This window comes from Oryctolagus cuniculus, chromosome 11 (genome assembly GCF_051225735.1).
Source record: "Oryctolagus cuniculus isolate XC-2025 breed Fujian yellow rabbit chromosome 11, ASM5122573v1, whole genome shotgun sequence".
NCBI classification, from domain to species: domain Eukaryota; kingdom Metazoa; phylum Chordata; class Mammalia; order Lagomorpha; family Leporidae; genus Oryctolagus; species Oryctolagus cuniculus.
In genome coordinates this window covers 94,355,451-94,427,539 of record NC_142877.1, presented here as the reverse complement: position 1 = coordinate 94,427,539, position 72,089 = coordinate 94,355,451, and the positions used below count along the sequence as shown (strand labels likewise).

At 37.3% G+C, this 72,089-nt stretch overlaps 2 pseudogenes; both read left to right on the top strand.

The window, feature by feature from the left end:
• Positions 1-6,776: 6,776 nt before the first annotated feature.
• Positions 6,777-7,195, top strand: LOC100344310 (large ribosomal subunit protein eL33 pseudogene; annotated as a pseudogene).
• Positions 7,196-11,565: 4,370 nt separating this feature from the next.
• Positions 11,566-59,977, top strand: LOC100344056 (elongation factor 1-gamma pseudogene; annotated as a pseudogene).
• Positions 59,978-72,089: the final 12,112 nt, after the last annotated feature.

Below are 72,089 nucleotides of genomic sequence, written 5' to 3'. Positions count from 1 at the left end.
CCCAACCATATGGTTTTTGTTTTTCAGTTTATTAATGTGATGCATCACATTCATTGATTTGCAAATGTTGAACCATCCCTTTATACCAGGGATAAATCCCACTTGGTCCAGGTAAATGATCTTTCTGATGTGTTGTTGGATTCGGTTGGCTAGTATTTCATTGAGGATCTTTGCATCTATGTTCCTCAGAGATACTAATCTGTAGTTCTCTTTCTCTGTTGTGTCTTTTTCTTACTTAGGAATTAACATGATACAGACTTCACAGAAGGAGTCTGGGAAGATTCTCTCCTTTCAATTGTTTAGAATAGCTTGAGAAGAATTGGAATTATTTCTTTTTTAAGTGGTAGAATTCAGCATCAGACATCTGCTCCTGGGATTTTCTTTTTTGGGAGTGTCATTATTACTGATTCAGTTTCTGTCTTGCTTATTGGTCTGTTTAGGTTTTTTATGTCTTCATGACTCAATTTTTGGTAGAATGTATGTGTCAGGAATCTATCCATTTCTTCTAGGTTTCTGAATTTATTGACAATCAGCTCTTTGTAGTAATTCCTGACAATTCTTTTTATTTCACTGGTATCTGTTATTACGTTTCATTTTTCATCTCTGATTTTATTGATTTTGGTCTTCTCTCTTTTTTAAGTTGGGTCAGTGGTGTATCAATTTTGTTTACTTTCTTCAAAAAAACAGCTCTTCATTTCACTGATCTTTTGTGTTTTTTGTTTCAGTTTTATTTATTTCTTCTCTAATTTTAATTATTTTTCCTCCTACTAATTTTGTGTTTGGTTTTTTGTTGTTGTTCTAGGTCCTTGAGATGCATTGATAGTTTATTTATTTGGTAGCTTTCAAATTTCTTCATCTATAAACTTCACTATTAACACTGCTTCTGCTGTATCCCACATGTTTTAATATGATGTATTGTCTTATTTCCAGAATTTTTTTATTTTTCTTTTGATTTCTTCTGTGACCCGCTATTTATCAGAAACATGTTGTTCAGTCTCCATGAGTTTGCATATGAACTAGAAATCCTTGAGATTCCCAGCTTCATTCCATTGTGCTCATAAAAGATGCATGGTACAATTTCCATTTATTTTAATTTGTTGAGACTTGCTTAATGACCTTGCATATGGTCTATCCTGGAGAAAGTTCCAGACACCTATGAGAAGAATGTATATTCTGCAACTATGGGGTGAAAAGTTCTGTGGATATTCATTGGGTCATAGTGTTGAGTAGCTCTGTTGTTTTTTGGTTGATTTTCTGTCTAGATGATCTGTCCATTGATGAAAATGAGTTGTTTAAGTCCCCGTTACTATTGTATTGGAGAATATGTCTCCTTTTAGATCTGTTAACATTTCTTTTAAATAGCCAGGTGTCCTGTAATTGCATGCATATACATTTATTATAGTCACATCTTCCTGTTGAATTGATCCCTTAATCATTATGACCTTCTTCATCTCTTTTAACAGTTTTTATGTTAAAGTTTATCTTGTCTGATATTAGGATGGCAACACCTTTTTTGCTTTCCATTAGCATGGAATATCTTTTTCATCCTTTCACTTTCAGTCTGCATGCCTCTTTGTTGGTTAGATGTGTTTCTCGTAGGCAGCAAATAGATGTGTTTTGTTTTTAAATCAATTCAGCCAGACTGTATTTTTTTAACTGTAGAGTTGAGGCCATTTACATTAAAGGTGATTATTGATAAATAACATCTTGTCTCTGCAATCTTTCCAAAAATATTCATCTTGTTTACTTTGTATTTCTTTTTAATTCTACAAGAGGTTTTTCTGCCTTCACATTTTGCCATAATGATGCCTTTCTTCCTTCATTTCTCTGTGTAGCACATCCTAAAGCATGTTTTGCTAGGCTGGATGAGTGGCGACAGATTCTTTCAATTTATGTTTGTTAGAAAATTCTTTATTTCACCTTTATTCATGAATGAGAGCTTTGTGGAGTACAGTATTCTGAGTTGACAGTTTTTTTTTTCTTTTAATACTTGGACTATATCACACCATTCTCTTCTAGCCTGCAGGGCTTCTGATAAGAAACCAGCTGTGAGTCTAATTAGAAATCATCTGAAAGCAACTGGCATTTCTCTCATTCACATTTTAGAATCTTTTCTTTATATTTTACTATGGGAAGTTTGATTACAATGTGTTGTGGTAAAGATCTTTTCTGGTTATGGCTGTTAGGAGTTCTATGTGCTTCCTCTACTTGGACATCTCTTTCTTCAAATTGGGGAAGTTTTCTGTAATTATTTCACTAAATCGACATTCTAATCCAGTCTCTCCTTCCACACCTTCAGGAACTCCTAAGTCTCATATGTTGGGTCATTTGATAGTATCCCATAAATATCCAGCACTGTTTTTTTTTTTTTTTTGGTTGTTTATTTGTTTGTTTTAGTTTAGTTTTGTTTTGGTCTGACTATAAGATTTCCAAAGATTTGTCTTTCAGTTTGGATATTCTTTCTCCTGCCTTACCATGTCTGCTGTTTAGGCTTTCCACCACATTTTTTATTGATCTGTTGAATGTCTCATTTCTAATATTTCACTTTGATTTCTCTTTAAAATCAATCATGGGAAAAATTTTCATTCATGTCATATATGCTTTACTTTCGTTCATGGATTTGCTTCTGATTGCCTTTGAGTAATCCTATGATTAGCTTTTTGAATCCTATTTCTGGCATTTCCTCAATCTTCTCATCTTTACATTCCAATATTGAAATGTTGTTGTGATCTTGTGGGGAGGAGGCTCATGGTGTCTTCCTTATTCTTGTTTCTTGAATTTCTTCATTTACCTTTATGCATTTGGTGAGCTGATTTTTTTTTCCTCCAATGCCTTTTTATCTTCAAGCTTTTCCTCTGTGGCTTAGTGGAATGTCTGTACTTTCAGTGAATACCAAGAGGTATGTGGTGGCTCTGGTCAGGGGCTCTGGTCAGTGCTCCAGGGTGGGGTGAGCATCCTGGGTAACACTCAAGTTTGGCTGGTAGATCTCAATGCCCAGGTGTTAACCCCCAGTGTCTTCTGGGCCACCATATGAACCGCACAAATGACCTGCACAGTCCTCACTGTGAGCACAGTTTCTGCTGCAATGACCTGTTCTAGGCAACCAAGGAGCTCCAAGCATGTAGACCCACAGGCAGTGATTGCCCAGAGACCTAGTTACATCCTGCACCTTCTCATGTAGCCACTTCCATGGTCTCAGCACAGGAAGCTCCCACAGTTGCTTGGTGCAGAAGTTTCTCTCTGTCCTGTCAGCCTGTCCATTCAACAGAGAGGCAGATGTTCCCTGAGACAGCTGTGCTTAGGCGTCTTGACCCTGGGAGGTTGTGGGTGTCTCACCATCCTACATGATTGCCCAGTCACTTCCCAGCCAGGCTCAAAGTCACTAGAGATTGAGGATTGTCCCCTCTGCTAGAATCTCTGGATCACATATAAGAGCCACTGGCCAAATGTTACTCTGCTGCCAGCACTGCCCAGAAGACGGTGTCCTGTCTCCAGCCAACTGTTGTGCGTGTCCACAAAGAATTCCGCAGCTCCCACCCAAACCCAAAATGGCATCTGCCCTTTCTAAGCCAGGCAGCAGATGCTGTTGTGGGGAAGTTGAGGTGAGATAAATGCACCTACTCTACTTCCACTGGGTCTGCAGGCAACTGCTAGTGACCATAGCCCTCAGGGCTCCAGTCTGGGCTTATGTCACCCTCTCCCTCAGGCTGTATTACCATGGGTTGCTGCACTCCAGTTTCACCCCCATTTCCAATCTGCCGTCTGCTCTTGCTCTTGGCTGCTGCAGCTGTGCACTGTGTTCGTGTCCTTGCTGTGTGTCTGCACCCTCCACACAGGTCCATGGTGTCCTACTTCCTCTTGTCAGATTTCCAACGTGGTTTTCTCTCCAATTTTCCCTAAAAGTGCAGTTGCTGCACTCCATTTTTTTTGTCTTTTTTTTTTTTTTTTTTACTATTTATCCCTGGACTAGAACACTATGTTGTTTTCTAATTCACCATTTTGGAATCTCAAGAGATACTGCTTTATTTATTTATTTATTTATTTTGACAGGCAGAGTGGACAGTGAGAGAGAGAGACAGAGAGAAAGGTCTTCCTTTGCCGTTGGTTCACCCTCCAATGGCTGCTGCAACCGGCGCACTGTGGTCGGCGCACTGCGCTGATCCGAAGGCAGGAGCCAGGTACTTCTCCTGGTCTCCCATGCAGTGCAGGGCCCAAGCACTTGGGCCATCCTCCACTGCCTTCCCGGGCCACAGCAGAGAGCAGGCCTGGAAGAGGGGCAACCGGGACAGAATCCAGTGCCCCGACCGGGACTAGAACCTGGTGTTATGGTGCCACAAGGCGGAGGATTAGCCTAGTGAGCCGCGGCACCAGTGAGATACTGCTTATTAATTTGATTTATCTAGGCAAGGGCTTACTTATAAACCTCAAAAGTGGAAGGGAAGGAAGGAAGGAAGGAAGGAAGGAAGGAAGGAAGGAAGGAAGGAAGGAAGGAAGGAAGGAAGGAAGGAAAGAAGGAAGGAAGGAAGTCAATTTCCTATCCCAGTGTGACCACTGGGGAACTGGAGATTTAAATTATCTCTTCACACCCTTTCTCTGGTGGAGAAACCATACACACAAGGGAGTCTTCAAATAGAAGCAGCTGATGATTTCCTTTAGTCAGACCCTGTGGGAACTTTCTTATTCCAGAGGACTCTTTTATTTCACAGTTCAACTTTTTGTTTTCACTTCTATTTGAGAATTTGAAATATTAAGATTGTTTTTCACAAACCCTTTTATACTCATCTCAACCCACTCTGGGATCTGTGTTGGTTAGACAACATTTGCACACTTTCCATCTACTGAATTACTGTGTAATTCCTTCCTCAGTTTATTTCAAGCCTGCTTTGTGTTGGCTGTTGACCACACAGAGTTGTATGTTATTAATTCCACAGCTTATTTTGAAAATTTCTCCAGAGACCATCTCTTCCATCCGCCTTCAGCCTGAGACACAAAGCATACAGTCTCTAATATTTCTCCATCAAAAGGGTTTGTGTTATCATTATTTTTCCATGTTCTTTCTGGAATAACACCATCTATTTTGAGTTTTTATTTGATTTGCCTGGTCCAAGGATCCTAGGCAAGAGTAATAAAATGAAGCAAACATTTATTGATAGTATTATGTTACTGAATGAAGGGAGCAATTTAGAGGTAAAGATTTTTTTTTTCCCCACAAGTAGTATATTACCATCTGTTCCCATTTCCCACAAATCAGTACTGAGTGATCAACATGAAAGAGAAAACTGGGTCAACATTTACATTTCAAGTCAAGTTAGATTTTGCTTTGTCAGTTTCTTTGGACTGGAAATCTAAAGGTTAAAGGATTATTTCAAGCATGAGGTAAGCAAGCCATGAAATGGATCCCTCTGGGTAGCCCCAAGAAACTGTGAGACCCAGATAGAGGCAAGAAACATTACAAGGAAGGAATAATGTTTTGTGTGATCTCAGTCTGCCCTTAAATTTATGAAACCAAGAGGATGAGAAAATTTACTTTAATCTGTTATTGTTAAATCTCTGGGTTTTCACATCCTTTATCCTCTAAATGTATGTGGTCTAACCATCTGACTCTTGGATACACAGTGATTTATGGGATTGCCTGATTGATGCTCTGGAAATATCTGCTACTCTAAAATACAAATCTCAAAACACTTACAATGCATGTAATATATTCTGGCATGTTCCTTTCATATACAAAAGGCTAAAAATTTTGCAAAATCATAGAGCGATTAAATTGTAGAATTTGTGGTCAGAGAAGACCAATAGATTTAGGAAATTACATTCATCCCATAAAAGAATCTTGGAAGATTTTGAGCTGGAATAAGTTCTTCCTGCTGACTCAATTGTCTGGGTGTGTGTTGTGTGCATGGCACTAAGGTAAAACTCGTTTCTTTGTTGTTCATTCATTGTTAGGTCTAATGCATACCTGTGCATTATCCAAAAATCTGTTTCCTTCCTTCTGTAAATTTTACATCTCAAAATAATTTGGTGTTGTTAACAGTTTTGTTTTTTGATTTTATTTTGTTTTGTTTTTAGAAACTTCATGACCCAAATCCGTTTAAATGTTTTTCTTAGCATTCACTTGATGGTATTTGAAGTAGATTTTTATAAACAGAAACATGTAATTCATTATCAGGTTTATGCCATTAACTTCCCTGCTAAAATTCTTCAATGTCTTCTCATTGCTCATTGGATTAAATATAAATTTTTTATCTTGATACGAAAGGTCTATGTGATCTTAAGGTTTTTCCATTTTAGTTTTTTATTTTCTTTGAATACTTGTAAGCATGTGTTATTGAATGTTGTATTCTAAGTGTCAAAAGAATCACTTGTTTAATAGGGTCATGTTTTTACTGTTATTTTGACCCACTGTCTTAAGTTAATTTTGTGCTGCTAGAGCAGAATACCAGAGACTGGGTAATTTAAAAGGAATAGAAATTTATCAGCTCATGATTCTCATCACTCAGAAGCCATGATGGTGGCCTCTAGAGAACACTGCCTCTGCATCATCTCATGGAAGACAGAGATCAAGAAACAGTCAGCAAGAGAGAAGGAAGGGTAATGAATTTATCATTTCCTTATGGACTTAGTCTCTGAATAATCCACCCACTCTTACAACTCTTGATCCATTCACAGGGATGAGGACCTCATGTCCTAATCTTCTATAGGTCTCACATCTTCACATTACTCTTTTCGGAATTCAGTTTCCAATATTTGAGCTTTGGGAGAACACATTTAAGCCAATGCAGACACTTTTTCTAAAAATTACTGATAAGGTTTTCCACCATCTTGGAAACTGTAGAGGCCTCCTGGGGATAAGACGTCTAGAATCAACTACCTCTGGAAGGCTGTGGTGCAAGGCCATTTTTGATGGTTATAAGCAAGGTCTCCAGAACAAAAAGGAGCACACAGTGCTTCTTAAAATTGAAGGTGTTTATACGAGAGATGAAACTGAATTCTACTTGGGCAAGAGATGCACTTATGTGTACAAAGCAGAGAGCAACACAGTTGGTGGCAAATCTAACAAAACCAGCATAATATGGGGAAAGATCACTCTTGTCATGTAGACAGTGACATGGCTCATGCCAAATTTCAAAGCAACCTTCCTGTAAAGGCCACTGGATACAGAATCCATGTGATGCTGTACCCATCAAGGATTTAAAGCATTTCAGAGTAATAAATAAAAATGCATTTGTTCTCTTGTAAAATAAATAAATAAATAAAATCTCCACTATTCTAGTATGTATTTTCTATATGCATACTGAAGAATTTTTGGGGGTACACATTTAGGCTTTCTATGGCTTCTTAATAAATTTACCCTTTTAACATTGTGAAATATCCCTTTTTGTCTCTGGTAATATTCCCTGTCATAAAGTCTACTTCGTCTGATATTAATTTATCTATATCAGCTTTCTTGTTCTTACTGTTGAGTAATTTTGATTTGAACCTATTTATATCCAGAGTGTTTCTGGCAAGCAGCATATGGTTGAGTTTTTTTAATCCAATTTTGATTAAACATAGAATATTTGATATATTTATATTTTGTTTAATTTAATTTTACTATTCAGTTTTTAAATATTTTACATTTACATAAATTACAGAAGTATAGTGAGTTTACTACTCTATGCTCTGATTCTCCTGATGTTAATTAACTTATATAACCATAATACAACTACCAAAACCAGAAAATTAACAATGGTGGAATACTAAATGAATTGACTAAACTATTGGTCTTGCTAGAACTTCACTAGTTTTTACCTAGTGCTCTCTAGCTCCTCAGGATCCAATTGAATACTGCTTTTCACTGTTATGCTTCCTGTGCCTCTTCCAATCTGTGAGAATTTCTAAATCTTCCCTTTTGTTTCATGACTTTGACAATTTTGATGATCATCGATAAGTTACAGTTTATCATACATATTAGGATTTTCTGAGGTGTCCTCATCATTCGATTGAGATTATCCATTTTTCTTCTTGGCAAGAACATCAATAAAGTGTGTGTTCTCAGTGCATTGTGTTTAGAAGTACAAGATTTCTGTATATTTTACAAAAATTTGTTCACCCTGATCCTTGGTAAAGGTGGAATCTGATGACTGTTTCCACCCTAATTTTACAATGATTATCTTTAAATGAATAAATATTTTGGGAGAGATATTTTGTGATTATGGTAATATACCATTTTTTTTCTTAAACTATTGTCCATTCACTTATACTTCAATTAGTGCAGGCCATCTTTCAAACTTGTAACTATTGTTCTACATTTACTGTGCAATAAATACTACCACACATTTTGAGTGAGTCCAGAGAGAAATGCCACTGTAACAAATCACATGAAGCTCATAATTTGGTATGCCATAGTACCAAAGGAACTTGTGGTAGAGAAAGATTCCAATCAAAGTCTCTGGAAAACTCCAATGGGAAAATCATAGCACAGACCTCCAAGGTTCTGGAACTAGGTCATGCATCAGCAGCAGAAAATTTATACAAACGTACTTCAAAAGGTTCCTGGAAAATGGAGTTAAGAGATAAATTTATTTCAGTATAAAATATTTTGAAATCCATGCATAGATTTTCATAATATGTGTTTTCATGAAAGTTTTGAAGACCCATTCATATGCATGGATTTCATTTTTTTGTACCAAAATATCTTATTTTCACTGTCATTTTTTTATACCGTATTTCAAAAGCAGCTTGGGATGTGCTAAAGGGCCATGGCAGAAAGAAAGTATTTGTGGAAAATGAAGTCATCCTCACTGGTGCTGATTATCATAAGACCCACCCAGAATTAAGGTGACACTGGCTGATCAGTAAATTATCATGAGATGGATATTACATGTATGGAGTTGGAATTGAGTAGCTCAGAAAGTATAATAATCTGAAAAAAAGAGATGAGTCAGATATTCATGTCATCAATTGTATTAAACTACTTCTTTGGCTCACATATACAGCTTCATGAACTATGACCAGCCAACAGTTGAAAAAAAGAGTCAAACTGAGTTTGTGAATGAGCCTATTTGATAAACAGGTAAAAGATGGAAATGGATTGTCCTTTCAATAAAGTTATTATCAGAAGTATTCCTGGTAGATACTGGTAAAGAAAAATCTTTCCCATTAAGATGGTATTAGGGCCAGCACCGTGGCTCAATAAGCTAATCCTCCGCCTTGCGGCGCCGGCACACCAGGTTCTAGTCCCGGTCGGGGCGCCAGATTCTGTCCCGGTTGCCCCTCTTCCAGGCCAGCTCTCTGCGGTGGCCCAGGAGTGCAGTGGAGGATGGCCCAAGTCCTTGGGCCCTGCACCCGCATGGGAGACCAGGAGAAGCACCTGGCTCCTGGCTTCGGATCAGCGTGGTGTGCCGGCCGCAGCGGCCATTGGAGGGTGAACCAACGGCAAAGGAAGACCTTTCTCTCTGTCTCTCTCACTGTCCACTCTGCCTGTCCAAAAAAAAAAAAAGATGGTATTAGGAAGTACATCTGGCCATCTGGCTATCCAATTATGCAGAGAAAAATTGGCTTAAAGTAAGGGTCTACATAGATTCCTGGGCAATAATGGACGCCTTAGCTGGCTTGCTAAAGGCTTGCAATGAGTGACATTAAATATCCAACAAGATTTGAGGAAGAGACATGTATGGACTTATAGGAGTGGACACAAAGTAGGGCCATCATAATATTGGTTGTTGAAGCCACTGTAGAAGAGGCATTAAATCAAATGGAGAGGATCATTTGACTAGTTAATGACAGTCTGTTTCTGTCCTCAGCATTCCAAGTACTAGAAAAATGCATTCATGAATGTCACAACCTTGGACAGTGAGATGGAGCATGAACGGACTCGTAGCTCATGCTCCCTCTCACTAAGGTAGACCTAATGATTGCTGCTGCAGATACTCTGATCTGCCAGCAACAGAGACCCACTAAGTCCCAAATGGATTAACATGCTTTGAGAAGTCAGTCCTATGTTGGTAAGTAGGTTACATCAGAACCCTCTGATCCTAAAAGTCTAAAATTCCTCTATCTATTGTAGTAGATGGTCACAAATGTAGGGCCCAGAAAATAGCACATATTTATGTCTGGAGGTCATAAATTAGAAACGGATATCACTGGATTAAAATCACAATCAAGGAAGTATTGTTTCTTCAGGAAACTCCCCAGGAAAGTCTTTTTTTGTTTTCTTTTCCAGTTTCTAGAGACAATCTCTGATTATACCCCATGATAACTTCACCTCCAAAGTAAACAATCACTTTTACATTTGAGTCCAGAGTCACATCTTCTCAGACTCCCAATCTTCTGTTCCCCTCTTTTGTATTTTAAGAGTTTTTATCTTATAGTGTACCCATCTGGCTGACCCAGGATAATCTCCCTATTCCAAAATTCTCATTTTACTCTTATCTGCAGAGCTCCTTTTGCCATGCAAAGAAACATATTCCTGTGTTCTGAGGATTAAGACACAGATGTCTTTGAGGGGTATCATTCTTTCTGTCACAACAGAGTTGACATATGTGTATATATTTGCCCTTTGTCTCTCTTGCCTACAGTATTTAAGATAGCAACACTGTCCAAAATTTCAGAGTAATTGATTCATTGACATGGAATTCTGGCAAGCATAGTTTCAGATCAAGGTGTACATTTTACTACAAAAGAAGTGTGACAATAGGCATATGGCCTCAGGATTCATTCATCCTACCACGTGTTGCACTATCCAAAGCTTTCTGACCTGACTGATATCCTGAGGGAGCAGCTGATGTTTCAACTTGGAGATTATATAATGCAATGATTATGCTCTATCATTTGTAGAACAGTATAATGTTTAGCCAATGGATTATTATATGGTGCTATTTCATCAACAATAGACAGACAGTTGGGTCTGAGAGTTAAGGGAGTAGAAGCACCCACCATTACTTCCTTTCTCTGCTAATTTAAGCTCTGTAGTTCTAGAATTTCTGTTTCCCAAAGAAAAGAGAATCTACCAGTAGACACCGCAAGTCACACTAAGTAAAAAGCTTTGATTGCTACCTGATTGTCTTGGGATCTTTGTGCCAATCAGAGAGAAAAGAGTTACCATAGTGACATGGGTATCTAATCCTGATCATCACAGGGAAACAGTGATGCTACTTTCAAAAGATGGCATAGATGAGAAATCAATCCATTTACGTGGTCCACTGCTGGGATAGTGGTACACACAGTTCCAGTTATAATTTCAAATGTATATGGGGCCCGCACTGCAGCTCACTAAGCTAATCCTCTGCCTTGCGGCACCGGCACACCGGGTTCTAGTCCCGGTCAGGACACCGGATTCTGTCCCAGTTGCCCCTCTTCCAGTCCAGCTCTCTGCTATGGCCAGGGAGTGCAGTGGAGGATGGCCCAAGTCCTTGGGCCCTGCACCCCATGGGAGACCAGGATAAGCACCTGGCTCCTGCCTTCAGATCGGCACGGTGCACCGGCTGCGGCGGCCATTGGAGGGTGAACCAACGGCAAAGGAAGACCTTTCTCTCTATCTCTCTCTCTCACTGTCCACTCTGCCTGTCAAAAAAAAAAAAGTATATGTACACCAACCATGCCATTTTGCAGCATTGTAAACATGAGCTCAAGTCCCTCAGAGATGTCAGTATAAATAAATCCATCAGGTAAGCTACCCAGAATAATAAAAGTGCTAGCTATGAAAGAAGGAAATCTAGGATGAGTGATGGAGGAGGGACATTATGAGTTGTTATCAATTATGGCCTAAGGACCAAATGAGTGAAGGTTTTAGTTCATCCTAATAACTCCTCTGGAAAGTTTTCCTGGAAAATTGTGATCAGCAAATATCCCAAATATTTCAAATAAGTTGCTCCGTGATGCACTGAACTTAATATGAAAAGCTAGGAATCTGAGTGATGAAATAGGTAAATTATAATCTGTGATCTTGGTGCTTGTTATAGTTTGGATGTGGTTTATGGCCCAAAGGTTCATTTACTGGGCATTTGTCCCCAGTGTATCAGTGTTAAGGTGGTGCAACCTTTAAAAATTAGGGCCTAGGAGATGGTACTTAAGTGATGGAGGCTGTATTCTAGACTGTCTCTCAGGGGTGGGTCAGGTTTAGTAGAAGTAGACTAATTTCCAGGGGAGTGGGTTGCAATAAGAAAGACTGAGCCTGTCCGCTCCCCATCTGTCGCTTCTTGCTTACACACACACTCATTCTATGTGTACTACTGTTTCCCTTTCTGCTTCTCCACCATGTTGTGATGCAGCCAAAGGACTTTCATCAGTACACAAGTGCTATGCTATTTGGACATTAGAGCCACCAGAATCATGAACCACATAAACTTTTTATTTTAAAAGTTACCCCACCTTAAGTATATATTGTGTATAGCATCACAAAAAGACTAAGAAATGCCTCTCCTTGATTCACCCTTACAGAGATAGAGCCCTCATTCTTATTGTTGTATTGTGCTAGAGCTTTTCCCTCAGCCAAACAGGAGTTACTTTTCCCATTCATACACCCGTGAAGCCAGATCTTAGAGTCTGCAACTTAATAGCATGAGTTTCAAAAGACTGACCTCCTCCTCTCAAAGTGGGAACAATCCTGTGGTCCAATCTTTATCCTGAAACTCACCCATAGCAACAGGCATTGGACACAGAGTTGAAAACACCACTTGAGATGGCTTTGTCTCATTTATGTACCTTGAGAGACAGCAGATTATGGCTCAAGTAGTTGAGTCCCTGAACTCACTTGGAACACCCAGATTGAGTTCTTGGCTCCTAGCTTTGGCCTGGCCCTGTCCCAACTGTTGCAGGCATTTAGGGAGTGAACCAGCCCATGGGGAATACTTGTCTGTCTCTCTGCGTCTCTCCATGTCTCTCTGCTTTTCGGTTAATCAATTAGTCCTATAAATACACACCAAAAACACTTGCCTGTGTTACTATACTCAAACTTGTTTCTATCTAATAATACTTTCTTGTTTTTTTGCACCCTGCTCTATCTTACTTCCATCACTCCTGTCTGGAAAGAGGTCCCTGATAAATTAGTTGAATAAGAATGCCATGTTAACTTCTACTTCTAAGAATATTTAATTAAGACATTCACCATCATATCATCTATTTAGACATATACATTTATATATATTTAATATACATGTGTATTAAACAATATATGCTTATATCATACATCTTGCGTTCCCTGTTGCCCACTTAACCCTTGCAGATATGATAGGCTCTCCCTTATTGTTTGTAGAATTTATATAGCCCTTTTCCTAATACTATGAACGTAACAGGTCTTCAGCAAACACTTGTGGTTATAAAGACTGTTACCAGCTAATCATGAAATGATGTTTCACTCAGCAAAGCATACACATTATAAGTCCGAGCTATATTCTCCACAAATTTTAATGTATTTTATAGTGGAAAGTTGGCTAATAAAGACGAACTGAAAGATGAAGCACTGACTGCTCATAGTCTCAATTCCTCACTGAACAATATCATTTTTATTGTTGTTTCCAAAATGAGATCATCTTTCTCTTCTGCTTTCACATTAACTAGATTTGTTCAAAGATCGGCTGTTAATGTCATCAGTCTGGTCTATTGCATGAATTCTACTAACAGAGTTTTAAAATACAGCCATTAGTATGCCATGGAGGAAAATTTGATCTCATCATGCTATAAATCATTTGTTTTCCTGAGAAGATTGGGAATATGACAAGCAGCTGTGCTTTGCCAGTGTTTTCATTTATACATATATCTTTCCTATTTCAAGGTTTGAAGGAGACAAATAAGATAATGTGATTAGGTAGCCAAGCATATTCAATGTTCTGAAAAGTAGGTCGTTGTTGAGATTAACTGTTGAATTAAAATGGTTTAGAAAGGTGGTAAATTTTTGATTTGCTTATTTCTCTAAAGAGTCTTGACCCTTGTCAAACATTCCTCCGTTCTTTTACAAAGCAGGGAGCCAAAACACTGTATCTAGCAATTTACTACTTGCAAATTGCTCTTGCCTATTTTTTTTAACCTAGAGCAAATTATAAGTATTTCCACACTAGATTTATTTTCCATAATCCATCACTGCATTGCTTTGGGGGCACTGAAAATGAGACAGGAGAGTGCTAATGTGACAGATGAGAACTGAAATAATTAAATATTGCTTGGCATAAGGCTACTATGCATCTCTTTGACTAGCCATGCTTTGAAAATGTCTTAAATGCCAATTAAGTAAAGAGTACTTAGTGGTGAACATTGTTCAATGCCACTCTTCCTTTTGGCAATTTTGACCTCAGCAATGGCATTTTCAGAAAGATAAATTAATAGCCTTCTACTATAAGAGTGACCATAATTTATTCTGTTTGGTCCTTTAGCTGACTGGCTAAAGTATAAAAAATACCCATACATGTAAAGATTAGATAAACAATTCATAAATATTTTGAGATATAAAGAAAATTGAAATAAAAATTCTTCCACTAGCTTGTTCACTCATTCATTCATTCATTCATTAAAAAAGGCCAGATAAAGTAGGAAGAGAGTCACACAAATAAATTACTACAATAAAAATGAATACATGTAACAATAATTGCATGTTCATGGTGCACACTGGGGAGCACAAAGGACGCCTAACCCAAGGGATGATACTGAGAAAAACTTCCTAGTGAAGATGATCCTAGCAGCAACATTTTCATGAATGAACCACAGTAAATTGGGTAAAGGGCGAGGTGAAGAGTAGCCAAAGGAGGGAGAATATGGTTGGATGAATGATAGCCATTTTTAGTAAGAAAGAGAAGCACATCCATGAGGTATGCTAAATAAAGACCTTAAGGAATTTGAACAGAAAACTTTATTTTCTTAAATAATACAAGATATATGTGCCTGCTGAAATTAAAATCACATTTTTCTAGATTTTTCTCTGGGCCATGTTTTGAATAACTTCATCCAAACTAGTCTATTATTTAGTGACTGTGGGATGGCAAGGATATGAATTTGATTATTTTTTCTAATTACATAAGTTTGGTGTTCAATTTGCCTAGGTAAATGATCCAGAAATATCCAAGTATGGATGGCAGCTAGCAAGGTGTTCATATAAAATAGGACTAAAGAGTTTGCAAGTTTCATATACTGCATTCACACTGGTTGGTATACCAAAGAGTTTGACCTTTATTAATGACAATGGGAAGTCAATGAAATTTAAGATCTTTAAACAAAAGAATATAAAACCCTGGATTAATGCCTTAGTGTACTACCACATCAGCCACTGGATTAAAGTCCTAGTGTACCACCTATTTAATTTTTAATGAGTTCTAAATCATAGGCATTAGAGCTATGCATTGGTAAAAGCAGAATAAATCTTCATCATTATTTTTCAAGACCTATATTTTATCACAGGAAAAGATTTCCATTTTTATTATTTTGATTCTAATGCTTTCATCATCTCTAATGAAGTATGTTTCTTTCCATTAATTCAAAGGTTGTCAAAGGCAGTTTCTTATGTAGGGTCAGTAAAAAAGAATAAACAAAAATATTCATTCAGAACCTATAGTGTGTTCAGGACTGTGCTTTCTTCTGGTAGATGTCAGTGAATATATCTTGAAAAAGATATTATGAAAAGAATTAAAGTAAATATTCTACAGAAAATACTAAAGCCTGAACATAAGTGATTTGATTATTTCACTATGTAATTACTTGATTTAACATTAAAAGACATTTTCATAATGTCTTATTTTTTAAAATCCTGCCCAAACGAGTATGGCTGCTTGGCAAAGTGGTTTAGACTACATTTGGGATGTCAACATCCCATATCAGAGTACCTGGGTTCAAGTCCCATATCCTCTTACAATTCTAGCTTCCTGGTAATGTATAGCCTTAGAAGCAGGAGGTGATGGCCCTGCCACCCATGAGGGAGACTAAGATTGAGTTCTGGCCTCTTGGATTCAGCCTGGCCAAGCTCTGGATGTTGTGGGCATTTGAAATGTAAACAATGAATGGGAGATCTGTCTATATGTCTGTCTCTCTTCCTTTCAAAAACAAACAAACAAATAAATAAATATCCTACACAAACCATTATATTCTTGTTTTTTTAAAAGACTTATTTATTAATTTGAAAGTCAGAGTTACACAAAGAGAAGAGAGGCAGAGAGACAGAGATAGAGAGAGAGAGAAAGAGAGAGGGAGGGAGAGAGGGAGAGAAAGAGAGGTCTTCCATCTGAGGGTTCACTCCCCAATTCGCCGCAACAACCAGAGCTGTGCTGATCTGAAGCTAGGAACCAGGAGCTTCTCTGGGTCTCCCACATGGGTGCAGGGGCCCAAGGAGTTGGGCCATCTTCTACTGCTTTCCCAGGTCATAGCAGAGAGCTGGATCCGAAGTGGAGCAGCTGGATCTCTAACTGGCGCCCGTATAGGATGCCGGCACTTGAGGTCAGGGCATTAACCCACCATGCCACAGCGCCAGCCCCACCATTGTAACTTTGAATGTACCATAGTTTTTTAAAATCCATTCTTCTATTGATGATGACTAAACTGTTTCTAGCTTTTTGAAAAGGTTTTGTATATATGTATATACATGTACATATATATGGAAGTCTAAAAGTTCTAAAATTTTATGGAAAATTTAAATTTAAATATAATTTTATTTCATACAAAAATTTTTGAAATTCATACATAGTTTTCCTAATAAACATTTTTCATGAACTTTTTGAAGAACTCTGATATGTTTAAAAGATATTGTTAGTACTTAAAAATATTTTTAAAGATTTATTTATTTATTTGTAAGTCAGAGTTACACAGAGAAAGGAGAGGCAGAGAGAGAGAGAGAGAGGTCTTTTGTCCATTGGTTCACTCCCTAGATGGCTGCAATGGCCGGAAATGTGCCAATCCGAAGCCAGGAGTCAGGAGATTCTTCCAGGTCTCCCACACAGGTGCAGGGGCCCAAGGACTTGGGCCATCTTCTACTGCTTTCCCAAGCTATAGTAGAGAGCTGGATCAGAAGTGGAGCAGCCGGGCACCCATAAGGGATGCCAGCGCTTCAGGCCAGGGCGTTAACCAGCTGTGCCACAGTGCTGGCCCCAGTACTTAAAATTTTACATTTTGAAATATCTGTAGCAATCTGAAAACAAAGCATAAACACTCATTAATTACCTGAATTTTCTCATTCTTCAGAAATAGCAATCAGTACAAAAAAACTTCATTAATAGAATCACAAGACTGATCAAATTAGTTTTAAACATTAAAAAAATACTTGTGGCTGAGAATAGAGAATAAAAATGACAATATCAATAATGATGAAATATCAATACTTAATTGAAAAGCCCAATAAAGTCAGTGATGATCCTATTAATTGAATTTTTCCATTTCTAATTAGAAACTATATTTAGAATCTATAATCACAATCATATTGTTATTTTAGAAAGAACAAAAAGCATATGCTCTAATTCTAAAGTCAAATGGTATAGGAGTGTATAAAATTAAGAAGTGACATTACTCATGTTCCTTTTTTTAATTTCCAAATCTCACATTAGACATGACCACTATCATCTGTCTAGTGTGACTCTTGCTGATTTTTATGCTCTACATTTGCAAATAAAAGCAGTTACAATATTTAAAACCAATGAGATCATGCATGCATTCTTTTCTGTATCTTGCTTGTATTTACTCAACATGCATTTGAAAACCTTTCTGTGTTGGTATCAACAAATATAACTTTTCCCTTAAAAAGATTGGAAAGTAACTAAGTCTTATTGTAAAGAGTTTACTTCTAGAGATACAAGGTAATTTTTTATATATTTGCTCTTTTGATAAATTCTTGATTTTTTACAAATTACAAAACTATGCTGAAATGTTCCACTTTGTTTTATCTAAGTGGACAAATTCAAAAACATCTCTAGGAAGAAATTGCTGGGTAAAAACCATACATTCTTGAAATGTAATTTAAGCTGGAAGTGTTAATATGAGGGATGAAAGTACTTATTTCTGTGCACCATTGTGATGACTAAGTTGTGTTTTTTGTTTTTGTTTGTTTTTTGTTTTGACAGGCAGAGTGGACAGTGAGAGAGAGAGACAGAGAGAAAGGTCTTCCTTTGCCGTTGGTTCACCCTCCAATGGCCACCGCGGCCGGCGCACTGTGCTGATCCAAAGGCAGGAGCCAGCTGCTTCTCCTGGTCTCCCATGGGGTGCAGGGCCCAAGGACTTGGGCCATCCTCCACTGTACTCCTGGGCCACAGCAGAGAGCTGGCCTGGAAGAGGGGCAACCGGGACAGAATCCGGCGCCCCGACCGGGACTAGAACCTGGTGTGCCGGCGCCGCAAGGTGGAGGATTAGCCTACTGAGCCGCGGCACCGGCCGATGACTAAGTTTTATAATTTTTTAAACTTACCTAATCTGGTGAACTAAATATAATATCTCATTGAAATAATTTTCAATATGCCATTTCCTTAACTGAAAATGTTATTTATTGAAACTGCATAAAAATTGTACAAGTGCTAAAGGAAAAAGATTTTGTTGAGGTTTCTGTTTCTCATGTGGGACACAGTAACAGAAAAGTCCCTTAACTTACAGATCACTTATTTTATTTTGTTTTATAATTGTATTAGAAAGTAAACTTTGATTATTAAAGTCCTTTGCTATTTTACCGAGTAGAAAACCATAATGATACTTTAAGCTCATGCATAGCAGATAGTCATAGGGAGAATTGTGGGTTTTCTTCTTTTAAGAACCTGTATAAATGCTATTGAATCATATAAAATTTATTTTATTTTACTTCATTTTTATTTTAAAATAAACCAAATTTAATGTTTTATTTATTTGTAAAAAATTGCAAAAAGATGATCATTCATTCTCTAGAATTTCAATCTGTGTTAAAGCTATTATATACTACTCAGCTATGACTGCAAGCTAACTCTACAGGGAAATGCAGAAGCAGAGTCACAAGAGAGGGTTACACTCCCCTATAAAATAAAATGCTTTATTAACTTAAGGGAGTTACCTAGATTTTCCCTGGAGTAAAATGGTACAGTCATGATAATAATCATGGTAATGTTCATCACTAGCCTGTGATTGAAATGGGAACTAAACTTTTAATTTTTAATTTTTTTTTATCTTTTATTTAATGAATATAAATTTCCAAAGTACGACTCATGGGTTACAATGGCTTTCCCCCCCATACCGTCCCTCCCACCCACAACCCTCCCCTTTCCCACTCCCTCTCCCCTTCCATTCACATCAAGATTCATTTTCAATTATCTTAATATACAGAAGATCAGCTTAGTATACCTTAAGTAAGGATTTCAACAGTTTGTTCCCACACAGAAACATAAAGTGAAAAATAATAGATGATTTTTTTTTTAAATCATGATGAAATCAGATCAGACCTATTGTCATGTTTAATCCCAGTGAGAGTCAAGTTGGGAATTGATAATTTCTTTTTTTTTTTTTTTTACAGAAGATCAGTTTAGTGTACATTAAGTAAAGATTTCAACAGTTTGCACCCCCATAGAAACACAAAGTGAAATATACTGTTTGAGTACTCGTTATAGCATTAAGCCTCAGTGTACAGCACATTAAGGACAGAGATCCTACATGAGGAGTAAGTGCACAGTGACTCCTGTTGTTGACGTTACAAATTGACACTCCTGTTTATGGCATCAATAATCTCCCTATGCACCAGTCATGAGTTTCCAAGGCTATGGAAGCCCCTTGAGTTCTCCGACTCTTATCTTGTTTAGACAAGGTCATAGTCAAAGTGGAGGTTCTCTCCTCCCTTCAGAGAAAGGCACCTCCCTCTTTGAAGACCTGTTCTTTCCACTGGGATCTCACTCACAGAGATCTTTTTGCCAGAGTGCCTTGGCTTTCCATGCCTGAAATACTCTCATGGGCTTTTCAGCCAGATCCGAGTGCCTTTAGGGCTGATTCTGAGGCCAGAGTGCTATTTAGGACATCCGCCATTCTATGAGTCTGCTGAGTATCTCACTTCCCATGTTGGATCACTCTCCCCTTTATTTATTCTATCGGTTAGTGTTAGCAGATACTAGACTTGTTTATGTGCTCCCTTTGACTCTTAGTCCTTTCATTATGATCAATTGTGAACTGAAGTTGATCACTTGGAATAGTGAGATGGCATTGGCACATGCCACCTTGATGGGATTGAATTGGAATCCCCTGGTATGTTTCCAACTCTACCAATTGGGGCAAGTCAGCCCGAGCATGCCCCAAATTATACATCTCTTCCCTCTCTTATTCCCACTTTTATGTTTAACAGGGATCACATTTCAGTTAATTTTCAACACTTAAGAATAACTGTGTGATAATTACAGAATGAAACCAGTCATATTAAGTAGAACAGACAAAAAAAAAATACTATGAGGGATAATATATTAAGTTGTCCATTAGCAGTCAGGGCTATGCTGATCAAGTCACCATTTCCCATAGTGTCCATTTCACTTCAGGAGGTTTCCTTTTTGGTGTTCAGTCAGTTGTCACCGATCAGGGAGAACATATGGTATTTGTCCCTTTGGGACTGGCTTACTTCACTCAGCATGATGTGGAACTAAACTTTTACTGATACTTCAGATTAGTAAGTTCGTGATGCTTAATTTCAGAATCACATAAGCTACAAAACAAATATAGATTAATGGTGAAACTCATCACAGTTCACTGGGATTGCCCTTACCTCTTCTCAAATGCTCCTTTATGCTCACAATTTTCTCTGCATAATGTCCAGCTGCTCTAAAGTAGAGACAACTGGCTGTGCCCCTTGCTTCTAGAGCGCTCTATTTCTATCTTAATAACTGTCTCAAATATTATTGGTTAATCCATAAAGATAGTTTCTTGTTCTAAATCTGAAATATACTATACTTATTGAGCCAGTAGCTACAAAACAAACCCCAACTACTTTTGAAGAAGACAAAAAATAGACACTGGCCACTGAGAAGCTTAAAATGTTCACTATAAAAAGACGGCTTGTCCTAATGCCATAGATGAGTTGATCTTCTGTTTTGAGCCTTCCTGTTTTCACTCTGGTTAACTTAAATTTAAGGAGTTCTGAATTCAAATAATCACCACCCTGCCACTTACCATTTTATCAAATAATTCGGATTTCAGTCTTTCATCTGTTATAAAGGATAATACTTTTATTGTTTTTGAAAAGAAAATTATGAGTAAAGTCTTTGGCACACAATAATATTCAGTCAGTAGCAGCCATCATTATAGTGCTTAGCTTGTGAACTAAGAATCAACAGTCCCAAGCTACTGAGGAGTTTCATAGGAATCTAAAGAAATGGGGGGGGGGGGATAAACAATTTCTAATGGAAGGAAGAAAATTATTTTAAGTAGAGGAGAATATTTATATACATTTTTGCTACTTTTTAAATACCTAACAGTTTGCAAGCTATCTAAAAATTCTTGTATCACCAACTCTGTACAGACACACCAAAGAAATGTACGTAAGAGGTTGTGCTATGAATATTAAATCTTTTAGTTCTGTCAAAGTATTTGCTTTGCTATGATGTCTATGTCATATTAGCCAAGTGATGTTGATACTATGTTCTTATGGCATGGTATCAAAAATTTTAAATTAAAACAAGTTTAAGGTATAAAATTTATAAATTAAAACAAGTTTGGAAATAAGAAATAAGGTTTGAAATGTTCATACAGAAAATATAATTGGAAACTACTGAATTAAATGCTTTCTCACTTTTTCTCACTAAAAAATTAAAAATACAGGTGCGGGGTGACTTTTAGTAAATAAAATTTGAATTTTCATATGAAGCATCCATAACTTATTGATAATTTTTTCTTATTTCTTTAAATAAATTTTATGGTGTTATAATTATTTATTTTATATCTTTATTAACACAATACAGTTCTCAAACCTTGCATCCTTTTTAAAATGTATCATTTTGAACTGACAATTACTGCTGGCTGTTTACTCTTTCCCAGCGTGGTTAGCATTGAGTCAAGATGGTGTCATTTCACATGCAGGCTCCAACACCATTTCAGGTCCTTTGACCCTTCTTCAGATAGCTAATTCCCTAGGGTGCAGAGGTGGTGGCAGAGATGGCAGCAAGTGACAAGCTGCTAAAAGTACTATTGCATTCATTAGCTACTTAGCTGTCAAGCTCTTAATTTCTATGCAAGACAGACCAAACAGAGTATGATTTAAATAGACTGAAACATACATAGAAAAAGTTAAAAAGAAGTTGATTCTCAGGGACATTTTGGTTACATAGCTTTTAATATTTTTATGATTTTTATCTCCCATACACAAAATCAAACATTCATTTTAGTATACAGTATATATGTAAATATCAATATTGACCGTAGTTCTTTTTTTTCCTCAAAGAAAACTTCTGTTCAATGAGTACAAATTTCATAAGTACAATTTTAGTAATATAGTGATTCTTCCCACCATATCTACCCTCCCACCATATCCACCCTCCCACCTACACTTCCACCTCTCCTCTGGCTCCTTCTCTCCTTCCCAGTCCAATTCTTTACTAAGATTCATTTTCAATTAACTTTATACACAGTTGACCAACTCTATTTTCTGAGGCACAGGTTATTACCTTTCTAAAGTAGGATGTTTTCCCTCAGGACATATTTAGTGTTGAAAATTGTTTGGTTTAAATACTTTTGTCGAAAATACTACTGTGTCTACTATGATACTATGAACTACTGTTTGGCTATGTTGTGGCTTGTCTTTCTGAAACACTTGCTTACCAGGGAGAAATCACATATTTACTAAATAAAAGTTTAAAAAATGTTATATATAAAAAAAATATTTCAACAGTTTGCACACACACACACACAGAAATTGGAGAACAAATTTTACAGTTAATTCTCATAATACAACTCAGTGAGGAAAGAAGTCCTGCATGGAAAGTAAGCACACAATAATTCCCGTTATTAATTTTACAAAAATACTACTATGCATGATGTCAGTGACAACCCAAGGCCTTTGACATGAGTTGCCAAGTCTATTGAAGCCTTTTGAATCCACAAAATCTGTCAGTATTTAGACAAGGCCATAAGCAAAGTGGAAATTCCCTCCTCCCTTCAGAGAGAAGTACATCCTTCTTTGATGGCCACTTCTTTCCACTGGGGTCTCTCTCACAAAGATCCCTCATGTAGGCCATTTTTTGCCACGATGCCCTGGATTTCCATGCCAGAAATGCTCTCATGGACTTTTAAGATAGACCAGAATGCCTTAAGGGCTGATTCTGAGGTAATAATGCTGTCTACGCAATGGTCATTCTATGAGTCTGCTGTGTAGACTCCTTACTATCTTGAAATAGTCTCTCTTTTTTAATTCTTTTTATCAACTTTTATTTAATAAATATAAATTTCCAAATACAACTTTTGAATTATAGCAGCTTTTGGCCCCATAACCTCCCTCCCACCCGCAACCATCCCATCTCCCACTCCATCTCCCATCCCATTCTTCATCAAGATGCATTCTCAATTGTATTTATATACAAAAGTTCAATTTAGTATATAGTAAGTAAAGATTTCAACAGAATGCACCTACACAGACACACAATGTATAGAGTACTGTTTGAAAAGTAGTTTTACCGTTAATTTGCCTAGTACAACACATTAAGGACAGAGCTCCTAATGGGGAGCAGGTGCACAGTGGCTTCTGGTGTTGATTTAACAATTGACACTCTTACTTATGACGTAAGTAATCACCCAAGACTCTTGGCATGAGCCACCAAGGCTATGGAAACATCTTGGTTCAGCAACTCCGGTCTTATTTAGACAAGGCCATGAACAAAGTGGAAGTTCTCTCCTCCCGTCAGAGAAAGGTACTGCCTTATTTGATAGCCTGTTCTTTCCACTGGGATCTCACTCGTGGAGATCTTTCATTTAGGTTTTTTTTTTTTTTCTTTTTTGCCAGAGTGTCTTGGCTTTCCATGCCTGAAATACTTTCATGGGCTTTTCAGCCAGATCCGCATGCCTTAAGGGCTGATTCTGAGGCCAGAGTGCTGTTTGGGACATCTGCCATTCTATGGGTCTGCTGTGTATCTCACTTCCCATGTTGGATCATCCTCTCCCTTTTTGATTCTATCAGCTAGTATTTGCAGACACTAGTCTTGTTTATGTGCTCCCTTTGGTTCTTAGTCCTATCATTATGATCAATTGTGAACAGAAATTGATCACTGGGACTAGTGAGATGGCAGTGGTACATGCCACCTTGATGGGATTGAATTGGAATCCCCTGGTATGTTTCTAACTCTACCGTTTGAGGTAAGTCAGCTTGAGCATGACCCGAATTGCACATCTCTTCCCTCTCTTATTCCCACTCTTATATTTAATAGCAATCACTTTTCAGTTAAGTTTCAGCACTTAAGAATAATTGTGTATTGATTACAGTATTCAAACAAAAGTATTAAGTAGAACAAACAAACAAAAAAATACTAAGAGGGATAACATATTAAGTTGTTCATCAATAGTCAGGGCGAGGGCTGATCAAGTCACAGTTTCTCATAGTGTTCATTTCACTTTAGCAGGTTTCCTTTTAGGTGCTTAGTTAGTTATCACCTATCAGGGAGAACATGTGGTATTTGTCCATTTGGGATTGGCTTATTTCACTCAGCATAATGTTTTCCAAATTCCTAACAGGGATCACTTTTCAGTTAAAATTTAAGCCCCTAAGAATAATTGTGTGTTAATACAGAGTTCAACCAATGGTACAAGAACAAAAAAAATACTAAAATGGATAAAGTATTACATTGTACATCAACATTCAGGACAAGAGCTGATCAAGTCACTGTTTCTCATAGTGTCCATTTCACTTCAACAAGTTTCCCCTTTGGTGCTCAGTTAGTTGTCACCGATCAGGGAGAACATATGATATTTGTCCCTTTGGGACTGGCTTAATTGACTCAGCATGATGTTTTCCAAATTCCTCCATCTTGTTGCAAATGAACAGGTTTCATTGTTTTCGACTGCTTATAGTATTCTATAGAGTACATGTCCCATAATTTCTTTATCCAGTCTACTGTTGATGGGCATTTGGGTTGGTTCCAGGTCTTAGCTATTATGAATTGAGCTGCAATAAACATTAATGTGTAGATAGCTTGTTTGTTTGCCAATTTAAATTCCTTTGGGTAAATTCCAAGGAGTGGGATGGCTGGGTTGAATGGTAGGGTTATCTTCAGGTTTCTGAGGAATCTCCAGACTGACTTCCATAGTGGCTTAACCAATTTGCATGCCCACCAACAGTGGGTTAGTGTCCCTTTTTCCCCACATCCTCTCCAGCATCTATTGTTGGTAGATTTCTGAATGTAAGCCATTCTAACCGGGGTGAGGTGGAACCTCATTGTGGTTTTGATTTGCATTTCTCTGATTGCTAATGACCTTGAACATTTTTTCATGTGTCTGTTGGCCATTTGGATTTCCTCTTTTGAAAAATGTCTATTGAGGTCCTTGGCCCATCTCTTAAGTGGGTTGTTTGTTTTGATGTTCTGGAGTTTCTTGATTTCTTTGTAGATTCTGGTTATCAACCCTTTATCAGTTGCATAGTTTGAAAATATTTTTTCCCATTCTGTCGGTTGCCTCTTCACTTTCCTGACTGTTTCTTTTGCAGTACAGAAACTTCTCAATTTGATGCAATCCCAAATGTTAATTTTGGCTTTGATTGCCTGTGCTTCTGGGGTGTTTTCCAAGAAGTCATTGCTGGTACCTTTATCTTGCAGGGTTTTTCCAATGCTCTCTAATAATTTGATGGTGTTAGGTCGTAGATTTAAGTCTTTAATCCATGTTGAGTGGATTTTTGTGTAAGGTGAAAGGTAGGGGTCTTGCTTCATGATTCTGCACGTGGAAATCCAATTTTCCCAGCACCATTTATTGAATAGACTGTCCTTACTCCAGGGATTGGTTTTGGATCCTTGATCAAATATGAGTTGGCTGTAGATGTTTGGATTGATTTCTGGTGTTTCAATTCTGTTCCATTGGTCTATCCACCTGATTCTTTACCAGTACCATGCTGTTTTGATTACAACTGCCCTGTAGTATGTCCTGAAATCTGGTATTGTGATGCCTCCAGCTTTGTTTTTGTTGTACAAGATTGCTTTAGCTATTCGAGGTCACCTGTGCCTCCATATGAATTTCAGCATCATTTTTTCCAGATCTGAGAAGAAAGTCTTCAGTATCTTGATTGGTATTGCATTGAATCTATAAATTGCTTTTGGGAGAATGGACATTTTGATGATATTGATTCTTCCAATCCATGAGCATGGAAGATTTTTCCATTTCTTGGTATCCTCTTCTATTTCTTTCTTTAAGGTTTTGTAATTTTCATCATAGAGATCCTTAACATCCTTGGTTAAGTTTATTCCAAGGTATTTGATTGTTTTTGTAGCTATTGTGAGTGGGATTGATCTTAGAAGTTCTTCCTCAGCCATGGCATTGCCTGTGTATACAAAGGCTGTTGATTTTTGTGCATTGATTTTATACCCTGCTTCTTTGCCAAACTCTTCTATGAGTTCCAATAGTCTCTTAGTAGAGTTCTTTGGGTCCCCTAAATAAAGAATCATATCATCTGCAAAGAGGGATAGTTTGAGTTCTTCCTTCCCAATTTGTATCCCTTTAATTTCTTTTTCTTGCCTAATAGCTCTGGCTAGAACTTCCAGAACTATATTGAATAGCAGTGGTGAGAGTGGGCATCCCTGTCTGTTACCAGATCTCAGTGGAAATGCTTCCAACTTTTCCCCATTCAATAGGATGTTGGCCGTGGGTTTTTCATAGATTGCTTTGATTGTATTGAGGAATGTTCCTCCCATATTCAGTTTGCTTAGAGTTTTCATCATGAAAGGGTGTTGTATTTTATCAAATGCTTTCTCGGCATCTATTGAAATAATCATATGGTTTTTCTTCTGCAGGCTGTTAATGTGGTGTATCAAATTGATTGTCTTGCACACATTAAACCATCCCTGCATACCAGGGATAAATCCCACTTGGTCTGGGTGGATGATCTTTCTGATGTGTTGCTGCATTCTATTGGCGAGAATTTTATTGAGGATTTTTGCATCTATGTTCATCAGGGATATTGGTCTGTAATTCTCTTTCAATGCTGCATCTTTTTCCGGCTTAGGAATTAAGGTGATGCTGGCTTCATAGAAAGAATTTGGGAGGATTCCCTCTTCTTCGATTGTTCTGAATAGTTTGAGAAGAATTGGAGTTAGTTATTCTTTAAATGTCTGGAAGAATTCAGCAGTGAATCCATCTGGTCCTGGGCTTTTCTTTGTTGGGAGGGCCTTTATTACTGTTTCAATTTCTGTCTCAGTTATGGGTCTATTTAGGTTTTCCATGTCTTCATGGTTCAATTTAGGTAGATTGCATCTGCCACTGAGACTACTCATGTCTCAGCCACACTGTGAATTCTACCACACACCCCCAGTTTTTTTTTTTTTTTCCCACAGTCCCAGTTCATAAACTCCACACATTCACTAGGTCTTAGTCTCCTGTTATTACTCCCCACCCGAGTCAGGTTTTTCTGCTTGGTGGAGGGCGGGCACAGCCCTGAGCTGGCAGAGCTGTTATGTATGTCCAAAATGGCACCTGCTTTATTGTCTCACATGCCTTTGTGAGGTGTGGGGAGAGAGAGAATCATGTCTGTAACGTCCCTTGTATTTTTTTCTCTCTTCTAGTTAGGCTGGTGTACTTCCCCCACTGGATTTCAAGCCTCGTTCCCTCCAGGCTCTTCCTGTTGCTTTTCTGCCAGTGTCTGGGTCTACTGTGGTTTTGCCTCACCTCTCTTTCCAGCGTTGGTGTGGAGGCTCTCTGTAGCTGGGCTCCTGAGCCATGGGTGCCCGTGTCCTCCATGTAGATCCTCTGTGTCCCTCTAATTCCAGATGAGTTTCCTCTGCAGTTTTTCCCATAACTTTTCCCTGAGATTATACTATCTCCATTTTTATTAAACTATCTTTTCCTGGACTATCAGTGAGCTCCCTCCCTATTCCGCCATCTTGGAGCTGACCCCAATTTTATTCTATCTATTATTATTACCAGACATTTGATCTTATTTATATGATCCCTTTAACACTCAACTCTACCTATATGATCACTTTAACACTTAATATGGTCACTTAAACACTTATTATGGCATTCTTACCACCCAGCTTAATGGGATGTGAGGTCCCGTGACATATTTTTAAACTGTAACCTTAGAAGAAAGTTGTAGGAATGTATGCAGACCTATACATCTTTACAGTTATAAACCTCATCCTCTCTCTCTTATTCCCACTCTTATGTTTTACTAAGATCTATTTTCAATTGACTTTATATACATATGATTAAGTATATGTTAAGTAAAGAGTTCAACAAATAATATGAAGAAGAGAAAAAAAACAAACAAACACAGTCAAGACAAGGGCTATTCAAGTCATTGCTTCTCCAAGTGTCAATTTCACTTCTTCAGATTTCCTTTCAGGTGCTCCATTAGTTATCACAGATCAGGGAGAACATATGGTATTTGTTCCTTTGGGATTGACTTATTTCACTAAGTATGATATTTTCCAGATTCATCCATTTTGTTGCAAATGACCAGATTACATTTTTAGCTCTATGTAGTATTCCACAGAGTACATATCCATTAATTTCTTTATCCAGTCTTCTGTTGACGGGCATTTAGGTTGGTTCCATGTCTTAGCTATTGTGAATTGAGCTGCAATAAACATGGGGGGATATGTAACTCTTTCATTTGCTGATTTCTTTTCCCTTGGGTAAATTCCCAGGAGTGGGGTGGTTGGATAATATGGTAGGCCTATATTCAGATTTTTGAGGTACCTCCAACTGTCTTCCTTAGTGACTTTGCCAGGTTACATTCCAACTAACAGTGGATTAGGATACTTTTTACCTACATGCTCTCCAGCATTTATTGTTATTTGATTTCTGTATGAAAGCCATTCTAACTAGGGTTAGGTGAAACCTCATTGTGGTTTTGATTTACATTTCCCTGATGGCTAGTGATCCTGAACAATTTTTCATGTGTCTGTTGGCCATTTGGATTTCCTCTTTGGAAGAATTCCTCTGAGAAGAATGTCTTTGGTATTTTGATTGGTATTGCATTGAATTGCTTTCAGAAGAATGGACATTTTGATGGTATTGAATCTTCCAATCCATGAGCATGGACGATTTTTGCATGTTTTTGCGTCTTTTTCTAGTTATTTCCTTAATGTTTCATAAATCTCATCATAGACATCTTTGGCATTCTTGGTTAAATTTATTCCAAGGTATTTGATGTTTTTTGTAGCTATTATGAATGAGCTTTATCTTAGAAGTTCTTTCTCAGTCGTGGCATTGTCTGTGTATACAAAGGCTGTTGATTTTTGTGTACTAATATTTATATCCTGTTACTTTACCAAACTCTCCTGAGTTCTAATAGTATCTTGGTGGAATCTTTTGGATCCCCTATATATAGAATCATGTCATCTGCAGATAGGGCTAGTTTGACTTCCCCTTTCTCAATTTGTATCCCTTTGATTTCTTTTCTTGCCTAATGTCTGTAGCTAAAACTTCCAGAACTATATCAGATAGCAATGGTGAGTGTGGGCATCTTTGGTTCTGAATCTCACTGATAATGCTTTCAACTTTTCTCCATTCAATGTGATGCTGGCTGTGGGTTTGTCTTGATTGATAAATTGCCTTGATTGTGTTGAGGAATGTTCCTTCTATATCCAATTTGCTTAGTGTTTTCATCATGAAAGGATGTTGTATTTTATCAAATGCTTTCTCTGCATATATTGAGAATAATCATATTTTTTCTACAGTTTTTTACTGTGATATATCAAATTGATTGATTTTCGAATGCTGAACCATCCCTGCATACAAGGAATAATTGCCACTTGATCCAGGTAAATGATCTTTCTGATGTGTTGTTGGATTCGATTGGCTAGAATTTTGTTGAGGATTTTTGCAACTATATTCATCAGGGAAATTGGTCTGTAGTTCTCTTTCTCTGTTGCATCTTTTCCGGGTTTAGGCATTAAGGTGATGCTGGCTTCATAGAAGGAATTTGGGAGGATTCCCTTCCTTTCAATTGTTGAGAAGTATTGAAGTTAGTTCTTTAAATTCAGCAATGAAGCCTTTCAGTCCTGTGCTTTTTTTTCTTGGGAGGGCCTTTGTTACTGATTCAATTTCTGCCTTGATAATGAGTCTGTTTAGGTTTTCTGTGTCTCATGGCTCAATTTAGGTAGGTTGTATGTGTCCAGGAATTTATCCATTTTTTCTAGGTTTTCCGGTTTTTTTGCAATAATTCATTATACTAAAGGATCACTTTGACATTGTCCAAAGGGAAAAGAATGTAATGTCAAAGACAAAATATTTCCCCTGTGTTATGCAGAATTCTAAAATGATTTTCAATGATCCTCTCTCTTATTTAATCTTTCCTATGATTATTGGGAACTATCACTCCAATGATTATGTTACATTATTGATAAGGGATTTAGCAGCTATAATTGATAAAATTAAGTCCCCAAATCAGTTGACCTGAAAACAGAGTTTCCAGTTGGACCTGATTAATCACATTGGTTTTACACAAGATGGAAAGAGTCAGAGATGCATAGCAAAGATTCAAGGCGCAGTTGCTAATGTAAAGATAACTGGGGCCGCATTCCTAGGAATGAATGCAAAGGATCTGTAGGAGCTGACAGTGGTTCAGCAAGAAAATATAGACTTCAGTCTTACAAAAAGAAGGGACTGAATTGAGCCAACTCTAAGAATAGTCTTGAAGGTGGTCTTTCCTCCAGACAAGAAATTTGTCTTGTAACACCACGATTTTGTTTTACAATACTCTGATAAGAGAACCAGGTATGTGATGCCACAACTTCTGACCTACAAAACTGTGAACTAATAAACAGGTATTATTTTGTATTGCTAATTTTGTGGGTTTGTTATCCAGCAGTAGGAAATTTTTTTAAAGATTTATTTATTTATTTGAAAGTCAGAGTTACATAGATAGAAAATAGGAGGCAGAGAGAGAGAGAGAGAGAGAGAAATTTTCCATCTGCTGGTTCATTCCCTAGATGGCTGCCACGGCAAGAGCTGCACCAATCTGAAGCCAGAAACCAGGAGCTTCTTCCATTATCTCTCATGTGGGTGCAGGGACCCAATGACTTGGGCCATTTTCTACTGCTATCCCATGCCATAGCATAGAGCTGGATTAGAAGTGGAGCAACTGGGACTCAAACCGGTGCCCATATGGGATGATGGCATTGCAGTCAGTGGATTTACCTAGTATGCCATAGCACTGGCCCCATAGCAATAGGAAATTAACACTCCTCCTGTTTCCTACATCTTCACTAGGAAGATTTTACCAGTATCATCCCCTTGGGTTAGGTATCCCTTGTGCTCGCAAATGTGCACCTTGAACAAGCAACTATTGTTAGATGTATTTGTTTTTATTGTTCATTTAAGTGGTATATAGTAGCATTATGCTAAGCAATATTTAATTTACATTGAAAATATCAACTTAATTCATTGTTTTGGACACTAATCTTTTTTCTATTCTTTGAGTATCTACAATTTCGAGTAGTACATTTTGCTTTAATACCAGCTTTAAATGTTTTAACCTTTAGCTAGTGTGGGAAACTTCTATGTATGCCAGATACTGTTCTGATTTATGTATTCAGGCTGAGTTTGAAATGTTCATTGATGACAGTGAGGATAGGAAGAAAGATGAGTCAATAAAGTTTCTCACTGTTGAAAACATTCAGAGTGTAAAAGTAAGAAAATTATATGGCTTGCTTGGACACATTATATTAATGCTAAGTTTAATTCAGAAAATGAGACTGAAGAGCAAACAGAAATGTAATTAAGAGCAATTTAGTTAAGAAGAAATCACAGGAAAGATTGGAGAGGAAAGAGAATTTCATGGAGGATCATGCTTTTGAAGATACTATCTATTATCTTCTAAACAGGGGAGTTTCCAGAAAGAGAGGCTGCAGGGGGAAATAACGCTTCATTTACGATAGAGATGCTTGGATCTATTTGATGCATGAAACGAATTATATTCTAGGGAACCCGAGTGTGCTTTTTTTGGTTTTAGATGAAGTAAAATTAAAGAGTAAATTCCCTTTACCACTAAATGACTGGGACAAGCCCAGGCAACCTGCCAACTGATGATATAGGCGATAAGACCTATTTTTGCTTTGTTGCTTAATCTTCTCCAAGTTTAACATGTATGCTTCTCTTTGTAGAAAAAAGGAGCAGCAAAAGCATTATTCTTCACAGTTCTGTTCTAATTTAATTTAGTAAAAGAGCTACAGGGAAAAAATAGAAATTTTGCAGTTTCTTTCATCTAAGGACTTCCAAGTTTAAATATACAGCAATTCATTAGAGAGGTCAAGATTTGTTTTTTGCAGATTTTAGCCCAGGAGAAAATTGCAGCAACCTCAGGGCAGCAGAAAGATCCAAAAGGATCATCTTAATATGTAACAGAAATGAGTTGCTTAATGTACTCTACTGATCATCTTGGAGTATATACCAAAAAGTTGTTTAAGGAGCCTCTCAACAGAAAGACTCTTTCTTGGAGAAGAATGATTCTAAATTTTAGATCTATTACTCTCAGTGTTAATACTGCATTTTACTTAGAAACTTACAATCTACATTTTATTCAGAAAATTATTATTTAATCTACTTCTCACTAGGGCAAATGTTATTAGGATCAGAATTACTAAACATAATAACTGAGTGATCTCTAGTAATAAGAAAGGAATATTTTGTGTGTGTGTGTATGTGTGTGTGTGTGTATATATATATATATTTATATATATATATAGTGTGTGAACCAAGGTTCACTACAGAGATAATTCAGTTTAAAAGTCCTAAAAACATGCTCAAACATTGCAATGACTTTCTCCTAAGGGAGTCACACTTATGTGAGGACTCAATTCTCTAGTTCTACAAGCTTTCATTGGTTTCATATCTAAATTTCATAATACTCATTCATTATTTCATTCATTACATATTTATTAAATGCTGACTTTGTAAAGCAACGAACTGAAAAGACAAAGGCCCTGTTTTTGTATAGTCTATATTTTAGTTGGCAGGAAAATAGTGGAAAAACTTGAGGGGAAAATTAAAATTTAAACTCAGAAAGAGAAGGCATATATATATATATATATATACACATATATATGCTAATTTTATTGGCAAAAGTTTCCACAGTGGATGAGGGAATACATTTTTAGAGTTCTTGTCCAAAGATCTGGATGAATTAATTGATGAATTTTTCAGAGATTCTGAATTCAGTGCTCTGGTTCTGACTGACAGAGACTGGGATTCAATGGTGGCCCAATCTAACTGAAGTTACAATAACAGAAATTTTATATGTAGCAGATTAAATAAAAGGCATTGAGGCAGTTCTATTGTACTTAATTCATGATGCACTCCATACTTAAATTCTGTGTTGGGATCCAGATCTTGTTCTGCACAATGATCTTGTTACCTACGTGAATAATGGAAGCCTCACCATGCAGGTAGGAGATGGGAGAGTCTACAATTAAAATAGAGCTTCCAGTTCTGTTAGAGATAGGATTCTAAGGTGGCTAAGACCATTGAATCAGTCAGTTTTGCATCACTGCAATGAAATATCTGAAATAAGCTACCTACATAGTAAAGAGACTTATTTATCTTACAGTTTTGGAACATCAAACACCAAATCAGGTGACCTCATTTATCTGGCCTCTGGAAAGAGTTTAACAATAGATAGCATCACATCAAGTTAGGATCATCTGAAAGAGCAGTCATATCTCGGGTACAGAGAGTGGGTGAGGATAAACTGAATCTTTTATAACAATACTCTTGCAAGAACTACCTTTTGAGAGCAAACCACCAATAACTTGAGGATCTCTCACTACAACTCACCTCTTAATGGTCCACAGCATCTGCCAATACTACCACCTTGGGGCCCAAATCTTTATATATATATATTGTTGATGGACACTCAACATCCAATCATATCAACCATTAAGCTGTATTTAACCGGCTGAGAACGATTGGACACGTTTTGTTATATTTGTTAACACAGACTACATAGTAAGAGAAATTTGTTGGAAATTCATGATTATGGCCTTCCTGGGAGGTAAATATGTGAACAGCCTGCTGAGATGACTCTTGACACATAAAATAATAGACAATGACCTCAACCTGCAAAGAGGTCCACTTTAGAGAATTATGGTGCTTCTCCAAATCTGAGACCTACATATGAAATCAAAGTATGTATGGATATATTTCATGAAGAGCATTGGAAGAAAAATCACAAGTATATAATCATATAACCATGGGGGCCCATTTATCAGAGGGCATTCTTAAGGATGTTGATGATTTTTAAAATGCTTAATTGTTTCAAGCTTAGAAAAAATGACTTCAGGACAGGAATCTAGTTTCTAACTAGAGATGGTAAGCATCAAGATGCTCGACACCCTATTTGAAAAGTAAACAATTAGGTTCAGGGAAATTAAATTACTTTCTTTGGTAGAAAGTCAGGATCAGAACCCAGGTTCTAGCAGGATGCTTCACAATGTCAGATGCTTGAGCTCCCACAGAAGAAGAAATAAACAGAGGATCATGTTTCCTCTTTTTTTCAGTTTGACATGAAAATTCTATTTTATTCAGATTGGAAAATAAGCACAAACCCCTGCCTTTTTTGGAGATGGGGTTAGATGAGAAAATCAGAGAGAAAGGCAAGAAGATCTATATTATAGTGGATGTCCCAAAATTCTTTCAGGTAGAAAAGGTGCAAATGTAGAAAAAGGAGTGAGGGAAATACAAGGAATATGGGTTCAGAGACATAGGCCATCAGCTTTTGCTCCCAGGGACACCTTAAGAACTTAGGGAACCCAGCTGTTCAATTCAGTGTAAGGAGAGAGCAGCAGTACACCCACAGAAGACTAAATAAATGAGGAAGGAACTTGTGGCTTGTTGCAAATGTGGGCTATACTAGAGGTGTCTGACTGAGTGACTATAAATAGTAGTGCTTAAATAGAATGCTTTGGGTGCAGTGCTGGGTCAGATCAGATTTTCAGCTTGAAAACATGGGTCAGATCCCAGTGTTGTGGCATAGCGGGTTCAGCCACCACCCACAGCACTGGTATTCCATGTGAGCAACAGTTTCAGTCCCACCCACTTCATTTCCAATCCAGCTCCCTGCTAGTGCACCTGAAAAAGCAAAGGAAGATGGCCTAAGTGCATGGGCCACTGCCACCCTGTGAGGATCTGGATAGAGTGCCAGGCTCCTGGCTTCGGCCTAGTCCAGCCCTGGCCATTGTGACCATTTGGGGAGTGAAACAGAAGATGGATGATTGTCTCGCGCGCGCGCTCTCGCTCGCTCTCCCCCTTCCTCCATTCCTCCATCTTCCTCTGTAATTCTGCCTTTCAAATAAATAAATAAATAGAAAACATGGGCCAGAATTCTCAGAACAAAAGGATATTTTTGTACCCCACCACTTGACTCTCAATATCTGTTTTCATAAACTCAATGATGAAGTTGTCTGGACAGCGTAGCAGCTAGTAATGGGACTATATGCTACATATATAATAATACTACTGGCCGGCGCCGCGGCTCAATAGGCTAATCCTCTGCCTTGCGGCGCCGGCACACCGGGTTCTAGTCCCGGTCGGGGTGCCGGATTCTGTCCCGGTTGCCCCTCTTCCAGGCCAGCTCTCTGCTGTGGCCAGGGAGTGCAGTGGAGGATGGCCCAAGTGCTTGGGCCCTGCACCCCATGGGAGACCAGGAGAAGCACCTGGCTCCTGCCTTCTGATCAGCGCGGTGCGCCGGCAGCGGCAGCCATTGGAGGGTGAACCAACGGCAAAGGAAGACCTTTCTCTCTGTCTCTCTCTCTCACTGTCCACTCTGCCTGTCAAAAATAAAAAATAAAAAAAAATTAAAAATATATATAATAATACTATTGTTGCCTGTAGCCTTCTGCATCAAACATTGTGATATATGGCAGACCCTGTGTTTAGGACTTGAAAGTGAGTTAAGGATCCATTTTCAGAAATTGTGTGTACATGTTCTGCTAGACTGTTGTGACTATTTGCTCCAGGAAGAAGATGAGCCTGAAACATTGGGCACTCAGGAAAAAGGACCCTAAAAATCTCTGCTGAAGGACCCTGGGACCAACCAGCATCTGGTTCTGGGGTATACACATGGTCTGGGTGTTTGGATGACTCTTGGCAAAATCTGGTTATGGTAGCTAGAGTCCAGAGCTGGATTTGTGTCTGCAGTCCAACACCGAACTCAGTATTTCCTCCTCCTAAGGGATTTCCTGTTGAATTGAATTTTACCTACTGCTATCTCAGCCTTTGGGTTTTAATATAAGACCACCTCTCTGTGGCAATGATCATTCTGTTTTTAAGATATAATTGTGGACTTGGAAGAAAAATCTCACATATTCTCCAGTAGAGGGACACTTTAAGACCTACTGTACTAATTTCCTTAATAAATTATATAGTCAATTTTTATTTGGCTCTGCTGGGTATTTGATCATTAGCTCACCATGTGATCATTAAAGAAATCTAAATTTTAATCACAAAATGTGTATTGTTAATTACTTTGGCATGCTCAACAGCAGTTCACCATCAAATATAAATGATCTAGTTAACAAAACCAAAACAAAACAAAACAAAAAACAAAAAACAACAAAAAAAACTGTCCCTGAAAGACTTCTTTGAGCTGAATGAGTGATTGACATTCTCTGTATGCAAAGTAATTTGGGTCCAAGTTAAAGGTGATATAATGATCACATTTGGAATTGAAATTCTGTAGTACTATAATTTGAAAGACACAATGAGGAAAGTATACGCAGAGGTCAGAAGTCTATGTGTATACCTCCCTTCTGCCTACTGTTCTGGAAGGACAAGTTGCAAAGCATAATGTTATGGACTTGTGAGCAGTGACTAAAAGTTTGTCCAGATTACTTTGGACTTAGAAGTTTCACAACTGAAGAACTGTTGACAAAAAACATTGCACATACCTGGGCCACTCAAAATGGGCTTGAAATGTGAGAATTTGTGTCCTATGTAAATATAAAACAAAAGATTAAAGCCATAGAGGAGGCATTAAATAACTATTGTTAAATTACTTGCTTTGTAGTTACCACTTTCCTGTACAACTACCCTATAATACACTTACTGGATTAAAAACAATATGGCTGTGGTGACAGAGATAGATGTCCTTTCAATAAGACTAAATGTCGCCCTGCTATAGCTAACATCCCACTTAAAATTAACACAAAACAGTTATCATAATCTCATTGAAGGGGAGCGGCACTGTGGCACAGCGGAGTAGTGCCCTGGCCTGAAGTGCCGGCATCCCATATGGGCACTGGTTCGAGACCTGGCTGCTCCAATTCTGATCCAGCTCTCTGCTATGGCCTGGGAAAGCAGGAGAAGATGGCCCAAGTCCTTGGGCCCCTGCACCCACGTGGGAGACCCGGAGGAAGTTCCTAGCTCCTGGCTTCGGATTTGCATAGCTCCGGCCGTTGCAGCCATCTGGGGAGTGAACCATCGGATGGAAGACCTCTCTCTCTCTCTGCCTCTCCTCTCTCTCTGTAACTCTGATTTTCAAATAGATAAATAAATATTTTAAAAATCTCATTTTTGAGATTTTGATGTAAAATATATTTTCTGAGATAACATTAATGTTGGAAAGATAGTATCTCACTAAAATTGTTTTTAAAAGGAAAGAAAAAGAAGTTCAGAGTAGCAATGCTTCAACTAAATCTACTCTTTTGTCTACTAGCTCTGTGACCTGGGGAAATCACTAACCTTGTATATGTGTATTTTCTTCTTTTCAATATAGGTAATACCCACTGAAGATTTTTAAAGCTTAAATAAAATTGTGTACGCAATATCTTTTCTTTTTTTTTTTTTTTTTTTTTTTTTTTTTTTTTTTTGACAGGCAGAGTGGACAGTGAGAGAGAGAGACAGAGAGAGAGAGAAAGGTCTTCCTTTTGCCATTGGTTCACCTTTCAATGGCCGCCGCGGGCGGCATGCTGCAGCCGGCGCATCACGTAGATCCAAAGGCAGGAGCCAGGTACTTCTCCTGGTCTCCCATGCAGGTGCAGGGCCCAAGCACTTGGGCCATCCTCCACTGCGCTCCCTGGCCACAGCAGAGAGCTGGACTGGAAGAAGGGCAACCGGGACAGAATCCGGTGCCACGCAATATCTTTTTTAAAGTGTCTAGTAAATTATAAGCTCCAGCACATATTAGTGCTTTCATTGATATCATCATTAGCCACAGCACCACAGCAGTCCTATTCAGAACACAGAATACCAAAAATAAAGGATTCTTCCTTTTCCAATTGCAACATTAATTATAAATGTTTTATTTATGACACTATTTTTTCTAGTACTTGGAATAGGATAAAAGGATCTTATTTTAATTTAATCCACCAATAGCCCTATTTAATTTGAATCTGAGAAACCCTAAATGAATCCTTTTAGTTCTTATGCCACCAGGCAAACAGTTTAAGAAAAGGAATAAGAGAGGGAGTTGATGTATAGTTCGGCACATGCTTACTCAGACTTACCCCTAATGGTGGAGCTAAAAAAGTGCGTGGGACTCCAAATCCCATGAAGTTGGCATGTACCAATGCTATCTTACTAGTTAAAATGATCAGTTTAAGTTCATAATTGATCATAAAGAGGATTAAGTGTCAAATGGATCACATAAATAAGACCAGTGTCCACTAATAATAATTGATAGAATTAAAAAGGAGAGAACAACCCATCACAAGAAGCAGGATACACAGCAGACTCATAGAATGGCAGATGTCCTAAACAGCACTTTGGCCTCATAATCAGCCCTTAAGGCATGCGGATCCAGCTGAAAAGCCCATGAGAGTATTTTAGGCATGGAAAGCCAAGACACTCTGGAAAAAAAAAATGACCTAAATGAAAGATCTCCGCGAGTGAGATCCCAGTGCAAAGAACAGGTCATCAAAGAAGGAGGTACCTTTTTCTGAAGGGAGGAGAGAACTTCTGCTTTGACTATGGCCTTGTCTAAATAAGATCAGAGTTGGCAAACTCAAGAGGCTTTTATAGCCTTGGCAGCTCATGACAAGAGCCTCAGGTGATTACTGACATCATATATAAGAGTGTCAATTGTTAAATAAACAACAGGAGTCACTGTGCACTTACTCCCCATGTAGGATCTTTGTCCTTAATGTGTTGTACTATGCAAATTAATGGTAAAACTAGTATTCAAACAGTACTTTTACTTTGTGTGTCTGTGTGGGTGCAATCTGTTGAAACCTTTACTTAGTATGTACTAAGTTGATCTTCTGTATATAAAGATAATTAAAAGTAAATCTTAATAAAGAATGGGATGGGGGAGGGAGTAGGAGATGGGATGGTTTGTGGGTGGGAGGGTGGTTATGGTAATAAAAACTGCTATAATCCAAAAGTTACTTTTTAAATTATATTTATTAAATAAAAGTTTTCTCAAAAAAGGGAGGCGAAGCTGATCATTTGTAACAATCAAAAGAAAAATAATTGCTTCTTCATAAATCCTTGGTAGGATGAACATTAATAGTTGTTAAGATGGCAGCTACCTAGGGTTAGATTCTGCCTCCAGCTTTAGTATCCTGCTAATGGAGATCCTGAGAGGCAGCAGTGATGGCTCAAGTCATTGGGTTCCTGATGGCTGCACAAGAGACTGATCGAGTTTCTGGCTCCAAGTTTCAGCATGGCCCAGAACTGGTCATTGTGGATATTTGGGGAGTGACCCAGCAGATGAGAGTTCTTCTCTCTCTCTCTCTCTCTCTCTCTCTGTCTCAAGTTAATAAGAGTTTCTGTTTAAGTTCAAGCGTTACCAAAAGAGAGAGAGGAATGATAGATGGATGGAAGGAAGAGGGAGCTAAGAAGAGAAGGAAGGAAGGGAGGGAGGAAGGAAGGAACAAAGGAAGGAAGGAGGAAAGGAAGGTAGAGCAGGAGAAGCAAGATGAACTAAAAAGTCCTTACTCTACATCATGCCTGAAAGTGGAAGTTGATGACAAACTTTTGAAACATAAAATCAGCTGAATGACCAAGAATTAAACACTTTCAGGAAAGGGGTTTGTCTTATCACATTGGCACTACTTGAAGGGAAGAAGGTGAAAAAAACAAAGTAGAAAAATAATGTGTTAAGTACCATTTAATGGTTGACTAATTTGGGGAACAAAAAGTTGAGCAGCAATTGCCTTCATATTCTTTCATTTTGATGAAAGGAACTTTTTGTTGAAGTACAAAACATGACATACTTATAGTAAAATGTACATATTGATATAATTTAAAAAGTAAATACATCTGCATAACCATCAGAAGGTCAACATAGAGACTATCACCAGCACCCCAGAAGTCTCATTTGGGATTCTACCCAGGCATTGAGCCCTGCCAATTGTGATTACTCTTCTGATTTCAATCATCTTAAATTAGTTCTGTATCTTTTTGAATTATATATAAACAACAAATTGTAAACAATACTTTTGTGTCTGATTTTATTTACCCAACTAAATTTGTGTCTACTGTTTTTTCTGCCTTCGTGTGACTATTTTTGGATCATCTTTGATTTCTGAGAACTTTACTATAATATACCTAGATACAATTTCATATGCATTTATTCTGCTTAGAATTTATAGAATATTTTGAAAGCGTGACCATATTTTTTCATCAGATTTGGAAAATTCTCAGCCATTTTAAGTCTTTCTACTGCTTTTGCACCATCTTCATGTTCCTCAAATATCTAATTATCATACATTATGACATGTCATTGAGCTCCTTTTCAAATTATTACTTTCTAATATTGTTCTCTTTTGTACTGAAATCTGGATTTTTTTTCATTGATTTATCTTTCAGTTCACTAATCTTCTGTTCTGCCATATTTAATTTGCAGTTATAACCAATGTTACATTGTTAATTTTACTTTTTTCCACACCATGATTTACATTTGATTTGAGAAAGATTTTAGTTCTTCATTGAAATTCTCCTCTTTTAATGTATTTCCTTGTTTATATAAGAATAAGTGGTTGGAAATTTCTTTAGAAGTCTGGATCCTGTAATGCCAACATTTGGATCACCTGTTGACTAATTTGTCTTGCTTTCTTCCCCATTGTTTTTTAGTCATCTGATTATTTTTCTTTTGGCATGTCTGATCATTTGTTTATCATATTCTGCACATTAGGCACAGATATATGTGCTTATGATTACTGTTACTTACTTTGTAAAGGATTCTTTTATGTCTGGTGAGCATAGTAGTGCAGTCAAGGCTAGTAAGCTTCCAGTTTGTCCTGAAAGATGTTGCCTTTTCAGTTTCATATGTGTGCCTGAATTCTTACCTGAGCTTGAAGCTCTAATTTTTGTCTCTCTAGCATCAGTAAAAAGTTGGACAACACAAAAACAAAACAAAAACCAAAATTCTGCTTATTTTGCTTGTCTCTTTAACCTTTTAACAGCTGCCTTTTGCTTTTTCTTTCAATGTTCCAGTTTCACATTGCAATTTAGGAGTTGGCAATTGCCTTCAGGGAAAAGGGACAGCAGAATACTGAGGTTACCTCAACATATTTTACTTCTCTCTAACATCTTGGCTCTTTCAAGTCCCTGCAACTGTAGTTTTCACTGATGCTTTCAATCTGTTCTTTTATGCATTTGTCCAAAATGCATAGTCATTCTCCCTGAGGATGCTAGTTTAAACAAGGTACTACCCATGGCCATTGGCAGATGTAGTCCATATATTTGCATATTTCAAGTAATTTCCATATTTTTCTATCTGCATTAGAAAATACAGTGCATAGAGCACAGTGGCATTAGCGCTGTACTCTACTATTTAATCTGAAATAGCATTGTCCAATATAAACATTGCATAATACTCATTTTTAAATTGCAAGTACTTGCACATTAAAGAAGTAAAAAGTAAATGGTAAAATTATGTTTAGAATTATTTTACATAATTAAAATTAAATATATTTAAAATATTACCATTTTAGCTCATATGTCTTCAAAATTAATTGTATATTTTGCACTCAAATTTCATCTCAATTCATGTTAGCCCTACTACAAAATGTTAAGTGCCTGCCTCCTGTGACTTGTGGCTACCATATTGAGAAGTGTAGGTCAGAGGTTATAGTATATTTAAGGGAGATATGACAGAGGTAGAGAACAAAGATTTATTTTGGGAAACAAATGGGTCTGTACGTAGCTGTTCAAAATTATTTTCTTCAAGTTAGATGGAAAAAAATTGTTTAAACATTTTAACTGCTTAGTGTCAATTGTTCCATCCCATCTTGCAGAAATACCTCAAATTATGGGATTCAATGGAACGTAGGATTCAGCTTCCATGGGCTGAATTCCAAAGAATTAAAAATTATGCATCCTGAAAGCCAGGATCTAGACATGGAACTCAGATTGGGGACGATCATATTTGTCTTCCCAGGACTCAGTAAATTACATACAGGAATGTTTGGAATGTTTTAAAATGTTCCCAGAGTGGCCTTGAGTGATGTAAGAGGGAGGTTCCACAGTGACCATGCACTTGAAGTGTCATTCTCACCCGAGAGCTTCTGGGTTATGATGTTGCTGTATTGCTGTTTCTTAGGCTCACTTTTTTTTTTTTTTTTTGACAGGCAGTGTGGACAGTGAGAGAGAGAGACCCTCCAATGGCCGGTGCACCATGCTGATCTGATGGCAGGAGCCAGGTGCTTCTCCTGGTCTCCCATGGGGTGCAGGGCCCAAGCACTTGGACCATCCTCCACTGCACTCCTGGGCCACAGCAGAGAGCTGGCCTGGAAGAGGGGCAACCGGGACACAATCCAGCGCCCTGACCGGGACTAGAACCCTGTGTGCTGGAGCCACAAGGCGGAGGATTAGCCTAGTGAGCCATGGCGCCGGCCTAGGCTCACTTTCTAGCTGCAGGTATTCCAGGTCTTTACAAGAGGCCTGGATTTTCACATGTTCTGTAGACCCATAATGCCATCTGTTACTACAACATTGTTGCTAAGTCATATGTTTAGAAGCCAAATGGCCTGAGTTCGGTTCTTGATTTTCTTTATTTTTATTTTTATTTTTGAGAGAGAGAGAAACACAAAGAAAGGTCTTCCTTCACTCCCCAAGTGGCCACCACGGCCGGCACTGCGCTGATCCGAAGCCAGGAGCCAGGTGCTTCCTCCTGGTCTCCCATGCGGGTGCAGGGCCCAAGGACTTGGGCCATCCTCCACTGCCTTCCCGGGCCACAGCAGAGAGCTGGCCTGGAAGAGGAGCAACCGGGACAAAACCCGGCACCCCAACCGGATCTAGAACCCGGGGTGCCAGTGCCGCAGGCGGAGGATTAACCTAATGAGCCGTGGCGCCTGCCTCGATTCTTGATTTTCTTACTCACTAGCTGCCAGAACTTAGATATATTATTTTTTATTCTTTCCTCAATTTCTTCATCTATCAAGTGGCTATAAGAGTTGTTCTTACTTTCTGGGCTATTTTGAAAGTTCAATGCACTAATCCATGTGTACTAAGTATACTTATCTGTGCTAAGTGTACACTAAACATCTTCTTCCTGATAATTCAGTTTTTTATTATTAAAAATCATGGACAATATACTGTGTATCAGGTACAGATAAAATACTTCTTATTTTTCCATCTAAAGTTACTTTACAAATAAGAATAATTATCCCACATCTTTAGAGTTGGAGAGGCATGAGGAAGCCACTACAAGCTTAAATTAACTTTGTAGTCTCAGGCTTTATCTTAAATTGGACTTCAAATATACATTTTCAAAATATTTTTAAGATTATTTGCCATTGATTCTTGTGCCCTGTTTATTAGGTGACTTTGAGTAGTGCTGGACATGTAACCCATTATTCACTTTAAGAAGTGTAGACAAAATGATGTATCCTTTTTTAAAAAATAAAAAAAAATTTATTTATTTATTTGACAGATTGAGTTATAGACTGTGAGAGAAAGAGACAGAGAGAAAGGTCTTCCTTCTATTGGTTCACTCCCCAAATGGCTGCTATAGCAAGAGCTTTGCCAATCCGAAGCCAGGAGCCAGGTGCCTCTTCCCGGTCTCCCACGCAGGTGCAGGAGCCCAAGCACTTGGGCCATCCTCCACTGCCTTCCCGGGTCACAGCAGAGAGCTGAACTGGAGGAGGAGCAACCAGGACTAGAACCCAACGCCCCCAACTGGGACTAGAACCCAGGGTGCCGGTGCCACAGGCAGAGGATTAGCCAAGTAAGCCATGTTGCTGGCCCCGTAAAATGATGTATCCTAATACTGACCATCATCCTGAGATGTGAGTGTGGGTATTTCATATTTCAGATGATGAAATTTATTGGGAAGTTAGATTTGTCTCTAATTTCACAGCTGGTGTATTCAAAATAAAATATTTTATTGTGATCATGAATTCCATTTTCTTAGACAAAGTATCACAATCCTTAAAGTTCTGTTACAAAATACTTGCAACTGGAAAATTCATAAATAACAGAAATTTATTCTTCACAATTCAAGGAGCCAGCAGGTTCCAGGTCTGGTGAAGTTTCTTTCTGCACCCTGATGCTGAATCATTAGGACTGACAAATACTGCGTCCTCATATGGTGGAAGGGATGAATGGTACACTTCACTCCCTCAATCCCTTTTCTAAGGGCTCTAATTCTGCCCTAATGACATAATCACTTCTTAGCACCATCACATTGCTGATTAAGTTGAATTTAGAGGGACACATCTACACCATAGCACAGTTCTAGAAGGTCCTTAACCACTTGGCCTACAGTTCATAAAAGTGTTCTGTCATTGTCAGGAGCATCCTTGATACTTTTAGAAAGATAGGCTGAGCCTCCCAGAATGCATGCTTCATGAAACCATTTCACCACTTTATTAGTACCTCTTTCATCTTCTCCAATCCTTTCCCATTCTTTTCTCTAGTCTATGACCATATATATTTTTAAAACTGTAGACATCCCATTATTTAAATAGTTTTTATCTAAAATAATTCTGGAAATTTACTTTAGGTAATGATAATAGCAGCATCCCTCCTCTTCTGGTGGCCAAATCTCTCCCAGAAATGCAATGGTAGTCAACGGCTTGCTGAACATATAAACCTGGGCACCAGACTCAAAAATAATCATCTCATCCTGAATATATGCTTCTCCGCTGTTGCTCCTATATTATATTCCTGGTCTCAAAAAAGTATATAGTTGCTCAAGCCTTAAATTTGGTTCCTTTATCTTTGTTGTGTTTCATAATTAAGCAACAAGCTCTATAATTTCTACATTATAAATTTCTAAGTCTAATCTATCGACTTTTCAATGTCTTCACCAAATGCTCTGGCATAGTCAACTTGCCCAGATCCTGAGGAAATTCTTTACAAAGCTTTCCATCTCTCAGATTTTCTTCTTCTTCTCCTTCAAGGCATCCGCTATACCCCAGGATGATTATTTAAATACGTAAATTCCTGCTCAAAACCCAGTAGGAGGTCATCCTTTCTCTCTAAGTGCAGAGGAGGCTTTAATAAGGTTATAGTTTATTATTTATCTACCAGGCAGCTGTGCCATTGCTTCTTTGCCCACTCAGATTTCGTTTCTTCCTACCTTGGGACATTTTCTTAGCATTTCCTTTTCATTGCCTCCAGGACCTCTTCCTCTTTTTGGGCTCTTACTTACCCTTTAGTTCTCACAGGGCACTTCACTGTCCCTGTACTCATGTTGGAATCAGGAGCTTCAATAGCAGCATATCCTAATTCTTCTATTGCAATCATTGCAACATGCATAGTAATTTCCTGTGCACTCCTTTGTATAACTAAGCTGAAAATGCCCAGAATACAAGAACTATGTTGTTTCTTCACTGTTGTATTTCCATATCTCACATAATAACAAGAGCATAGCAAACATTTAATAAATATTTATTCAATGAATAGGACAAAATGAATAAATATTGATATTTTAGGTAAATAACTGCATTACTTTAAAAATAATCTAAAAAAAGCAGAGGCATAAGAAAAGCAAAGTCAAACAATTTTTTTTTTGACAGGCAGAGTGGACAGTGAGAGAGAGAGACAGAGAGAAAGGTTTTCCTTTTGCTATTGGTTCACTCTCCAATGGCTGCTGCGGCTGGCGCGCTGCGGTCGGCGCACCGTGCTGATCCGAAGGCAGGAGCCAGGTGCTTCTCCTGGTCTCCCATGGGGTGCAGGGCCCAAGCACTTGGGCCATCCTCCACTGCACTCCCGGGCCACAGCAGTGAGCTGGCCTGGAAGAGGGGCAACCAGGACAGAATCCGGCGCCCCAACCGGGACTAGAACCCGGTGTGCCGGCGCCGCAAGGCGGAGGATTTGCCTAGTGAGCCGCGGCGCCGGCGTCAAACAATTTTTGTACAAAATATTAAAATCTAAAATTGAATGAGAAGCAGGTTTTCACCTCATCCTATATAATGTGTGAACTAATAATTATTAGATGTTTTACATACTCAGCTCAGATCTTTGTAAGCCATCTGATAAATAACTAGGCTTTTCAATATCGACATTAAATATATCTTTATTGTTAGATGACTAGGGATAAGGACAATATCTCTTAGCAATCTGACCTCTGGATTGCTTTCATAGGATCAATAGTGGATTCACAGCTATGTACTCATCCTTCGGTCAATGATCAGGACAGGGCTTGTCTTCTGGTCCTGGCCTGATGCCTGATTCTGCTTTATCCTCAACTCTACAGGATAAATCATGTCTGAGAACTAATAGCTGACATATAGTAAGTATTACTAAAAGATGGGCAGGTGTTTTTAACTATATAGGTAAAGAAAATGAAGTTCAGAGAAGTAATTTTTTCAAATGAATTCAAGCTGTCGTATTCAGTAATGATTTATTCAACCATTACTACATCTAGACAGGTCCCCTTACAATGCAAACATGTATTATATGTAAAGAATACATCATTAGGAAGAATTTCATAGTGTTATCTGTCAGAAATTGAGTTATAATTACGAATAATACATTAATGAACACTAAATTATTTAATTATCTGGAGTAAAGTGAAAGCAAGTCAAGCACCCATGTTTAAATTCATGTTTTGATTAAAAAATTACTACATTGTGAAAATTAATTATTAGATAACTTCTAAATTTTGAGTTGTCTAGAAAATTGCTCCAAAACTTTAAGAAGATTAAGAACATGATAGCTGTTTCTCACAATCATGTAGATGAACAGAGTGGTTTGTCTATATATTTGCTAGGTTTAAACATGTGATATGTCTTAAAATTTTCAGAGGTCTTATTAGGGGGCCTTAAATATGAACCCAGATTTGATCTTTGGTCCCACGCCTTGGATGACCTTGACAATTTGTTACTGACTGAACATACTTGAGATGAATTATACTTTTCTTTTTCTGCCCAGAAAGTCCTGTTCTTTCTACATTTCCTCTAAATTCTGCTTAGAAACAGAACAGCTCCTTCTTTACTGTATTTATACCTTCATGGATCGTGTGCAGCTAGAAGAATCCTGTTGTCACTCAATATTCTATGTAGGGGTGGAGATAGATAGCCAGGTCCACAGATGCATTATGCTCATTTTCTGTTTTTCACATTATTGCAGGGAAGTGTTTTGACATTTTTTTCTCTGCAACAAAATATGAGTTGTGTCTTGGCCATTCCCCCAGCCTTTCCTAACAGATTTCTTGCTACCCTTTCAGCCTCTGCCTGCAACTAATTTCCAAGCCATTACCACATGTTTCAGGTTTTTGAGATGAAAACATCCCACTTCTAAGTACTGAATTATCCAGGGCACAACCATTTTTAGTGTTAAGTATTAAGAGGTTTATTTTAAGAATTAGATCTTAGGGGCAGGTATTGTGGTGTAACTGGTAAAGCCACTGTCTGCAAAACCAGCATCCCACATGGGTGTTAGTTTATGTTTTAGCTGCTCCACTTCCAATCCAGCTCCTTGCTAATGGCCTGTGAAAAGCAGGGGAGGTTGGCCCAAGTGTTTGGGTCTCTTGCTACCCACGTGGGAGTGGGTGAAACTCCAGGCTCTTGGCTTCAGTCTGGCTCAGCCCAGGCCATCTGGGGAGTAAATCAACAGGTGGATGGTCTCGGTCTCTCCTTCTCTTTCTCTCTAACTCTGCCTTTCAGATAAACAAATAAATCTTAAAAAAAAAAAAAAAAAAAAAAAAAACAAAACACGAGATCTTCTATAATTTTTGGAGGAGTTGGGGAAATAGTCTTGAGTTGAAGGATCAGAAAAATAATGTTTAACCAGTTTTCCAGAAGCACTGATAGAGGAGAACGGGGTGGAGATTGTATGGTGAGTCTGCGAAGCTGGGCAAGTTCTGCCACTGAAGAGAGACTGTGAAAGAGATGTTTGGGGAGAGGTGCGTTGGAGCTGATCTGTTATGCATCTGTCTTAAGTACTAGGGGCATTGTTGGTTAGCATGACCAGCAACCAGGATGAAGAATTACATGAAATGTTGGTCAAAGTCAAACAGTAACCATGAGAACAAAAGTTCAGTGGGAGAATGAATTCAGTATGAGATGCTACCATGAAGATATCAGCCGTTGGGATCTTGTAGGGAATCTCAGATTGATCATCTATGCAGAGAAACTGCTGTAAATTTTAGAACAGCTTAGGGCGCACATTAACTTGTTTTGGAGTGACACTAGTATTGGTTGTTTAGGACAAGATCGGGTACTTGTACTAGATAGATAATTTCTAGTTAGCTACTTTGATAATTACATTCATGAAAAAGTGATGAGGAAAAAAAAATATACAAGAAAAATATAGAAAATGGAAATAACAGAAAAGATATTATAACTGAACCCAACTATTAGGATTGGTGAGGAAAAAGGTAAGACAAATGAACTCCAAATAATGCAGACTGGGAAAACCTTCAGCTGTCTTTGTTTCTGATTTCTTCTTCCTTTGCTCATTTTTATATAACCCATTATGCCCTATCATCCTAAATACAGGACACCTATAAAAACTTAAATTGAACAATAAACATAGCACTTACATGAAATAAATATTTTGTCATTGTATTATGCTCAGAAAGCATGGAACTTAATCTATTCAGAGCAATCCAAATGTCTTATAAATTTAGCCTAAGCTATCTCTTGTTGGTCAACAGAAGAACACTTCTGCTGTGAGGGTAATAAAAAGTGATACTAATTCTCACAGGCAGTCAAGGATTAAAAAAAAATAAGCTGCATTCCAAACTATTCCTAAAACAAATAAAGGCAAATTAGAAACATAAGCAAAGTCCTTAGTATGTGTGATTGTTGACGCTGTTTTACCAAAATAACCACAATCATATTCTAAATAGGCTAATAAGTATGGGACAATTGAGAGAGATTTATGTGGAACATGTTGTATTGTACATGTCAGAGGTTGAATATTTTATATAGAATTACACATTAACTCTATCTCTAGCCACTTATGTACAGAGCAGTTCTTCCACAGGGCAATAGCATCAGATCATATGTAGGGAAGAGAAGAGTTCCCTATGCACTGAGAATGAGTGGATATGATACTCTGATAGCACTTTAAGAGCATTATGAATGACTGAACTCTTTTCATGAGTACCTCACCTTCTGTATTTGTTCATGACTCTCTGCCCTATACTGTCCTACATGTGACTTATCCATTTGTCCATTTTTTAAATTTTATTTATTTCAAAGGCAGGGAGATAGAGTGACAGTGAGAGAGTGAGAGACAGAAAGAAATGGAGAAAGAGAGAGAGATATCTTCAGTCTACCAGTTCATTTGCCAAATGTCCCCAACAGTCAGGTGATGCCAGGCCAAAGCCAGGAATCAGTAATCCAGTCTCACATGTGAGGCAGGGATCCAATCACTTGACCATTTCCTGCTCCCCTCCAGGGTATATATTAGCAGAAAGCTAGGATAAGGAATCAAGCTGAGATGCAAAACCGGGCACACTCTATGGAATGTGGGTCTTCCAAACAGTGCCTTAACCACGGTGCCAAACGCCCATCCCCTGCACTATCCATGTCTGATATCTCCAAAGTGTCGTCACACAAGTCCTCTGTAGGTGTAGCAGATTTTACCAAGAAGTGATTGCACAGTAGCAATAATTTACAAACTGTTTAATAGAGTATTAGATGGCCCTGATACTTTGGTAACCACCACTCTCAGAAATTTCCCAGTTAACAGAGTTCCAACATCTCTATGTTGCTTTGTTGTCTCATTCTGTCTCTGTCTCTATCCCCCCTCTTCTTTCTCTCATCTCTATCTCTACCTAGTTGGTAACAGGTGAGGTTAGGCTTTTTACCCTCTCCTATTTCATGTTTTTTTTAATTCCTATAGATTTTTGAGCAGACAAATATATCCCTATGTTTTTTCTTCATTCTTCTAAGATCTTTCCAGAACATGCCCTCTGGACTCACACATCTAAAGCAGAATCACAGGGTGTTTTTCTAAACAAAGATAGTTTTTCCCTAAGGGGAGCTCTGAGCCAGCTGTTAACATTACAATTTATTTATTCTGCCACCTTTGCTTAAAGAATAAATCAATGAAGGCCTTTTGGGATTTCATCTTCAGGGAAAGGTTATATGACATGGCAGGTGTATTATAGTATAATTTTTCTTAAAGATTTTGATTGTTTTGATATATATAATCCATCTGTCCCAGTACCCAGCACCCTATTAGAGAAAAATGGATTCATTGTAACAATAGCACTTATTTATTTCATATTTATCATATATTCATGCAGTATTTATATGTGCCTACTCTCTCCAAACCTGGCTCACTCTACGTGAATCCAGATTTCATAGTTTTTTTTTTCTTTTTCACATTGTTCCTTACTGTGCTAAATGTATTCATTTGCTTCTACATGCAAATCAGGTTATCTTCTAAATAATAGACTGATGAATAGGAAATGAGATAAGGATACAAGGAACTCAGCCCTGCCCCTGGCCCGTTGCAGAAGTCAAGTCACATAGTTGGCTAATTATGGATGTAACCTATTGGAAAGGTTGATGATTCTGATTTTTCTTCATCATTTTGTTGTGCCAGTGCATGTCCTCAAAGCTGAAATCTGAATGGTTAGGAAATATTTTGGCCGCAGCCTCAGTAAACACATCTTGATGGAAACTCCACTGAGAGGAGCTGTGGAAGAGATGCCAAGAGGAAATAAATCATGCTGCTCCTGTTGGAAGAACTGGGATGCAAGGGAAAGTGAGAACTAAAGTTAAAATTTGTATGCCCACATAGTTAAGTCACTTACATGCCTATGCTTATCTCATTTCTATAGCTATACATATGATGTTTAATCAGATTTCTGTCTCTCCAGCTGAATTGGTGGCCATATCCAGGCATTACCCAATGAACAACTTAATTGCTCTATTTCCTCTGTGTGTGCACATACCACCTATTTTAACTCCAAAGCCCTAAACAATGAATTCATTCTTCTCAGAGTAATTCTGTTTTATCTTTAAATATTCCTGTGGACTCACAACCTCCAAGAACCGCTGGCTGGGGAAACACATGACACATAGTCACACTAATGCTAGTTTTAATGTGTTCCTTTTTTCAGAGTAAGCTAACTCCAACCCTGGGACATCAGGTTAGATGTTGGTTGGTGGAGGTTTTCTGCCTGACCCACCTTTGTTTGTTTTTCATAGTAAGCAGCTGTGAAACTGCCTCTCATTTCATTCTTCCCCAAAATCTCCATTGCTGATTTTAATTCCCTGCAGAGTTTTCCCTTCTTCAAGGGCTAACCTAGAGAATTCCCTGCTGCAAAGACTAAACTAGCTCTGGGAGGCAGGGCTATCCAGCTTTGTAAAAGCAGAGTGACCAATTGTGGGATGCCTGACTAAAATAATGAATTTCTCATATTTTTCCATGACAAAACAATGACTGGGGTATTTCAGAATTTTTTACATTTGTTTCTTGCAGTATAGCAGGAGAACTGTGTAGTGAATGAACCTATAATATTTCTATTTAACTTAGCACTTGCTGAAAGTTTGTGCCATAAGATGAACAAGTCCTGATTTCTTCCCAATACTTACCATCCTCTATTTTTGTTTCAGTTCAGCTTTTTATAATCTAGTCTCAAAAGACCCCTTTTGCCATACTAACCACCTCCAATGAGGACCATTCCATAAACTATATATATTAGCCATATTAAAATGTTGTAAATATACAGAGAGCTTATTCTCAATTTGCCTTTCTTGAACTTTGGTTTTGACATTTATCCAATATGTGCATAATGGTATTTTACACTTGAAGAAAGGCCTTCTGAACTATTGAAGTTACTGAAACAAAGGGCTCAGGTGTACATTTCCCACAATGTCTCTTGTATGTGTGTGCATACACACACACACACCAAGACTAAAGTTTAAATAACAAAGTTCGCATTATGCGTGTCAACCTCTCTCAAATATTATCTACAGCCCCATTTCTCAAATTACTCTGCTTCCTACAGAACTAATTTTAAAATGAATTTCCCAAAGACATCAAGGGACTTTCATCTCAGGGTGGGGATAAAGTCTAAAAATGTATTCTTGGTTCCCCAGAAAGCTGAAGAATGAAGTCTCATGTCAGCCCAGCTCAGAGTGCTAAACCAATCCCAAGTCCTCCCTGGGTGTTGATCATTCATCCCTGTGAAGCATTTCAAAGGATTTCAAGTGATAAGCTAAGAGAAAATGGATCCCAGGAAAAACACCAAAATTCAATGTTCATATCATAAATAAGAATGCTCAGTTTATAGTTTCTATTGTACTTTGAATACAGAAAGACTTTTCCTTAATTTTTTTTACCTCTATTTGTGTGTGTATGTATGTGTGTGTGCAAGGAACTCAGCCATAACAATATAAGAAATAATACATGAAGTTGTTTTTAAACTCAACATCTCAGCATTCTTGTATATAATATACCTCAAACAACTTCAAGGAATGTAAGATTCTTTAAACTTGTTGGGAAAGATGAATAAATAATCCCAAGAAGAAAATACACACACAAACACACTTACAATCAAAATTAATTATGGCATAATTACTGCACAGCTGCTCTAGAAATTTGGAGGTAGCCTGCTTTCCTCTTTGTTGATCAAATGTAATCTGATTATGCTCCATGCATGCAATATCTCTGATCCTTCAGTTTCCAAAGAGAAATTCTTATTGAAGTCCGACATTTCCATATCTACTGACTAATTACTGTAAGAATGGGGTCTGCTTTGCATGACTTTAACCTAATCCTTTCACTAATTAGATAAGGTCACAATTGGGGGTAATTGGTAAAATAAATTTCTGTGGGAGAGAAATTTATCAGAATTCTTTACTGTGGTGGTCTTTCCCCTTATGTCAACATTATAACAGCATCAGTGGAGAAGATTTTCATTTGCTACTCCATTTGTCCATCTATTCCTTTTCAGAACTTTGTTGTCATCCCTTGGGTCATTCATAGAAGTTTTTCCTTCATGTCATTGCTCATACCTCTAAGAGAATTAACTCAAATGCAGCTATTTGCATGAAATCATAAACTTTGGTCTTTTAGTTTTCCATGTTTTCTGTCTCTCCTATTTAGATGTACAACACTAATATTTGTTTGGATCTTAAAATATATGCCATACCCCCACATCAATAAAATAGCTTTTGCAATACTTTTTAAAGAATTATTGCTAATTATTATAATAATCATAGGTGAAAAATAGGATTAAGAGATATACTAAACAGATATGAATAACAGAGTAAAGGGGGGATTTGAAACTATGTGCATCTGGTCCCAAAGTTATAAATCATAACTCTTAAAGAAATATTAATGAGCATAAAACTTCTATATAATGAAAGCAGTCTACCATATCAGTAGAGAAATTAGTTGATAATAGTAACAGAATCAGAAATTTGTGGTTTTGAATGTCATTGTTTATCAAGTCATATGGAATATTAGGACCTAATCCTGACAGATTGGAATCCTACTTATAGCTATTGTTTATTAAAATCAATTAGTTAGTCTGTCCTTTTTTCCAAAAGCAAATAATTCAGATGATCCAATAGTCCTTTTAAGATGGCTTGTTGTATCAGCAGGAAGTCTTATCACATTAGATTTTAACCACAGACACTTTCCTGGAAATAACTATGGAATGAATTGCTTTCCAAAGGATTTTTGCATAATTTTAATTTGCCTTTTTTATTGCTATTAATGGACCATCTGTACCTGTGGTTTTCTATGAAATTTAAAAAGAACATACTGAGCAAGTCTTGCAATTTAAAATGCAGAAACATATAATTAAATAAGCCATGTCAAGTGGAATAAAAAAGTATATTGATTAGTTCTAAAAATAAGTACAAATGTGAAAATTAACATTTAGAATAGATGTAGAAAAAGTTGACATAACAAAAACTAATTTGACTAGACTACCTAGTGGTTAATATGCATTTTTTCTAGTTTGAACTCAATTGGTGAAGCATGAAGAGATAGAAACAATAAAAATGTTAAATTCCAAATCCAATAAATTTCTTTCTAATTCCATTGAAGTTCAAAATACAGAATAACTCAAATCACATGGACTAAACTAAATTATCACCTGATTGCTTGTTCTCTTTGGAAATTTGATGAAATTTTATTGAAAATTTAATAGTATAATCGAAATCTTGAGTGACAACCTGTGATTCTTTCCAACATGTCATAATTTTAATTCATGCACCATTCTTTTCTCATTTTAGGCAATTAGATACAGCCCTCAAATTTCAGTCATTCGTTCATTCACATATAACAATTCACATTACATTGCCCCAAAGTTAATTACACGGTGATCCTGGTTGCTAGTAATGTCAGGAAATAGAAGGAAATTTCAAAAAAGTTTATGGGAAATGAAATTAAAAGATAATTTTATTTTGGTGTAAAATTTTTTGAAAGCCGTGAATAGTTTTTTAACAATATGCATTTTCCATGAACTTTTGAGAGACATTCCGCACCCTCTAAGGGCTTAAGTATACAAGCATTGTTAATAAAAGAGATAAAAACAGAATAGTCATAGGGGATTGTTTACAACAGGCTTCTGCTTTGCATATTCATTTTTTGCACAAATGGAGCATATTCATCATTCACAATGGAGTCACTCACACCCCATACATTTTCTACATCCAGTTTAAGTCCAGAATCTCTTACCAATATGTGTTTTTCTTTTATAAACTAAGAGACATGTTATCTTTCCCTCTCATCTCACTCATTAATTTATAATGATGGAATTAAAAATATTCATTCATACAGATAAAAATAGAAAATGTAAAGTGCCCATTGTACCGGGACTTTGTACTATGCCAGTGTTTGAATAATTCACCCTAGATTTCGTTTCTTTGGATGATGCCTTTGATCATTTCCTTCCATGACTTCTAGAAATCTCTGAAAGTTTTCCTTGGCATGTTATACATTCTGGCTAAGTTTTAGGAAATGTACTATGTTTTGGGGCTGCATAATTTTCTTTTATCTTTTTTAATTGCTTTTAATTAAGATAAAAAATTTTATGTAATTAATATATATACCGATCTAGAAATATAATGGTATTTCCTATGAAACCTTCCCTCCAGCCCACATTCTCACACTTCATCCTTCTTCTTTCTTTTTCCCTCTCTTAATTTCTACAATTATCTACTTTCAGCTTACTTTGTACTCATAAGATAAATCCTACACTAAATAAAGAGTTAAACAAATAGTAAGAAAAAAACAGTTTCTCAACCATAGAGATAAGGCCTTAAAACTGTCATAAAATCTAAAAATGTCAATTTCATTCATACACATTACCTTTTTGGTACTCTATTAGTTACTACTAAATTATCACCTGATTGCTTGTTCTCTTTGGAAATTTGATGACATTTTATTGAAAATTTAATAGTATAATCAAAATCTTGGAAGATTAGGGAAGACATATAGCATCTCTCTGTGACTGGCTTATTTCACTAGTATAATGGTTTCCAGTTGCAACCATTTTATTGCAAAAGACAAGATTTCATTCAATTATGGCATAGTAGTATTTCATACTATATACATACCACAATTTCTTTATACAGTCATCAGTTGATGGACATCTGGGTTGATTGCATTTCTTAATCATTGTGAATTGAGAAGCAATATATGTAAAAGTATAGAAAAGTCTTTCTTATGCTGATTTCACTTCTTTTGGGTAAATCCCCAAGACTGGGATTTCTGGGTCATATGGTAGATATATTTTCAGATTTCTGAGGTATCTCCATACTGTTTTCCACAATGGCTGTACCAGTTTACATTCCCACCAGTGTGGATAAAGTACCTTTTCCCCACAGCCTCACCAGCATTTATTGTTTGTTGATTTCTGTATGAGAGCCATTCTAACTGGATTGAGGTGAAACCTCATTATGGTTTTGATTTACGTTTCCCTGGTGGCTAGTGATCCTAATCATTTTTTCATATGTCTGTTTGCCATTTGAATTTCCTCTTTTGAAAAATGCCTGTTCAAGTCATTTGCCCACTTCTTAACTGGATTGTTTATTTTAGTATTGTTGAGTTTCTTGAGCCCTTTGTAGATTCTGGACATTAATCCTTTATCAGTTTCACAGTTTGTAAATATGTTCTCCCATTCTGATGGTTGCCTCTTCACTTTGCTGAGTATTTCCTTCGCAGCACAGAAGCTTATTAGCTTGATGTAACCCCACTTGTATATTTTGACTTTGATTGTCTGTGTTTCTGAGGTATTTTTCAAGAAGTCTTTGCCTAAGCCAGTGTCTTGCAGAGTTTCTCCAATGTTTATCTCTAGTAATTTGATGATGTCAGGTCATAGATTTAGATCCTTAATCCATTTCAGTTGACTTTTGTGTAAGGTGTAAGGTAGGGGTCTTGTTTCATACTTCTATATGCAGAGATCCAATTTTCCCAGCATCATTTGTTGAAGAAACTGTCCTTTCACCAAAGATTCATTTTAGCTCCTTTGTCAAAGATTAGTTAGTGTAGATGCACGGATTGATTTCTGGAATATCTATTCTGTTCCTTTGATCTACTTATCTCTTTTTGTGCCATTACTAGGCTGTTTTTTATTATAACTGTCCTGTAGTATGCCTTGAAATCTGGTATTGTGATGCCTCTGGCTTTACTTTTGTTGTTTAAGATTGCTTTAGCTATTTGGCGTCTCTTGTGTTTTCATATGAATTTTAGCATCATTTTTCTATATCTGAGAAGAATGTCACTGGTATTTTAATTGGGTTCACATTGTATCTGTAAATTGCTTTTGGTAGTATGGACATTTTTAAGGACATTAATTCTTCCATTCCATGAACATGGAAGATTTTCCCATTTGCTTATGTCTTTTATTTCCTTTTTTAATGTTTTATAATTTTCATTGTGAGGATCTTTTACCTCCTTGGTTAAATTTATTCCAAGGTTTTTGTTTTGTTGTTTTTTTTTTAACTGTTGTGAATGGGATTTACCTATGAATTTCTTTCTCAGCCATGGCATTGTCTTTGTAAACAAAGGTTATTGATTTTTGTGTGTTAATTTTATATCCTGCCATTTACCAAACTCTTTTATGAGTTGCAATAGTCTTTTAGTGGAGTCTTTTGGTTCTTCTATATATAGAATCATGTCATCTTCAAATAAGGATAATTTGATTTCCTCCTTTATTGACTAGCAATGATTTAAATAGGCACATTTAAAAATATTTTCTTGCAATAGCCAGGACTGAGTCAGGTCAAAGCCAGGATTCAGCAAAGCCGGGATTCAGGAACTGAGTACTGGTCTATCATGTGGGTGAAAGGAAAGCAATTACCTAAGTATAATCTGCTGCCTCCCAGATGGCTCATTAGCAGAAAGCTCGAATGGAGTGCTAAGTCAACACTCAAAACCAGGCACCCAGAAGTGACTTAACCATTGCACCAGACAGATGTGACAGACACTTAACACCTATCATAATTTTGTGTGATCTTTGTGACAGAGCAGAGCTCTGATCATTTGACTAAGAAGTACAAATGGAAGACTTTTGAGAGAGTTTCTGAGCAAAAGCTTTTTTATACTGATGGAGAAACACAAGCAAAGGATTTCCTATATATAAGAAGTTTCAACTTTGGTCAAGTTTGGAGTTCAGCCTTCTGTTAGACTCAGACTTCTTGGACAAGGTCTATTCTTTTCTATATCTATTTGCTCAGTGGCAATCATTAATCAAGCTTTTCTCTCTTAGACTGTTTGGCTAAAATTATCAAGGGCAGTTAACATAGACACCACTCAGCCTTTTGTTAATAATCTTTACAGCAACCAAATTCAGAGGCATAAACTTCCTCTCATTACAGCCAACAGTTTTACTAAATATTCTGACACGCCATAGCAAAAGTCATAGCTTCCCAGCCTGCAGTGGTCATGTCCTTGTACTCTGCAACTCAACTGCTAGGCAATGTCATGTATATTTTCTGGTAATATGTTCGTTAGTACCAAGTTGTTTATTTGCTGAAACATACACTAAGTATCATAAAGAAACTTCAAAACACAGGACCTTAAAATAGATGGACTATTATCTCTGTCTTATGATAAGTGTGTGGTCCCTAAGAGTGTTGCTTGACCAGTTGGCTATATCATCTTCAACATGTGGCTTCCATCTTTGGATCTAAGATCTGCTACAGCTGCTGTTCTTGGCCAAGATCATGAGAAACTAGAATGTATTAGGCCAGCAGCTTTAACTCTAAGGAAATAATTTAGAAACTGCACATAGTTTTACAGTACCCTAATGGTGCAAATATAGTCAGTGATCATAAAGGAGGATAAGAAAACTTTTTTTTTTCTTAACAACCATATATCTTGGTCAGCAAAGTAAATTCAGACAAAGAAATGTAGATAATAAACCTTGGAGGACATAACTTCTTTAGCATCATTTTTGAAAAAAAATAACAAATGCCTATTAAAACCTAAATTTGGCTTTCTTTGTGGAATCACCATGGCACAGTGCTCAGTACAGTGGAGCTCAGGTCCATGTGCTTTCTCCACCACCAAACTTCCACTTTGGCGAAACCAACGATACCCCTGAATTTCTCTGCAAATTTCCTGCTGGCAAGGTTTCAGTATTTGAGAATGATGATGGATGCTGTGTGTTCAAGAGCAATGCCATCGCCTACTATCTGAGCAATGAGGAGCTGCAGGGAAGTACTCCAGAGGTGGTGCAGTGAGTTTTGCTGACAGTGACAATGCTTCTAGCCAGTACTTGGGTACCCCATATCTAAGACACCATGAATCATAACAACCAGGACACTGAGCATACAAAGGAGGAGGGGAGGCAAATTCTGGGGCTACTGGATGCTCTTGTCAAGGTGAACACTTTCTGGTGTGTGAAAAAGTGACATTGGCTGACATCACAGTTGTCCACACCCTGTTGTGGCTCTATATACAGGTATTGGAGCTTTCATTCTGGCAAGGTTTACCTAATATCAACTGTGGGTTCCTCAACTACATTACGTAACCCTGTTCTTGACTGTCTTGGGAGAGGTGAAACCATTTGAGAGGATAGCCTAATTTGATGCTAAAAAGTTTGCAGAGAGCCAGACTAAAAAGGATGCCCCACAGAAATAGAGGGGAACATAGGAAGAGAAGCAGAAGCCCCAGCCTCACCAGAAAGAGGTGAACAAGACAGCTTCCTCATATAAGTGGGCACTAATGGGTGAACCCAGGGCAAAGGATGCCTTTACTGCCTAAGAGCACCTTTGTGTTGTATGCATTTAATCGCAAGCACTCCAACAATGACACACTCTCTACGGTGCTGCTGTATTTTGGGAGCACTTTGGAAAGGATGGTTGATCCCTGTAGTGTGCGAAGTACTATTTCCCTAAAGAATTCACATGCAAACATTCAGGAGTTACAACCTCATCACTTGACTGTTCCAAGGCTCTTCTGGAATTGGGTCTTCTGAGGCACAAGAACTTGAGTCCACATTGGCAGTTAGACTATGAATCATAGGAAATATGAATATGAATCCATGAAACTGGATCCTAGCAGTGAAGAGACACAGACACTGATTCAGGAGTACTTTTTATGAGAGAAAACTTCCAAAAATGTGAGCAAAGCCTTCAGGCAGGCCAAAGTCTTCAAGTGAACATGTCTTGCCATAACCTAGATGTCTGTATTGGCCCTTTAGGGAGATGAGAATCATTAAAAGAAATTGAACATTAAAAAAATCTAAATATGTGGGTTTATACAATATTTTGATTGTCTAATGAGTTTTTTCATTCCAATTAATATATTTTTAGTTTCATTTATTTATTTGAGAGACAGAGAAAGATACCCCACCCATTTTTTTAGTTCCCAAATTCCTGCAGGCTAGTCAAACACCAAACTGAATCTAAGAGGCAGGAACTCAATCCAGGGCTCCCACATGGAGAGCAGAGACCCAACTACTTGAGCTATCAGCTGCCACCTCTAAGCCTGTGCATTAGCAGGATGCTGGAATCAAAGGCTGAGACAGAACTCAAACTCAGGCATTCTGATACTGGATTCAGGCATCCCAAGCAGCATCTTAATGCTAAGTCAAACATCCATCTCCTAAGTCATTTTTTAGCGTGGAAAATATTTTCTCTTCTTAATGGTGAAGGACTTCATATTTACATCAATTATTTTAAAATAAGTACGAAGACTGCTTCTTTAGCCACACACAATGTTTTTCTTTCTATAATTTGGCTTTTTGTAAGGCAACTAATGTAAAGCATTTGCAAATATTAAAAACTTCAGTTTTTTTCCTGTCAATTATCTTCAGACACATAAATGTGCAAATTTCCAAAGACACAGTAATTAGTTTTTAAAACAAGTTGTACTTTTTGATTACTAGAGGACTGTTATTGAACAACTATTAAAGTGGCTAATGATTTCTATTCTCATTTTTTCCTTCTGAACTTAATCCAACCATGATACATATATACTTCATTTAGAATGTTTCTTGTAAATTTATTTTCAGTTCTAGGATTAGTTAATAGCTGTTAGCTATTTGAGTTCAAGTTTCTATTTCCATCTACTGGACCTCCTGTGGATTTCTCTATCATAAACAATCTTTATTAACCTAGCAAAGTAATGACACTTCGTAGAATAACTCCTTCACTTATCTTCTTAGATTTTCTATCATTCACGGCAGTGATTTTAGAACTGAGGTCTACAGTGCTCTGTAAAGACGCCAAGGCAGGAGATAGATGAGGGGCTGGAGCTCTGTAAATCCACTTCAGAGACAAAGCCCAACACTTACTTTCATCACATATTAGAGCTTTTCTTAATATTTGCTTTAAAATTAGAGATCTATGAAGTTCTGTGCTATTATTTCAACTCCTACAATTAGCCTCTTTTCATGGAAAAAATAGAAAGAGGAAAAGAGCCAAATGGAGCTTCCTGTGTTAGGAGCACAAATAACTCTCCTCTAAAAAGTTCTCTCCAAACAAAAATACAAAGTTAATTTTCCATGCTGCTCATTAAGAATTAAACATGAAAACAAATGTTTAATATCCAAGATTCTTCTTGCTGAAAGTTTTCTATCTGAGGCTGGATAAGCCATTGTTACCTGATCAGGTGCATCATTAGAGCAGAACAAATGGGTTAATATTTGCATTGCCATGATACCACTGAATAATGTCTAACTAACAGAAAAGTCTTGTTAATTTTTTTTAAAGATTTGTTTTATTTATTTGAACGAGAGTTAGAAAGAGAGAGAGGTCTTCTATCCACTGGTTCACTCTCCAAATGGCTGCAACGACTGGAGCTGAGGAGTTCTGAAGCCAGGAGCTTCTTCCAGGTCTCTCACATGGATGCAGGGGCCCAAGGACTTGGGCCATCCTCTGCTGCTTTCCTAGGCACGTTAGTAGGAACTGGATTGGAAGTGCAACAGCCAGGAGCAGCCTTTAGGGGACACCAGCCCTGCAGGTTGAGACTGAAACAGTCCCCAAATCTCACTAATTATAATTGAAAAGTCAAAACACTAAGTAGTTTCCTTGGTACTCTATTGAAATTATCACCTTGACTTACAGCCTATCCTGATTTTTTAAAATGCTGTAAAAATAGTATCGTTCCCCATGTGGACAAGAACAATTTCATATTTTACTAGCCTTGAAATATCAATTTAATACACTCCTTTAAAAATATCTTGTAGAAGTGTTTCCATTTTGACCTCTAATATTTCAGTATGTCATTATAATGAATAAAGATTAAAAACCATTGGTGCCTTTTAGTTTTATCTTGAACTCAAATCCCAGAAAAAAACTCATAATTACTCCTTCCTGATTTACAGGATGCCTATCTAATGAACATGCATTATTAAATCTTCTTCTTAGTTCGTCCCTATATGGCAAGATAAGAGATGTTAAGGAAGTAAATAAAAAGGTTGTGCTTCTGAAGTTTTAGAATATTTATATCAAAAAATGGAATCATTTGAGCTAGTATTTTCCTTAGTAATTATTGCATAGATGGAGACATATGGGAGAGGTGAAAGAGTGGTAGATAGAATGACAGGATCCTGATAGTCCATTCTTCAATGAGGGTGCTTCCAAAAATTGATGGAAAATGGAATTAAAAGATAGATTTATTTTGATGCAAAAAAATTAACCTATGTATACAGGAGTCTTCAAAAAGTTCATGAAAATGTATTATAAAACAATTATGCATGGATTTACAGCGTTTTACAACATAATAAACACTGTTTAACTCCATTTTCCACTAATTTTTTTAAAAAAATATTGATTTATTTATTTGAAAGTCAGATACTGAGAGAGAGAAGGAGAGGCAGAGAGGTCTTCCATCTGCTGGTTCACTCCCCCATTGGCCGCAGCGGCCAGAGCTGAGCCCATCTGAAATCAGGAGCTAGGAGCCTCCTATGCCAGTGCCCATATGGGATGCTGGCACTGCAGGTGGAGGCTTTACCCACTACGCCACAGCGCCGGCCCCTCCACTAATTGTTTAAATATTCTTTTATTCATCAGAAATAACCTTCAGCATCCTCGTCTCTAAAGCAATCAAATGGTCCAAACCATCTCCACATTCAGCACTTTACACTAAGTGCTCGAATAAAAATATTTAAAATCCAATTACTTGAAATATCAAACTTTAAGACAGGAAAAGTATCAGAGAACCTCCATGATCTTTATTCTTGATATAAATTGAGCATTTCAGATTTCTGTTATGTTAATCTTTTAATATAAAACCTAACACTTATACTTACCTAAATGTCTAGAATTCTATCAAAGGAAGGCAAACTGTGCACAATTTTCTTTTTCTAAACAACAGATCTGGGGCAGGTGCTGTGGCATAGTGGGTAAAGCTGATGCCTGCAGTGCTGGCATCCCATATGGGGGCCGGTTAGAGTCCCGGCTGCTCCACTTCTGATCCAACTCTCTGGTATGGCCTGAGAAAGCAGTAGAAGATGGCCCAAGTCCTCCTTGGGCCCCTGCACTCATGTGGGAGACCTGGAAGAAGTTCCTGGCTCCTGGCTTCAGATTGACACACCTCTGGCCCTTGCAGCCAATGGGGAGTGAACCAGCGGATGGAAGAACTCTCTCTTTCTCTCTCTTTCTCTCTGCCTCTCCTTCTCTCTGTGTGTAAATAAATAAATCTTTTAAAAAAAATAAATAAACAACAGATCTTGAAAAGTTAATGAAAATTGTTGGTTGAGATGGGTCATGTTTTGCTTTAATTTGTTCTATTAAATGAATATTAAAGGAGAAATGGAGACTTAATCTTACTCATTCTTAAGACTGCATATGTCAAATTATATTTTTAAAGTAGTACATACACTTTTAAATATACAAGGCCACTTTCTCCTTTAGAATGGATATGGCTGATTAAATGACACTTTTTTGGGTAATCTTCAGAGGACAGTTATTTAGCATTGTTCAATCATAGTTTTTCTTTTCTTTTTTTTATTTTAAAGATTTATTTTATTTATTTGCAATACAGAGTTACAGAGAGAGTTAGAGAAAGAGGGAGAGGTCTTCTACCCGCTGGTTCACTCTCCAGATGGCGCAATAGCCGGAACTGCGCTGATTCAGCACCAGGAGCCAGGAGATTCTTCCAGGTCTCCCATGTGGGTGCAGGGGCCCAAGGACTTGGGCCATCTTCCACTGCTAGGCTAGGCCATAGCAGAGAGCTGGATTGGAAGAGGCGCAGCCAGGACTAGAACCAGCGCTCATATGGGATGCCAGCGCTTCAGGCCAGGGCTTTAACCCACTGCGCCAGAGCTCCAGCCCCCGATCATAGTTTCACTGGGTGTTTACATTAAAGAGATATTTTCAAACTCCACCAAATGCATGTCTCCATAATATTCAGGAGGTGAGGCACCTGACACAGAGGCTAGAAAAGGCTTTAGGCATTTGTTTTACTATTAATTTCTGAGGCCTCCTGGAAAGCATTCTGGAATAGTTGGAGAAGGTTTTCGACTATAACCATATGTTCCTTGGAAGCAGCCCAGTGCCGCTGCTCAGCATTGATTAAAATGGTAACTAGGACTTAGACTTGCTTGGTTTTTAATTCGGTCTATGTTCACTTATTCGATAGAAAGAAATATATAGAACCAACATTTTCAAAAAAAATAATGCAAAAGAATGGCAAAAAAAGGTTTTATTGTGATTTTTCTAAAATGATAAATACAGCTTTGAACTGCTACCTGGAATGAACTCATTGTATATAGAAAAATACGCAGGTTTCTCTCAAAAGTGTATTTCTACCTTCACTGTCAATTGTGTGTATCATTTCTCTTATTAAATGCAATGACTTAGAACTTATCTGTATTTCTACCATAAATTTATAGGCATAAATAAACATAAGCCATATATTTATATAGCTTTATATTAAGGCCTGTCTGGATTTGTAAAGGTAAAGAACACTGGGTTAAAATTATTTGCATGTATGAAACAAAAGAAAAGCACAACAATCAAAGCTGTGTCTATTCATTGCAGTATATAAATGAGTTCAGAATCCCTTACAGTACACACTAAAGCTCAGCACATTCTATAATCACTGTTTTGAGAGTGTAAATTTTGTCTGCAGAAAGCATAGTTTAACTAATTTTACCCTGTTATATTTGTCTTTCTCAATTCAGTTTGTCCCAAAATTTATATAGCAGAATGATTATATTTCTCATACAATTACAAATGTAGATAGTGCTGTGGTGATTTCTGACAAAGCAGTTTTGAAGTATGCTTAGTGGAAAGGCTGCAGACTTATTCTGTTTGCTTTAATTCACCATAGTTACAAGGACAAATTACATGGTCTCCAAGAGCTTCAGCTTCTTATTCTGTAAAATAGGTTGTTGTATAAAGTTAAAAAAGAGAATATATGTAAGACATTTATCTCAAACTAGAAAAAGGGAAAGTTCTCTTAGAGCCACTCTTCCCAGTCCAATAGCTGTGTCTGGTGAATTAAAATGCTTACATCTAAAATCTTTCAGAAATAAATAAGAAGGGAACTATTTGGAACGTCATTTAAAGCATTAGGTACTATATAAGTACCTAAAATAGAGGCATGTAAAAAGTGTTCAAACACTATCTGATTGGCAGAAAGCGATGATGTTGAATGTGGATCCAAGAAGCTACATTCACATGGGAGATTTGTATTCATATAGGGTATTGGAATCACCCTGCGCTAGAGCAGAGGAGGGCCCCATTCTAGCTTTTCCAGGCAATACTTCTCAAGAACCTATGTATTTCTGAAGATCTCTGTAAAATCATACCAGATAGTCACTGTATAATTGTTTGAAATAAAAATGGATGAGAATTGTATTAGCTTTTACCACTACAATGCAGTACCTGAGGAAGTTAGGTATTGCTTTGACTGACAGTCTTGGAGTTTCACAGTGCAAGATTGGGCAGTCCTATTGGTTTGGCAATCTGGTGATGATATTCCTGCTGGTAGGACACTAAGGCAGTATGGAACATATGTATGTGTCTATGTCTATACAGTCTAGTATAAAGCCAATAGGGTTTAATCATGAGAGCTTCATCTTAGATCAATTCCAATCTAATCACATCTCAAAGGCCCCACCTCCAAATACCATAACTGGATTATGTTTCCAACTTCTTAATACCATTAACGTTAGACTTTGGGTCCAAACTTAACACACAAGCTTTTGGAGGACATCTGAGATCCAAACTAATATTCAAACCATAGCAATGATAAAGAAGATGTAAACTTTACTAGAGGTAGCCACTAGTATATTTTTCTCTTTTCTCAATGAGCACATGTACACATATAATTGAGCTCCCTCTATAGACAACATTATAATCTACTCTTTATCATACCATCAAATAATTTGTAAAAATATAATTAATTGTTATATAATCATCCATGAATTCAAATTGCAATATGTTGGGTCTGTACCCTACCACAAGAAATAAAATTGTTCTCACCTTTTTCCTTATGTAAAATAATAGCATGATCAATATTGTGCACAAATTCTTTTTGTACTATGGTTATTTGCATTCTTGGAGATTCTTAGAAATCACCTAGTCAAAGGATTTAAATATTGTTAAGACTATCGACAAATATTTACATGTCTTGTGTATGTAATAAAGGATCCTAAATTTTCACTGATGCTGAAACATTGTCTCATTGACAGTATTTAGAATATTCATCTTTCAGGCCAGCGCTGCGGCTCACCAGGCTAATCCTCCGCCTTGCGGCACCAGCACACCGGGTTCTAGTCCCGGTCGGGGCGCCGGATTCTGTCCCGGTTGCCCCTCTTCCAGGCCAGCTCTCTGCTGTGGCCAGGGAGTGCTTGGGCCCTGCACCCCATGGGAGACCAGATAAGTACCTGGCTCCTGCCATCGGATCAGTGGGGTGTGCCGGCTGCAGCGTGCCGGCAGTGCCGGCCATTGGAGGGTGAACCAACAGCAAAAGGAAGACCTTTCTCTCTGTCTCTCTCTCTCACTGTCCACTCTGCCTGTCAAAAAAAATTAAAAAAATTAAAAAAAGAATATTCATCTTTCTATCTACTCATGAGAGTTGACTGTTATCATCATATACACATCCTCAAATATATATACACTCCCCCACAAACACATTTATACTTGTAAGGATAACTTTTTATAGCTTATTTATTCAAGTAACTACAACATTCTTTGTTTTTCTTCCTAATATTTAATTTTACTAAATACAGCAAATTTTTCTTAGAAATAAGTAAACACAGCCTGGTAGCATCATTCAATATGATATAAAACCTAAATTTTATTTCTAATACTTGTTTAGAACTATGCTTTCTCATATCAGTAGATGCCTGAGGCTATCAATATAGTGAGTTGTGTTCCTCAATGAGTTCTAATGCAAATTTTACTTCTACTAGAATTTTCTTGTCAAATTAAGCAAAATAGAAGCAGCAATAAAATTACTATGTAAATTAGTATAATGAGAATTAAATTAAGCTTTTGTAATATTGACAGTGAAAATACTCCATTCATTGCAAAACAGAAGACCTTAATAATAAAGATTTCAAGGGATAAGACTAATGCATTCTTACTCAAAGCTAATTATATTTAAATATGTTTATATAACATTATAGGAGTCTATATTTCTGGAAACCTAATTTAATCCAAGTATGTTTGTTCTCATAGAGTGGGAATGGGGCAAATTCATAGGGATTTAAATCCTTGTTTGGTTACTCATTGTCTTTGTGAATGTGGTCAAGTTACTTAATCTATGATCTTGCAATTTCTCATCCTGTAAATGATTATGAGAATGCCTGCTTCTTGCAGTTAGTGAAAGGATAAGATTTTTAAAGTGCATGTACACATATCTTGGACATTGAAAGTATTAATAATGCCATTTTACATATGATATTTAAATGTTTATGAAGTAGTAATTGCACCACTTTGGAGTAGAATTCTTTAAGTAAAAATCTTTCTATTATTCTATAGGCTAACATTTCCCGAAATATTTATTCTTCAGAAATTCCATTCCTGAACCATTTTTCAAAAACTATAAATTTCACGTCTTTCCCCAAACCTTAATTTTGCTGGTTTTATTTTTTCCTATTTTCTTGAACTAATTACTTGGTTTCTGAAGACTTCAGTACTTGGCAAGTTTCCATCAACTTTTAGGAAGAAATATATAATATTTACAGAAAAATCAAAAAATATTTGTAAAACTTTCTGGCTCCTGATTTTTTACTCCCGTGTTGTTTCAGCACAGAGTGCTTGCCAGTCTCTCTTCAAGGCTGCATTGGGAAGATTTAACACACAGACTGCTTTCACTGCAAGTGAATGATCTACAAAAGCATAATTCTGTTTTATAAATGTGCCCATTATTTTAGAAAAATGAAGGCTTTATTTTCTTGCAGACTCTTTATTCTACTTTGTATATTTTTTTTACTAATCTTAAAACATTTTAAAATCAAGTTTTGATTTCACAACAGTTGTATATGTTCTCAACAAAAATTGTGAAGTAGTAACAAAGAGTTACCTTACACTCAATACATTCCCTCTCTTATTTTTGATATCTTATAGTAGTATGTTGTATGTGTCACACTTAATAAACCAAACCCAGCTTCCATCATTCCCAGCATTTTATATTGTAAGTTGTGTCTTCACAAAGTTATCTCTTTCCCTGGCAAGTTGTAGAATCCCAATCACTTATGTGTTCAAATAGACTTTAAAAATGCACACTTTATAGATTGTTTTGTAGACTTAAGATTTTCTCAATTGTATCCACTTACACAAAAATTTAAATGATTTCCTTTGCTAAGATATCATGGAGAAAATACACTTAAAAATAGAAAACATTTTGTACAAAGATCATGAGCAATGTTCGGATTCTTCCACTCGATACTTGTGATCGCTTATTCTTTCTTCTCGCTTCTAATCTCCTGACACAAACGCAGTCTTGCCATTTTCAGTTACTTTAGAGTTCTTTCACATCCAGGCTACCAAGCTTTCCTGAGTGGAAGTTTGGTCCCTTGCAAATCCATGGTAAAAGAATATCCTTTGTGAGCACCAATTAAAATATGAGAAAGAACAGATTGACTAAAAGAAGCTTAAATTGCAGCTGGAGGGAATTATATGAGACAAAGAAAATGTCTTTAACCTAAGTGTTGTTAGTCTTTGAAATAGGCTTTATGGAATATGTCACTTTAAAAAAATAAGTATTTCAGCAAATCTTAGGAAAATGATTTAAATGGCCTTCATTTTTATCAGTGAATAATAAATATTAATGAATGAGTGTCCCAGTTTCTGTTTCATTTATTCAAAGCCCAGTTTAATTTGCAGCTGGTTAACTGAATATTACAATTTTTTTTGCATCACTGCTAGGAGCAGTAACCTGTTTTGAGCTGTAACAATATGGTCTATGCAAACCTCTCTCATTTTCTCTTTGGAAGTTACAGTTGCACATGTATTACCAATCCTACTCTCCTACAGAAATTCTGCAGTGGTAGTCATGTTTTGAGGGCTTTATTCCTTACTAATTACACATCTGCCGATCAATTTACTCTGTGATTTCGTTTTGTAAACTATAAGGCTCTAAATAGTTGAACACCACAGTATACCAGATTATCATCAATGAACACATTTTCAAATTTTTAAAAAACAGGATAATTGAAAGAAGTGGTGAGAAGGCAAATCAATAATCAGTGATCAGTCCTAAGGTAATATCTAGAAAAAAAATAGGAAAAACACCATTTTCTTTGTATGAAATTGTTAAAGACAAGTGACTTAGAAATAAATCCATTATATTGGGGCCAGAACTGTGGCATAGTGGATAAAACTTCCAGCGCCCCATATGGGCACTGGTTCAAGTCCCAGCTGCTCCTCTTCCAATCCAGCTCTCTGCTATGGCCTGGGAAAACTGCAGAAGATGGAACAAGTCCTTGGGCCCCTGCACCCACGTGGGAGACCTGGAAGAAGCTCCTGGCTCCTGGCTTTGTGTTGGCCCAGCTCTGGCTGTTGTGGCCGTTTGAGGAATGAACCAGCAGATGGAAGACTTTTCTCTCTGTCTATCCCTCTCTGTAACTCTACCTCTTAAATAAATAAATAAATAAATAAAATGAGCTAAATCCATTATGGAATTATAAAAGAATTTCTATGAAGCTGAACAGCCCAGATACTTAAAAAAAAAAAAAAAACTAGATAGTGAAATAAGAGAGGAAATTTTTACATTTCCAAATATCCTTATGTAAGAAGAACTGAGGAAGTGTTATTTAAAAGTTATTTCTTTTCCTCACACTGTAAAACCTTTATGCATTCGTGATCCTTATTAGATAGCCATTATTTAAATCAAGCAAGCTAGGTCATTGTATATTGGAACAGAATATCAAAAAGTTGGTGGATTAAATTGTAGACATTTATTGTCTCAAAATTCTTGTATAAACAGTTCATTTTCTGTTGGTTCAATAGAATGCCTGAGGCCACAAACTTGAAAAGAAAATAGGCTTATAGCTCAAAGTTTTGGATGCTGAAAATCCAGGATCAGATTGGCTCCTACAACTTGACCTCTGCTGAGGGCCCCTTATCTATGTCACAGTGTGGTTGGCATCGTGGTGTGTGAACATATGAGAGGAAGAGATTACAAAGGAGACAGAAAGTTAGGGAGCAGGGCAAATCCAGTCTTGCTCTTTTTTTTTTTTTTTATTTACTTTTTTATTTTTTTTTGACAGGCAGAGTTAGAGAGAGAGACAGAGAGAAAAGTCTTCCTTCCGTTGGTTCACCCCCTAAATGGCCAGTACGGCCGGCGTTCCGTGCAGATCCGAAGCCAGGAGCCAGGTGCTTCCTCCTGGTCTCCCATGCGGGTGCAGGGCCCAAGCACTTGGGCCATCCTCCACTGACTTTCTGGGCCACAGCAGAGAGCTGGACTGGAAGAGGGGCAACCGGGACAGAATCCAGCGCTCCAACCAGTCTTGCTCTTTTTGTAACAACTCACTTCCATGAGATTACTCTGCCAGAAATGAGCGTCAATCCCTTCTGAGGGCAATGCGCCAAATAACCTCGTTATCTTCCATCAGGTCGTGCTTCTGAAAGGTTCCACCTTCTCCCAATATTGTTTTAGCGGGGACCAAGCTTCCACCATATGAATCTTTGGGGAGAAACTCAAGGAGACTAAAAGTCCATGGTTAAGGTGTTGGCAGGTTCATTGGCATCTGAGAGCTATGAAGAAAAATCTGTTTTGTGCTTCTTTCCTAGATTCTGCTGGTACGCTGAGCATCTGTGGCATTGCTTGGCTAATAGAAGCACCATCACAGTCTCAGCCCCAGTGCTCTCAGGATATTCTCTGTATATTCACACAATTTATCCCTTTATAACACTATTTAAAGTTTTTATATTTGATCAATAAAAAATCACATCTATTTATAGATTACAAATATGATGTTATGATATTTGTAGACCCAAAATACTAGATTAAGGACTCATGTTAATTCAAATTATTCAATTTCCAAATAAGTTTGCATTCAGTGGACTCCAACATTTGAGAAGAAACATTCCATCTATAACAATGAGTTTCCCATGTTTCCATTTTTCTTGCATTTCTTTATGTTCTACCTTTAAATAATATTTCATAAAAAGATATTTCAATTGTACAGACCAAAGTAGATAACACCATTAATAACTATATCCTCAATTTACCTTCAATAAATGTAAGATTAAACCATATTTGCTACAGATAGTTCTAAAAATGAACATCATAGATACAGTATATCTACCCCCATTGCATATTTTCTACTCTACACTAACTCAATGAAAATTATTAATTTGATGTCTATTATTTCAAAGGTTGTTTGGATACATACCCAAATTGTACAGTGCACATTATATTTCTATTCTTTTCATGTTTGGTCTTCAGATAATGATTTCAAATCAATTATACTGTTCTTGATAATTCTAGTCCTTTTCTAACCATGACAAAGGTCTTATCATGCTTTATCTGTTAAACAGTAAATAATCATCTTGTTTATAATGCTGGGTTTGTTCTTTTGAAAACAGTAGTTATTAAGTCAATAGTTAATTGAACCTATCAAAATATTTGTCAAACTCTATGTTCCATATTGTTTCTTCTTTCTCATATGTTACCTCTGGATCATTTTTTCTATGCTGAAGTTCATCTTTTATTGCCTTGTCAGTAAAGTTGGATTATCATTGCTATTTTTTTTTCTTTAATTTGAACGAGAGAGAGAGAGGGAGAGGGAGATCCCACCCACTCATATACTGATTCAGTCTCCAAATGCCCAGGAGCCAGGAACTCAGTTCAGCTCTCCTACACGA